This window comes from Nesoenas mayeri (assembly GCF_963082525.1).
Source record: "Nesoenas mayeri genome assembly, chromosome: 4".
Classification (NCBI taxonomy): domain Eukaryota; kingdom Metazoa; phylum Chordata; class Aves; order Columbiformes; family Columbidae; genus Nesoenas; species Nesoenas mayeri.
Genome location: NC_137540.1, coordinates 54,125,341 through 54,197,429, shown reverse-complemented (window position 1 = coordinate 54,197,429; position 72,089 = coordinate 54,125,341). Strand labels below are relative to the sequence as shown.

At 39.0% G+C, this 72,089-nt stretch overlaps 2 protein-coding genes across 2 annotated transcripts; one reads left to right on the top strand and one right to left on the bottom strand.

Annotated features, from left to right (window-relative positions):
• Positions 1–13,098: 13,098 nt before the first annotated feature.
• On the top strand, positions 13,099–31,085 carry PGCKA1 (PDCD10 and GCKIII kinases associated 1; the record flags this gene model as incomplete). Its single annotated transcript, XM_080344336.1, has 3 exons — positions 13,099–13,148; positions 28,994–29,041; positions 30,131–31,085. The coding sequence occupies exons 2-3, from the start codon at positions 29,010–29,012 to the stop codon at positions 31,083–31,085; spliced, it is 987 nt and encodes a 328-aa protein (XP_080200462.1). The 5' UTR covers positions 13,099–13,148; positions 28,994–29,009.
• Positions 31,086–48,628: 17,543 nt separating this feature from the next.
• RELL1 (RELT like 1) lies at positions 48,629–65,716 on the bottom strand (the record flags this gene model as incomplete). The annotated part of the gene is made up of 6 exons (XM_080343674.1): positions 48,629–48,788; positions 49,437–49,667; positions 51,939–51,996; positions 53,316–53,387; positions 55,286–55,525; positions 65,635–65,716. The coding sequence occupies 6 exons, from the start codon at positions 65,714–65,716 to the stop codon at positions 48,629–48,631; spliced, it is 843 nt and encodes a 280-aa protein (XP_080199800.1).
• Between the last annotated feature and the right edge of the window lie 6,373 nt (positions 65,717–72,089).

Below are 72,089 nucleotides of genomic sequence, written 5' to 3'. Positions count from 1 at the left end.
GAAAACAACACATAGGGGAGCTTTCAAAATAGCTTGAGCTAGCCAAGCTTTATTTCTTTTGTACAACACTATGCACAATGTATTCCTCTCCAAAGGCAACAACAGTGAAGAGTTTCCTCTCTCCTGTCCCCACACAGGCTGCAGCAGGGCTGGCACTTTAAGCCGCCGCCACAACAGCGCAGGCATTGCAAATCAAACAGCAGGCTTGCTTTGCAAACTTCCTTCTTGGTTTCTGACTATAAAATACCACCTGAATAAGGACACTCCATTGTTAGAGAAAGAAAGGAGGAAATAAGCAGAGAGCTGCCTCTGCATCCTCTCACCTCTGGGGAAAACCTCTCCCCCCACTGCTGGGCCCACCCAATGCCGTATTCAGAACCAAAGCCCAAGGGGACATTTTCAAGACACCCTCAACTCCGGTTGTCTCAGGAAAATGCAATGGTTTCAGAGACCGTCAAGGTCTCTGGTTCACTTTATGGGCTCAGATTAAGCTCTAGCCACAGCAGATTGGTTGTTTGTTTGGTGGTGGTGGTTTTTTGTTCATTTGTTTTCAGGACTTTTGTTCGTTGTGAATCTTCAAATTCACTTTTTTCCTTTTGAATACATATAGCACATCATAAGGAATAGGTGAGAAAAGGGCCATCTCTTGGCAGCAGTTCAGCATCACAGAAATTTAGTTGTGACAGGAAACTACACTGCAAGTCACTCATATGTCACATTAGCTGGAAGAAAGTTTCACTACAGAGAAAATAAATAATAAGCTTGATACCTTCAAAGCATTTCAAGAGGCAATACACCAACATAGCACAATGTGAAAAAGCTGCCTTTTCTGTAAAGGACAAAAATATCTTATTCCTTCAGAACTCTTCTCACCTCATCACATTAAGCCATGTAGACTGAAACTTGATCAAATATCAGAAGGGTTAGGAAAGCACTGACAACATTTTCATGCGGATTTACCAGTCCATCCTAGCTCAAATGAATTCTGGTGTCTTTTTGACAAGAACAAGGCAGGATTTGATGGAATCTAGCAGCTATCTGGGTCTCCATCAGCAACTCAACCACTTTCCTGTCGCTTCACAATCTCATCTTACCAGCACTGTGATCCAAACTGGCAAAGCAGCTCAGTTCTTTGGAAATCAAACTGGCAGCCTGACAAGGAGCACAGAAATTAGGGCCTGATGTTTTTTTCCAGGGCTACAAGAACCTCAAAGCTCTCTCAAACAGGGAAACACCGCCACAGACATCATCCTATAAAGCCAAGGGGGAAATGGTCTTTACACAGAGAATTAAAAAAGAACAAAGTATGTTTTCTCAACCAGAACAAAGCTAGATTTTTGGTGACTTCTGTAAACCAGACTTACTATTCCCCACTCATCCTTATTACCACACACCATTTGAAAAAAAACATACAATAAACGGTAATGTCTCTAGATTTTGAAACGTTGGGAAGTTCATACAGTTGATCACCACAACAAAAGACATAGAACACCGCAGTGCAAGGGACAGCGCAGACCCTTATGGGCTCCTGTGTCCCCAGTCCACACACACATCCCTACCACTGGGACCTGAGAAACAACTTAAACAGCTGAGGGGAAAAAAGTCCTTATTGGGGACAAGACTCATTTTCAGTTCCCATGGATCATTGTAAAAGAAAAGCATTATGTCAGTGTTGGCTTTGGGATGTGTAATGGAGGTCCAGTATTTTTATTTTAACTAACTTTAACATTAAAAAACTATGTTTTGTCAAAGCTGGGGAACTATCCATTTTAAGAGTCAAACCGCATGACTGAAGGACTGATACCAGTCATATCTCATAACATTGCAGAAAAATGAAGATTTAGCCATCCTCAGCAACTCCAAAATGTAAGCTCATTCAAGATGTGATACTCAGCATTTGTTAGTGTAAAAACAAAAGGAACACCAATTAACAATAACCTTCACATTGTCTGCTTAAAATCCCAGGAGTATATACAAATCATGCCAGTTAGTTAAGTTAAACCTACTACAGAAAAATAAATACCTGAATTTGAGACCTTCTTTACAGATGAAGTGAGAACAGACACCTAATAGTGAGGATGTCTCTCACCATTTAAACCTACCCCTTTGTTTTCAATCCTGCATATGCAGACCACAAGTCAATACCAAGAGCTGGCACCCCCTGAGGAAGGCAAACCCCCTGCAGGGGTCTTTCGGCACAGGAAATGTGAGAATTAAATGCCACAGCAGCACTGCTTCAGCTGCAAAATCATTGCTCAGAGCAGCTCATGGAAAGCCCGATGTGTACTACACACACAGCTCTAAAAGAAGTGTGGTGTTGCACTGGCGCGGTTAAACTGAAGCAATTTCATCCATTAGAATGATGGACTGAGGCAAAATTGGTTCATCTTGATTAGTTTACTCTTGCTCCACAACTGCTGTTTCTGTGGGCAAACAGTGCATCAGTCTTAAGTAGATGCTTGGACTGATGGTCTCACAGGATTAACGATTTTAAATTAAGGAATAAGTTGCAAGAAAAAGTAATCTCATGCTTTGAAAATAACTTATTTATTTCAAAGGCTTGGAACCTAGAACAATCACTCCATAATCTTAACCAAATGTTGATGTCGTCAATGCATTTTAAAGCAGCTTTTAATTAAGTTAAATACAGAAAACAGATGCTGCTGAAAAAAGGCCCAGTGAGAATTTCTATTTCTAGATAAAACGGCTTTAAACACGCAACCATTTCTGCTGTGAGATGTGATGCACAAAACTGAGTGTATAGGTGTTTAGTGAGAGTTTTGTGCCATGTGACTGTGATCAGTCAGCATAAAGATAATGGTATAAACATAGTAGAGTGGGCCTATAACATCTACATCTTCTAATTTAAAAAGTATGTAAATCATGTAAGTCATACCCAGTAGCATTTGCTCTGGGCTACAACAGCATTTACTTTCCTTCTAAAAAGCTGCATCTGCCCAAATCAAAAAAAAGTTTTCTTATCTCAGATGAACATACACTCAAGACAATCATTCAGGGAATATTTTCTATATTTAAACTCTGGCAGTTAATGGTGCTGTAACCCAAGTCCCATCCAGGCCATAGTATGATTTTAAGAAAGTTAAATTGTATCAGTGTGGAGATCCATAGCAGAGAGAAGAAATAAAAATTAGGTCAGTCTAATTGAAATGCAGTAACTTATCTGAAAAACGTGTTTGCTACCCACTTTGAAAGGGCGTTAGAGACCACATTAGGGAAAGGTTTTCATTTTCAAAATCATCTTCTTTGCTACTGCCTGCTTTGCTCAGAGAACTCACTGCTGATACATCCTCCTGAGCTTTTTTCTGGCTGAGGATGAAAATATTGCTAGTAGTAAAGCCAGAACTTTCAAATGGACCAGGAGAAGTTAGATTCAGCAGGATTTCATGTGCCTTTTAGGTCTTTATATGCACGTTAAGGTTTATCAAAAATGCCTAATTTTGTCAGCCAGAGGAGCTACTGTAACGCAGCCCAGTCTTGGTCTGTTTTGTGCAGCATGATGCCTGCACAGAAAGCAGGAAGACAAAAGGATAAAGCTGTTGACTACTTTGGCAGTGGGGCTTTCTGGCCTTTGGGGACAGCTTTACCCCTCCTTCACACAAGCTGAGCAACTTCAGGAAAAGCACTAAGCCTCATATTCTTCACCTCGTTGACAGCAGCTCCAACCTTGGCTCTTCAGAGCGAGGTGCCACAGGAGTGACGCAGAGGCCAAGGAGCTGCCAGCCGAGCTCTCTCGGGCAGCCCCAGCCCCAGGGTGTTCGTGCTGTGGGTGCAAGTTCTTAACAACAAGTTGCAAAACAAATATATGTGTCATTTTGAGCATATATTGGTTACATTGATTACTGATGTAAGATGAGCTACATAAATGCACATCAGCTATAAAGAAAGGTCCATTTGTTCCACAAAATATCAATACTTCCTAAGCAAGGGGGAAACCTGGCTCCACCTTCTTAATAAGAACTCGTATTCAAAAGGAGGATCTACCCTACCAAAAAGAGAAGAAAGAAGCAGCAGCCACTGTGACTGACTTATCTAACTAGAGGAAAACACACTATTAAAAACTACATTTGGTAGTGTAGGCCTTTCTACACACTAACCACAGCAAGCAGGAACATATATATGTATAATGTATGTGAACATAAGGGGAAAATATCCTCTCAAGCCTGTGTTTGCTAGCACTGAACATTCAAAAACCTCATCTGAAGCACCTCTGTTCCACATCAGTTCATTCTATAATTGTGTCAGTATAATATTCATACAACTACAAACTATAATGAACAAGTTCCACTCTGAAGTTGGGGCCCTGAAGGCTGAATATGTTATCCAAATATAAGTGAATGCTAAGCACATTGGGATTCTTTCAACCACAAATCTACGTAATGACAATTTCAGATGTTGCAATAGAAGAGTCATGGTTAACTAATTATAGCTCAGAATATTTTTCTACTACATCTGCTCAAAAAGAAAAGAAATACCATACCTCAAAGTTCCCCAATTTTCATAGTCTTCAGCAAAATAAATTTCTTACCTCTATTAGCACAATCTTTACTATAAGCCATTTATATAAAGTTAGTTTTTGACTGTATTGCTAGTCTTATGACTGGCAGGATTATAGACATAATGTGTTTCCTCAAGGGATTTTGCTACTTAGGGAATCAGTCTGCAATCTTCTCACTGTCTAAATTATAGCCCATGACTTAATGTCATCCATTTCCACATCCTCAAAAACATGAACAGAGGGAAATCCCATTTCTACAGGAGGCTTCTCATGGCCCTTTGCCGACAGAAGAGCTTATGAGCTTATGACAGTGCATTACACTCTTCGGAAACCTGCATAATTTTTGTAGCTAAATTAGAAGTGTCTTTGTCAGCACTGCCTGAAAATAGTCAAAGGCTGGGAGATGACTGGGTGTCAGGGAACACCACTTACAGAGCCAGGTCCTAAGCAAGAAAGCTGTGAACGATGTTTTACTCTTTTGGTCATTCCTATGTAAGACCTCAGAGCATGCAACGCAGCCTTTACAGGAAGCTGTGCTGATGAAATAGGGATGGTGAAGATTTTTTTGTACATTATAAAATGCTGCCAGGTATAGCTTTAAAAATAATTTAAGAAATTATTGAAGTCTTTTTATTAAAGCTGTTATATATAGATGAGAAAGCTAAAATATTTATTCACCAGTTAAATGAAAAAACTGTTCTCTTATAACAAACACAAACATCTCATGCCCCAGTTGCCCAGTGTCTGGCATTCCTTACGAATATTTCCAAGAATTATTGATGTCAGTACCTGACCAGTACAGTTATGTGTGTTTAAATACTTAAACTTAGAAAAGAAGAGGTTTTTTGACTGAAATTTGTTATGTATGTTCGTGTTTTGGCACAAGTGTTTAAAAATCAAGGACTGGGGATCTTGTCAGGATGTGAGCATGACAGGGAAAGGAAAAGAGGTCTGAGGATTTTGCCTGATTAAAATATGCAGTGCCTTGCGCTCAGCACTCATGCTGAACCTTAATTTCCAGATAAATATTCATAAAGGCACTCACCACAGGTCTGGTAATGTTGTTCTCAGAGGAATCCCCAGATAGAGTGAGTTTGGGGGCAGGACTTAAGCAACAAGCAAACAACAACAACAAAAACCCACACACTAGAGTTGACACTGTCAGTACAACAACACAGGGCTCAAGCAATCATAGGAGAGTGGATGTCATTCTGCACCTAAAGTTTCCAGGATGGTCTCACACCTGTAGGCAACACCGGGAATATAAGGCAAGGTGCAACCATTTTTTTTTCAGTATTTTCAAGCTTATTTTTCAGTATTTGAGTAAAGCACCACTGTTTTCCAATTTTCTTTACTTAAAGATAACCTCCACATCTCAGAGACATCCACGCTAACGAAAAAGACCCATTCATATAGAAGAGCTCAAATAATGCTCTGAATAACTATTTCATCTAAAAGAAGCAGCGTTTCTCAGTATACATTTTTCAAAGTCCTCCAGCTGTCTAGACAGCAAAATCCTACACTGCACTGTAGACTTAAGGGGAAGTGCAACCATCTTGTTATATACTATAAATACTAGGGAACATTCAATCAAATCAAAAAAGTGATGTGTTCAGAATGGAACAAACAAAATTCTTCCTCCAGCATAACTATTTGGACAATTGCTATCTGTAAATTTGTTGCCAATGGAAATAGTGTAATGAGGTCTCCATAGAAAACAACAAAAACTATCCAGCATCACAACACTGAACATGACAAAATCAAATATAAGTTTTAAAAAGTTAAAACTTTTAGAAGAATATAAGTCTTCAAACTTGGAGACTTAAGGCATGTTTGATGTGATGTAAAAGTTGCATCACCCCAGCTCTCCAAGGGGTGTTTGTGCAAGTTCTCCTGAGGTATCTGATGCTGACTACAGCACTGAACTGGGGCTGATCCAGCCTCACAGTTTCTGTGCCTCTTTACACATATCAAGTTAGAATGAAAAATACAAGAAAAACAAACAAACAAACAATGCAGAGCTATTCCTGGTGACCCATTGCAGTGACAGCTTTAAAAAGAATACACTTCTTTTTTCTTTTTTTTTTTTAAACAAAGTAGTAGGATAAATCTACTTCATTTTTTTTCCACACTATAATTAAATTCCCAATTATGGAAAACAGACAAAAAGCACTCCTCTAGAGTTTTCTGTAGTAGGCATTATTAATGCCTTTGTTGAGCAGAACTCACATAGAACCACAGAACCAGGAGAGGACCTACTGCTCCCTGAGGCTCTGATCTGGGTGTCCAAAGAACAAAAATTTGTTGCAGTGATTGGCCTGGCACCTGCCTGAGGCATCCAACTGTATCTAGCACAGTGATGCTGGAAAGCATTCAGGAGTTAATAGACAATAACATTCGTGTGTTTACAGCATCTGCAAAAGGTGTGCATAAGGTGATTTCTCTACTGCATGTTTTCAGAGCAAGTCAAACGCATTAATTCAATTCATGCTCTTGTCCTGCTTCAAAAGGGAAAACGCAACTGATATATGGACACTGACAGCTGCAGGAACCAGGAGGTGGTTTTGCTCATTCCCTGCCCTTAATTAATTATTAAGCATCTTGCCAGGTTGATTTATCAGATTCTGATCATATAAAAGGCTGCATGTCCTCATCTTATAAGGGAAGCAAAGGAAGCTGCTGCAGGCAGAGTACTCTCTGTCGGACTGTCCTGGTTTCTCAGTGCTGGCTTCAGAGTGTCTGCAGGAATTGGGTACCTGAACATCTCTGTGTCCTAGAAACTTGCGTAAAATGACCCATTCATACGACATTTCTTATCTAGTCATTATTTTGCTTGTCCTGACAACAATAAATTTAAAAGCAGTTCCTGAGGAACAATGTAATCTACAGCAACAAAAATTACTCTTTTTAACAGATGCAAGTAAATTGCCACAAATACCACCTTCTAGAGGGAAGATGAATGTCTCTGTATTGCCACAGCACATAGGGATACATACAAATAGCAATATGCAGCAATACATCAGTATGTTCATTTCTTCTTCCAGGTTCTTTAAACAAGAGACAGATTGCGAGCATTTTGGCCTGAAATCTGGAGGTAAGCAATCCGAACACATTTAACAACCTGAGCTCAGAACAGGAAACTGTTAAGGAAATGGAAAATTTTGGATGAACTTTCACCCTAGGCTTCTGGGAGATTTTCACTAATAAAAAACTATATAAACATAGACAGAGTATATTGACACTGAGTCACCTGCCCAGCAGAGCCATATGCTGCTGTTACAGACACCACCAATAAAGATCAAAGCTTCACAAGCATTAATGAGCTAAACCTGGGTGTTAAATTCTTTTTATTATGCTGCAGACCTATATTGACCTCTACAGAGTGGAATGTTGGGCCAGATGAACTCTGGAACTCCCTTTCAATCGACTATTTTATGATTCTGTACCACACTTCATAAAACATAAGTCAAATTTATTTTGTTGTGATTCATAGTCCAGACAGCAGAAAGCCTGCTAGGAACAAGGATACCATCATCTAAAACAGCCCATGATCAGTAGTTGCCAGGAAGAAATAGTAGCCAGCATGGTCTACAAAAGTGGTGGAACAAACAGAACATAAAAATATCTCTTTCTGCCAGTGACCCAAAGGGCTCTCACTAAAATACAAGTATGGCTAAGAACCTCTATATAGACATAAATGGGCACATGATAATGGACCACAAGATCAACTAGGTAGACAGCACTATCCTAAGCTGCCTTAGCTAATGGGAAGGTGGTAATTCTCCAGAAATCTCTTGTGTGTGTATATATATATATATATATATATATTTGAATATACCACTTCTTGCCATCCAACACACCAGCAGTTATGACATTCTCATTTTATGGCAAAATGAGCAAAGCTTAACTCACACAGGTGGCAACTGGAAGTTCAGCCCAAGCACCCGGCAATTGGCAAGACCTCAGAACTCTTCCAGACAATTACTGCCTGTTTTCAGCTGAGGATCAAGATCTCTTTTGTCAGCTTGTTTTTACCACTCAGTAAACAACCGGTGCCTTTTCAGTTACCGATCAGGCTCCCCACAAATCACAGAGACTGGTCAGATCCCAAAGAATTGTTAAACAGTGTTCATTGAAGTGTTAACTGGTGTATGGTATCTCTATTCCTTGCTTATGTTCTTCATTGTTAGTGACAAGTTTGATATTCACAAGGAATGTCATGGTCAAATTTAAGAACTAGCGTACTGATAATTATATAAAACCTCTTGATAACCTTTTTGGATTCAAGAAAGATTGGTAGAAGAATGAACTTCAACGTGATTATATTTCCAGGTGCTTTTTGTTTAAAAGACTATTAATTTATCTTCATTCTCAATTACCCCAATAAATCAAGGCAGCTATAATGCCTAATTACCTACATCTTTACTTCTCCTCATCCCTATAGAACCTAGAGGATAAACATGCAGTTTTATAGTTGAAAGATTATTTCTTTACTCTAAACAATTTAGGACTTTCAAATTCAGCTTTGATTTCACAAAACTTCCCCCCTTTCATGATGCTGCAACAAAATCTGAATGGCTGTTATTCCACTCCCAGCAAGGTCAATCACAGTTTTATCATCATGATGCAATAGGCCTACATTTTGAACATTATCCTACATATAAAACACATCTCAGCTTGCCTTGCACAAAGAGCACATTAATATGACTATATGTAAACAATTTTAGTGAAACACGTGGGCAGAAACACAAAGAACGCATGGAAATCAGAGGTCTGTGCCACTGAAATTTCCACTGAGATGTGAAGAGTTGAACTGACCAAAAAGACCCAAATAAAAGCTCTTGGAGAACATAGTTTGCGGCAGAGAAAGTGTTTGAACAATCCTACAAAAGCACACATGGGGCAGAGCCAACGCTCTTAGAGACAGAAACGAAACTGTGAGGGGAATGCAAACCTACGGGCATAAATTAAAACCACTGCTGACAGCTGAATGTTTTCTGAAGCTGTGAAGCACAGCATGGAGTCCTAGTATATTTGACCAACAAAGGGAAACAATATCTACAACCAACTGATCTCCAGATCAGCTTGGAAGACCAAGTTAAAATTTCTGTAAAGAGTTAAACCCTGTATTGTTTGAGCAATACATATGTTAGTTCTCTTTGATCCTTAGGGTGAGGGAGGCTCTTTGCTTGTGAGAAGTTCTGGTCTGCTTCACCTGACATTACACGCCAGGGAAACTGTGTATGGTGGTTGAAAACCTCAGGCTGGAAGCTCCTCATGGAGGGGGACAATGGGTGGAACAAAGCAACGAGTGTCCAGCCTGAGCAGAGGAGGCAGCACTCCCCACACACTTTGAGCAGAGGACACATACGGCTTTAGGAAACAACCCTAGGAAGGGATTCAACAGCAGTACTAGAATGTAAATACTGCTCAGTGTCCAACAGGTTAATTTTGTCCAGCACAAAGCACACGCAGGGTCCAAAGCATGCCCAGGGTCTGTGTCAATGCAGGCTTAGGGTACTGCATTTAGATTTTAACTAGATGACTTGGAGATAGCATGTTTTTCACCAACTAAATGAAATGCGAAATGCAAATAGGAGCTTCTGAGAGCCTAATGATTTTGTTCAAATTCCAGGTTATTTTGGAATGTGAAAACTACTTCCTGCTTGGACCTCTGACCACCATGTAGATATTATAGACTTGCTTGAATGATCTACACCAACATGGTAAGCCATATGCCAGAGATGGGTCTCAAGTCCCTGGTAGCTGTATTGTGCAATAAGTTGGAGTGACTGGGTGTCTAAGGCTTCATGTTTCCATTTCAAAAGAAGTAATATAAAAAGTATTAAAAAACATAAGCTAGCAGGGTGTGGCAACATTTTTTATTTACAAACACTGTTTTACATACCAGACAAGTATTAAGTTTCCCAGAATATCTCAAAAGGGATGTTGCTAACCAAAGATGACGGAAAAAAGAGTATTTAATTAAGCTGTCTGAGTGTAATTTGCAGAACTAACAGCCATCTTCCAAACCATCAGCAAGCAAAAGAGGAAGAATCTCCAAACTCAATGAAAAGGGGATATTTTTAACTCAAGTTTAAGTACAAATATAGAATGGTTTATGCCCGATCCTATCTGACACAGAGAAAAGGAGCTATTGGTTCCATTGAAAGCCAGCTTCTGCACACATTCTTCTGTTAAATATCCAGCATTTGAGACTGACTTCTCAGCATTCATTTTAAGATTATAGAAAAATAGTTTCACTGATTCACTGCTTTTCCTTAAAGAAAAAACTCAGCCTACTTTTGGGTCAAAAGCCAGTCACACATATCAGGCAGAAATTCACATTGAAATCACTTTTCACTTGACTTGATATAATGGGTAAGCTTACAACTTACCTATAGCTATGACTCCCATCAACTTTCCTTTTTGGCATATTCATTTTAAATTTCCAGGGAATTATAGAAGTATATTTCCTAGAAGATTTAAAATAAACAAACAAAACCCAATTATAAAAGAAAACCCTATAGCTAACCTACTACTTCAAAAATTGTTAAGCAGACAAAAGCAATTCACAGGAGATGAGAATGCACTGTAAGGTTTAGCTAAGCAGGCTATATCTTTCACATTTGTTAAATAAAATCTTCATCCTTTTAACATGTGGCAGGAGGACATAGATTTTATTTTTCATTTTACTTTCATTGTATGCATAAATATTTAGGCCATGGCTTCCACAAGACAAATAGGGATATCAAGACAGAATTACACTGTAAGTAAGATTGATTAGATATTGGAACAAAAATTAAATGGAAAAATCTACTTGGTAATTAATAATGACAGCTATATCAAATAAGAAAATAATTAAGACAAAAAGAGATGCAAGATGACCCAAATAAAAGGCTGCATAAAAATAGGAGCACACAATGATGCATTCTTCATAAGTTTTATTATTTACTCCACCTAAAGTAGTGATAGTACCTTTAACAGATGCACAGAAACATTCTCAACCCTTTGCAAGAGTATAATAAGATTGAATAGGGCTATAAATCTCTGAAGTGCTACATAAACATTAAGCTCTAAGAAGGATGCAGAACGGCAGCATACAAGACAAGTTAGGTGCTGTAGGGCAGCAGAGCAATGCAATGAATCAAGGGTTCCCAGGCTCTCCTTAGCAATGAATCACATCAGATATCTGGGCCACCTCAATTTGCATTTAGTTTCCAGTCATATTTCAGGCTTTTAATAATAAAAAAATATATATATATCCTAAATATCACTTACAGGTTAGACACTACGCATTGTTGTCTTCTTGACTTCATAGGCCAACAGCAACCATGAAACCACCTATACAGTCAATGTCACTTTCAATTCTGAAAGCTAGTTGTGAAATTTTATCAGAACTTTTCAGACTTAAATTAGTATAAAAAGTATAATTGCAAGGAATATGTATGCAAAGACAGCATAGCAGAAACAGCAGTAACATTGCTTTGTACTGTCTCTCCCCAGCCCCATTACCTATGGATGCTGAATTCAGGAATAAACTGCTTTGGCTCAGATCCCAGGAGAATTCTGCTGAGAGAGATCTCAAGGCCAGTAAAAACCTCACTCTCTCACAAAATAAATAAAAATAAAAATTAAAAAAAAAAAACACACAAAACTTGCAGATTTTCAGCAAGCTGCAAGCAGAACTCTGACTAGGTTTGTGGCCTGTAATATAAGATGCACTGAGATTTTTCAAGTTATTGTCACTAAAGCAGAGAGATGCTGAGAGTGAATGGAAGCACATAGCTCATTCTAAAATGCACTGCAAGATGAATTGCCTGTTTCACAGAAATGAGCTTGACTTGGTAATTAATATTCAATACAGGTTTGCGTGCACACACAGACCCACATGGGCATATGCCCACATTCCACTCACTACAAGAAATACAGAAAATATTGATATTTTTAAAGGAGAAGAGGCATCTGCATTGTTTCATTTTTATTCTATTGTTATCTCATGAATTTATCTGTCTTTCTGCAAATTCTTAATTGAAAACATTTTGCTGAATTTTCCATTTAGCCTGGAGCACACATATCTGAAAGAACAATAGCTTTACTGATACCTAGAATGTCACTGCAATGCCAGAGGCATTTCTTAGGTTCCAAAGTTTGTGAAAATCTGAAAGGGAAACTTCTGACAAACATAGAGTAAAGGTAAATTTTTAGCTGATACTTTAAGTATCCTGGCTCCCAGCAAAGAAAGGATGAAATCCCATGACACTGCATATTTGAAAATTTTCTAATTTTATAGTGGTCATTTAAAATATAAACATTTCACAAGTCCTAATCCACTGTAGCAGGAGAGCTCATGCTCACTTTAAGCAGGTTAGCATTCCAGTTCAGCTCAAGGGGACAAGCATACTACTCAAGTGATTTGTTTGATCAGTGTCTAAATTAAAAATTCACAATGGCATGAAGAGAAGATTGTTTTATTTCCACGTTGTTTGCAGTATACAGCCTACACCTCAGAGTATCCTTCTTACTTGTGTGGGCACATGAAGAAACCACTTGCCAAGTGTTGTTTTACTATTGCAGGATCAAGACAATTAAACCAAACCTTTCAAGCAGTCGATGGAGCACAATCTGAAAGGTAGGATTATTTTTTTTTAATTGTCCTTGTAACTTCAGCACTACACAACAGAAAACATCACTAGATTATTTTTCTCTCTGCCATATTCCACCATATTTTCTAATGATGATATTTTACTGCACCAGTGACAGAACAGGTTCTGAACTGTGTGTCTTACCAACCCCTAATATCTCTGTTGTAACAAATAAAAGCTTGTCAGCTTCCACTTTGAAGTTTAGAAAATGATACTGTAAAGAAGAAATACAGGAGTACAAAGTTGACTCATTCTAAATCAGTTAACAGTGGTGGAAAATGGAAGAAGAAAATGTGGAAATGCAGGCAAATGGTAGAAGAAGAACAGAGCAAGGGAGAAAAGAAACACAGAGAATGGGGAGGGAGAAGAAACTGGAAAATATAAGGATTGATTTGGCTGAAGGGGGAGCACATGCTGACTTCTAACAGTTCCCTTACAGAGAGCTCCAGGTTCTTCCATTAAATGGTCAAACACAATATCCTGACAATTTAAGAAAGCTCCTTGATACATTTGTTGTTCAGGGTTTTTTTTTTTACAGAAGAGAATCACTGACTCATAGTAACTACTTACAGCTTTATCCAATTTTCTTTGTATTAAGAGAGGCTGATGTTCTGACACGTACACCACGACCACCACAATACCTGCCACTAGCAATATTTCAGATGAAATAAACAAATCAGAAGCATTTGAAATATTCAGGGCAAGATGATTTTTGGGGACACAAAGCTACAATTGAATAACACAGCTGAGATCACATATCCTACCTGGCCTCAAATCCTGCCTGAAGGCATATACACAAAAAACTCCAATATCTATTTGAAACAGTCTCCATAGACATCTGAGCCTACTTTCCGAATATTGCTCACTTAAGTAACAATGCCCGGCATACTTAAAGGATGAAGGCCTGCTAAACTGCAGCTGTGTCTCTTCATGCCCACTTACAAAAAATGCAACAGGGAAAAAAACCCAAGCAAACAATCTCTGAGCATATCCATAAAACTGGTGTGCAAACAACAAAGCAGCTTTCAATAATCTAGAATGCCAAAATTACCTGAGTTAACTTGTACCATTTAGTGTACTTACACTTAATCATTGTTTATTATTTTAACTTACAAGAATTTTACAACATCTAAAACATATGAGGTCTCCACCTTCTCTCCTTTGCCATCTTCACCAATTCGCAAAGTGTTTCCTAGATCCAAAGCCTTTCAACAGCTTTTTTTAAAGGTTCTGCTATTTACAGCCCCCAAATTGCTGCAGAAGGCCAATAAATTGTTTCTGGGTTTTCACTGCTGCGCAGAACTTGCAAACAAACACAAGATGTAACAGCTTCCAGCAGACAAAGGCCCAACAAAGACCTTGGTCTCCCAGCAGTGCCCAGCCTGCTGCCACGCCACACACCAGCAGCTGCTGCTGACCGTGGACATGGTCCAGGGTACATAGCACAGTCACACGATAGAGCTGGGAACCAGGCTGGCTTGCCAGTTTTTCTCCCAGAATTCCTCCTGTGGCTGTAGCCTTCATGCTCACTGTCTGATATTTTCCATTTTGCCTAGTGTCCCGAGTATAATTGCTCATTGATGTCAGTATCCATAACACTGATACAATAAAAATGAAACTATTCCAGAAGGCTGCAAAAATAGTCTTTATATGCGTTCGTATTATGTATGTATTCAATTGAAAAACAATCCATATCTAGAAAACACTTCTATATTTAAGCAGGCTCACAGACTTCAGCGGATTCTGCAAACGGAAGTCTAAGGAAAAGTGACTTTTGAGCCAGAAGTTAGAAAACAAGTAGCTCCACAGCCAGCTGTGCTGACATACAAAATTCAAGTCAAAAGATTTGTTTGCTTTCCTGTCAGCACTAGAGAAAAAATAATGTTTTTGAACTGTGCAGTTTCTGGCCCATTCAGCCCTAGAGTAATAAACATTCTGAAAGGCAGATTCTGTACTTATTTGTATTCTTCCTCTGGTGAGGGTGCAGGAAACTAAGGCCACATCACAGCCAGGAGAGAATCTGCTTTTTGTGTGCACTGCCATGTGGATCCTGCATTGCTACAGGATCTTAGGGACCACCACACCAGTTCAAACCAGTGGCCTGAGTGACCAGTGATACCCCAGTTTTCAGCTCAGTATCTGAGTTTAATGCTATTTAGTGTTTAAGTCACACACAGGTATTGAGACCCCCCCCAAGCTGTGCCTCATTAGGCACTCTAATTCATCAGTTTGCTCAGTAGCATCTCACACACAGCCAAAAAGGGAAAGAGCCAAAAGTAAATCTGTCAAGGGCTGGATGCAACTGCAGACCCTGACATATTCTTGTTTTCTTCAGATGTACCTTTCTGACCTCAGCATCTGCCCTTCTTCAAATTCAGCTAAAATTTCAATCTGCTCTTCCACCAGGGACAACATCATCTTTCAACTCTTGCTATCTTTAACAGGTGTCTTTGACCTCTCAGCAGCGGTTGAATTTTCTAAGTCCTCAAAATTTACCAAAGCCTTTAATATATCAGTGGATCAAGCAGCATGCTTCTATCTTCTCTCTCTACTCTTTGAGACCTAAATTTTTTGAGTCTTATAAAGTTAGGTTCTTCTTCATTATGTCACCTTTCATCCAAAGGTTGAAATGTAACTTCTTCAGCTAGCCCTGTAAACAGAACTAGAAGCACCTCTAAGAAAGCTACCACAAAACCTCTAGTTTTTCTCATTTCCTTAATATTGTAAAGACAGGCATGAAAGATGTACTGGAAGAAACATAAAACAAACAAAACCAACCACATCATAAAACAAAACAAAACAAATCAAACAAAAAAACCCTACACCACAGATTTGGAATTATATGTAGTTTTTACACCAAGAGAAATTGTTCAGCCATTAGGAAAAAAATGAAAATGTGAAGAACAGTAATGTACATATAAAATCCTCAGTGTTTCCAGTGAAATAGACAACTAGTCAAAAATGAGTCAATGGAGGGACTCATCAAGATAGTTTTTGAAGTAAACTAAAATGTCTCCACTGATTTCAGTGAATGATTGTTCCTCAGGTAGGCACACAGAATGTGGGTGCACTCAGTGTAAAAGGCTCGTGGTCTTCAGGATGCTCAGACCAGGCCACTGAACAGAGACAAAATTTCACTGAGGTTTGATCTTCCAGCTAATGTGACACAAGGGGAAATACCTGGGACTGGCATTAGGTAACACCTCAAAGCACAGATATTTCTACAAAGAACCAGAAGACGCCTCTTGTGAAGGTACAGAACAGGAACTATATGAGAAGACAGTGAACAGAGGAGTACTTTGGAGTATTTAAATATTTCAGAAATTATTAGAAGCAAAGAACAGCTTTTAACAGCTACACTAAAATGATGCAATCATGGAATAGGATTTCCAAATCATAGCTTTTATTTTTACTGCAACATCTTTTTAAGCTACCTCATATTCTAAAATAAACATTAAAAACTGGATCTTGAACATTTATGTTCAGCAACGATCGCCATGCATTTTTCTTTCAGCAACCTTATGCAACCAAATCAAACAAGTTCTCTGTATGATGTCTTCCTACTAGTGCCTTGAGAAGTCCCTGAGGCATAAGAGCAATGACTCTTTGTATATCACAACCAGGACTTCAGTAGTTTTGTTTCCAAAGCTGGGGAACAAATAATGAGACAATTTTACCAACAGGAAGACAGAAGTGTTTGGACTACCATTGACCTATGCCCTGTTTAAGACCTGTTTATTTATCTGTACATATATGTGTATGACACCTAAGGAGAGGTGCATTTACAAATACCTAAGGAGAGGCACATGTATATAGAAATACAGCCTTAGAGCCTAACCTGCCGTATCATTTCTTTCTCACAAAGATTATGCCACAAAAACGACAAGCCACTTCCTCTAGCTGAACCTGAGCTGTCCTGCAAGATTGGATAAATGAGGCAAATGAGTCATGTTTTTCTCCTGAAAAGATTCAGTGCATCATATATATGACACACATGAAGTCTCCAGTGTCCTCGGGGAGGAAAGTCACAAATCAGCTGCCAGTTTCTACTTGTACCACTGCTACGCCAGCAGGACCCAGATGCTCTGCAGCATAACACCTAGCTAGAAGAAGTTACCCATTCATCAGACCCTATTCAAGCTTTCATTTCACTAAGACCACGCCAATCTACTGTATATCACATGCATGTATATCACCCTGTTCAGACAGAGCCTTTTAAGTAGAATCAGGAAATAAGGCATTTTAAAGGATTTCTTATTCCAGCTCCGTTTTTAATTCTGTTCACTCTAATACTTTCAGCATCTTAGTGACACTCTGGTGACTTTTAAGTGCTTGGGTCCAAAACTAAAATCCACAGCACTCTCAGGAAGTTCACAGGCACTGCATTTCCCCGCAGATGTCTAGCTGACTAAAGCTGTTCTGATGGATGTACCAGGGCTCCTACCACCTTGACAGGTCTCAGCAAAATATCTCCTGGTAAGCTCATCTGGGAATTGTAAAATAAGCAGACTATTTGTATCAGGAATCAGGAAAAGCTGTCCAGCCAAATACATGATAGAACAGGGAGTCCAAGTTAGGAATAAAGATTTGTAATCAAATATCCACATGTGTCTAAGCCAGGCAGCTGGATACCCAGCCAAGGCTGCTGAAAGCTTATGAACCCCTTGCCCTCAGGGGTGACTACCCCGGATTTCCTGTGGCCTGAAACTGCAGGGTGTTGCTGAGGCTCCAGAGGCTGCCAGGTGCGTTTAAGGCCACATCTCACACAGACTGAGAGCACAATGTTCAAACTAAAACACAGTAGCCATAGCAGCTCCCAGTAAAAACTACAGGGGAGGTGGTGATTATTTCACGCAGTATTCAAAGATTTTGAGAATTCCCTCATAAACTAGGAGCCCTGGTTCAGTTTGACCCTCAGCCTCAAAGCCACGTCTCTGATATGTTGAAGTCACATCCTTGGTGGCATTCTGTGCAGAAGGCCACTGAAGCCAGCCACTGGGAAGGGAGCTTGTCCAAGCAAAGCATAAGCAAAGGGTCCTGTGAACTGTAGCACTGTGACAGTACTGTCTCAGCCCCTGATTCTAGAGCTCTAAATGTTTTAAAAATATATTAGATAGAGCCAAGAGTTTTCACACCAAGGGCTGGAAAACAACAGTCCAGGCTACAAAGTGCAAAGTTGCACAAGGTTGCAAAAAGACACTTTAACCTCCCAGGAAATATACAGTCCCTCTTCATTACATGAAAACTAGCTGTAGCTATTTTGAGGCTCTGTCTGTGCTTCCAAACACAGATCTCTGCACTTGGGCAGACTACTGAATCAAATATAGATGCTCTGCTGGTTGTTTTGGTCATGTGTACATGACTGTCTCTTTATCACACCCATTTTTGTTTCATCACCATTTAAGCTATGCATCCCTTGTGAAGGAGCACATGTTCATGTTTGCCTCTGCACAATATGGGCCTAAACATAACTCGAGTGTTTAAGCCCCACTAGAGTACAAACTATTTTATAGGATTAACAATTTTAAGAGACAGAAAATATAAACATCAGTAACTTAAATACCAGACCATGATGTAAGTTTGGGAAGACCAGATGCAGGGAATAAGCTTGGCTGAAAAGGAAATGAGTGGGTTTGTGCTACAAGCTATATTTGTTTTTCCTTTGTACAAACTGGCTAATGATTGTGATACTTTTACCCTTTGGCCCACTCTTCCTTTTAATCATCAAAAAATAAAACAAACAGTTTGTATGGTAAATAATGGGGGGAGGGAAATGTTCTGTGACCTAGTGCTGTGAGTAATGAGGAACTAGTCAGAGAGAATGCATTTCCTTTTAAATATCTTATAAATATTTAAAATCAATTGCAAAGAGCATAATAGGGAGGAAAAAAAAAAAGGACACGTTCAGATCACCTCCAAGTCATAGTCTGTGTGCCCTCTAGGGCACTCCACAGCAGTAATAAGGGCCCCACAAAAAGATCCACCTCTCCTGCGAGCTTGGCATACCTTCTCAGAGGTGTTTACAAAAAAGCCTGGAACTACCAGAGAGATTAGTCAGTGAATAAAATATTCATAGTGCACAAGAGCTTCTAAAATTTAAAAAAAAAAAAAAAAGGCAGAGTGGAAACTGAAATCTAGGATGAGAATAAAACAGGGGACTTCATATACTGACCAGTACTGTACTGTAGGGGTAAGTGGAAGACCTGGCTGACCTTACTGGTTTGGAAAGAAGGACATTTTGAGGAGGAGCTAGTAGGACTTAACATAGCTAGGCATATTATTACATTTTTGGGAAGATCAGCCTAGGCAATAACCAACAGTTACAACTCAAAACAAAACACTTTTTGTAAAATTGTTAGCATCCACTTTTCCTTACCTTCCCCTTCCACCAGCACACCCGCAAAGAGCAAGTGCAGGTGTGCTCCAGCCAAACTGACCACACTCAGGGTTCCCTGCCCTGACACCTGCTCATGCGATGCAAAACAGCTGCAAGAAAAAGCAAGAAGGTGGGAGCAGAAATACCATCAGGATCTGATAAAAACCTAGCTAGATGCCTGGGGTCATGGGCAAAGAGCAGCTGTAAAAAAAGGGGAGCAGGTTCTGATGTTGCATTTGCATCCACTCAGATGCTCCCCATTTCAGGTAAAGTGTTTACATCGGCACGTAACGACTGCCAGGTATTGCCAGCTACACTGCTATGGTTTCTTGGTATCTCACATATGTGAGATAGCACATATTTTTACTAATATCAGTAGAATCTGGATAAATATGGCCTTTTCTCATCTCTGAGTGAGAATATGTAAGCAGATAATTCCATTATTCTGAGCATCCTATCTGTCAGAGTCACTTGTCATCAGACCATAGCTGGATATCATGCTGGTAGGATGCTCTTCCCCAGCACTGAGAAATGCCATGGCACACACCCACAATTAGAGGACATAATTGACTCCTGCACAGGAGACACACCTCTCAGCTAGGAGTCTGCACTCTCCCTGGGATGCTGTTATGAATAATCCAAAGATATAATATGCAGTTTGTACTATTTAATGTGCACAGTAATTAGTGTTGATGGCTGATGTTGTGATCCTGGGACAAATAACACAAGTGCAAATTTTTGTCAATTACTATTATCGCAAATTTCATGGAAAAACACAATACATGGATAAATGTTCAGATGACACCATGCAGGATAGAGGTTAAACTCATGATAACATTACTCCCACTGATTATTTGGTGAGTAGGCCATCGTTTGCTGATTAGCTAATGCTGTATTGGTGGTTCATCTGGCAAGCATAGTGTTTGTTATTTGGGTGTTTGATATTAAATCAATTTGCTCTGTAATCTCCTAATTGGAAACAATTCTGTTTATGCCATTAGTTTGCTTTTCCCCTTGCTATGAGCACTCAAATACCTTTGTCATTTAAAATTCTATTATCCTGTCGTGTATTACCTTGCTGAAGGAAAAACATGTTTTGGTATCAGAGCTACTTCCTCAGTAAAAAAAGAACTGCTTTATGTCAGAATACAAAGCATCAAAGTTTACAAAGCCATAACTGAGCAAGTCCTATAAATTCCCAGATAACGAGCAACACATGCTTCTGAGGCATGAGAATCTCCAGGTTTTGATACCTACCCTCGTTAAAGCCACTTTTCTCTCTTGAAAAAATGAAGTCCCTACACACAAAACCAACCCCAAACTTCATGCCTTGAATAGCATACAGAATACACCAAATTCTTCCCTCACAGAAACAAACAGCCACTGTCTGTACACAGTGCCAGTGTGTAATATCACCCAAAAGTTTGACACTTCAGTCACAGAAGCATTTTAAGAATCAGGCCGTTGCCTGGAACAACATACAATATATGGGCTCAATTGAGCCTGGCCAGGGAGAAAAAAAAAGGGAAGACTCACCTTCCAAAAGAATTATAAATGTTCTTCTCAACAGCTGAAGATAGCATGAGGATTATTTGCGTTCCTGCAATTATGACATTTATCTGTGAAAAACAGGGGATCCCATTTGAAAAGGAACAAGCAGAGAGTGGCAATGGGTATCAAACAGCAAAAGCTGACTGCCTCAGTCATCACTGCCATTAGACTGTGGCTGAAGAAGTTTTATCCACATCTTTGATGGGTTCCTCTGTGTCAGCTTCTCTTATCTTCACAGGTAGCTGTACTAGAGATGCATGCAAACCGTTCAGTGGGCAAATAAGGCCTCAGTGGAGCCTAAAAGTGGCTGCTAGATCTGTGTAGCTCCCCAGCTTTGTTTGTAAAGAGCACATTTGAGGGAGGGAGGGGAATAACGAGGAGAAGGACAGGCAACTATAACCGTGACAATAACCCTGTGCCGGCAGAATAGCATAAAGCTCTTTCTGGCAGACACTGACACTCCTTATTCCAAACTATAGAGCCTCCCTCCTTCAAAGCAGAAGGGTAAATCAAGCTGCACCAGGAAAAACACGTGCATGGTTCCCTTTTCTTGCAGAGCACCACAGACAGCAGGGTCTGCAGGGTGACTCAGAGTCCATCTGCGGGTCACACTCTGTCAGCAGGACAACGCAGCCAGGTATTTTCACCAGGGCTGGACGCACAATGGTAGATGCGTGGAAACAACACTTCCATGCTGCACTTGAAGGAAGTGTGAACAAAGAGACTGAAGTCAATTCAGCTACAGAAAAAGCAGACAAAAAAAACCCATGTGGTAGGACCCGCTTCCTGTAAGGGAGCATATTATGGTATTTCTTCAGGTTAGTTCACTTATTTTAGATTATATATGGCAATTCAGTTGTTCCCTGAAGCACTTTTAAAGCAAATTTCCAGACTAAGAATCAGTCGGAAAAAAAAATGTAGACAGATTTCAGTCCAGCTTTAAGCATTGGTCTTAATGCAGAGTTAAATTGTCACCTCTGTAACAACTATGCTAAGACAAGAATTGCCAAAGGCTCTAGACGCTCACTGAAAAAGATGAGACATTCTACATGGTTTTATTTTTCATGATTTTTTGGCTGTCACCTATATGACAAATGTGACTGATACAGCCAAATTGGGCTTTATTTTCAGGTACAAGAGTAGAGCTAAATCTGGAGCTTTGTGAGAAAGTAATTTGTTTTCAGAGGACTGTCAGCTCCAAAGGTTTCATCAGTGGTATAAGTCTCCACAGAGCATTAGCAGGAAAGGATTCTGGGCCCACAACAGGTGGTTTGGATTTTTTTTTCCTCTCTCATTTGAGGTATTCTGGCTTCAGAATAGTGATTAAGGTCACGAAAAAGAAAAACCGTGGAATTTGCAGAGTTGTCTATATTTTAAGCAAAGCAAGACAGTTCTTACAGATGATATTTACCCCAAAGTAGTGATCAGCCCACACAGTGTGTGGTTAATGAAGTTACGTCCCTGCTCTTTGTTCCTTTACAAACTTTTCCCTGTTATCTTCTCTCTCCCTCTACCACAGGCTGGTCATTTTTTCTACTGTTTGTTTACTAGCTTTCTAAATTTCTAAATATAGTTCTTCTCAGCTCTACCATCTGTCCCACAGTCTTTCTGTGCTTCTTTTCTATTATGCGTCATTCAGATCAATTGTTCCTCTGCCTCCATCCCTCAGTAACACATTGCGCTTTCCTCCTCCAAACTAGACACACCTGACCCCTTCTCAGACCTCGCACATGCCGAGGACAACCTCTGAAATCTTCTGAGAGGTATGAATGCCTACTCAGCACAGAAGGCAAGCCGCACCTCCTGCTAGGAGAGGCTTCCCAAGTGCTGGAGCTCTGTAAGGTTATTTTTAACTCAAACTCTTTATATTCCCTCTGTACAGTATTTTTCTGCAGACACTTTCCCACGTTTGCTGCTCTGAGTAGTTCTCCTAGCTGGTATAGCATTTGGCACCTATATGAGACCTCCCTAGCAAAAAAAAAACCCCACACCACTAAGTAAATTGTGTTTGTTGTTTTAGTAGTGAGGCACCCAGGCTTAATTTTCATGAGTGATGTGCCCTTCACAAAGAGACCAGTACCCAGAGCATGGACAGGTTCCACTGAGGAATGTGAAACACAGCAGGGAAGATGTTGAAGACACTGGCAGGGTCTAGTCAGAAAAGTGCCTTTACTGGAAAAGAGTGAGCAGAAAGAGGTGACCCCAGCCCCTGGGAGATGCATCATTCATGTGCAGCAGCCCAGACAATACACACATAGGAAAAAACTCCTTACCTAGTAATCTAGAGTAGAAAAGGATGGAGAAGAGAGAAAAGCTGAAGAAACAGCAGAAGCTCATAAAGCATAAGGGTGAGGGGGAAGAAAAACCCAAACAAGCAAAAAACCCCAACCGGTTTATAAAAGGAATGACCCAGAGCAAAAGTCACCAAAGCCAGAGTTGATCAGTTTGAGACCTACTAGAAGAGTATTTTAATATGCTCTTTCCTCACTTTTCTGCCTCTGCTTCTGGAGGGGTTAAAAAAAAAAAAAGACAATTAAAAACACATCATGTGCAAAAATAAGATTGACCTTTTCCTGTTTCTATGTAAACTTCCAAAAACATCAAGAAAGGCTGTCAAGCCATTTTTATTTCTCAAAAATGTTTGCCCTTCCCTTTTCATGACACTATCTTTATTTGACTTTTGTTTATTCATAACACAGCTACAGTTTAAAGACACAACAGAAGCTATGTTATTACATCATTTAAAATCAGATATGTTGTGTTTCTCAAGTCTGATGAAGCAAAGCATACTTCTCTTAAAGCACATTATAGTTTGTAATGCAAGGTTACATTTTTGGAGTCAGACCATATTGTTGTTATCCTCAGCAAGGTCTCACAATTTAAGAAAAGTACCATTTCATTCTCTTAGCAGGTGCCACCATAAAAATATTTCAGTCTCCACTTTTTCAGCATTGGCTTTATTAATAGGATTGGTGTTCTGCTCTTGTCAAACTAAGTCTAATTACTACCTCCTTTTAAACAATAGTAGCATTTTTTTCTTCCTGCTGGTTTTAAAATAGTTGTTTTTCTGTATGATTTTCTTTAAAAGGAAGAAAGTCACTCTCCTTCATGACATCAGGTCTTCCTGATGTCTCTGTGAACACTCATTGAATACATTGCAAGGACATTCTATCTAGACAATCTTTTGCCACTAAAGGCCTGCTGGGATGGCAAGGAAAGTGCACACAGAGTTGGGCCTCTTCCATCTCTTTCACTGAATTATCATGACTTCAACTGAAGCAAGCACTGACCCCGAATAGGCAAACCACAAGGCCATCATCCTGCTCTCTCATGCTGCAAGAATCTGATTCTTTTGTAGAAACTGCTATAAGTTCAACCTCAGTGACACACTAGAAGAGTCATAGAACAGAATCAAAGAATCATTTACATTGGAAAAGACCTTTAAGATCGAGTCCAAACATTAATCTAGCACTGCCAAGTACACCACTAAGCCATGTTCCTAAGTGCCACATCTACATGTCTTTTAAACACCTCCCAGAGATGGTGACTCCACCAGTCCCCTGGGCAGCCTGTTCCAGTGCTTGACAACATTTTCAGTGAATAAATTTTTCCTAATATCCAATCTGAACCTCCCCTGGTGCAACTTGAGGCCACTTCCTCTCATCCTCTCACTTGTTGCTTGGGAGAAGAGACCAACACCCTCCATGCTACAACCTCCTTTCAGGTAGTTGTAGACAGCAACAAGGTCTCCCCTCAGCCTCCTTTTCTCCAGGATGAACAGCCCCAGCTCCCTTGCCTCTAGACCCCTCACCACCTTTGTTCCCCTTCCCTGAACTCTCTCCAGCACCTCAATGTCTTTCTTGTAGTGAGGGGCCCAAAACTGAATACAGTATTTGAGATGGAGTCTCACCAGTGCCAAGTACAGGGGGACTTCCCTAGTCCTGCTGGCCACACTACTCAGTTGCTGCTCAAAGCTATAGAGTGAAAGTTCAAAATCAAGTAGGGTAAAAAAAAAGTTATTTCTAGGCCTTCCTCATTCCTCTCACCTAAACAGCTCTATCTCTGTCCTGTAAATGCTCCAAGTATTCTGTACTTAACATTTTAGTAGAGTTTTAATGCCAGATGATGTGTTAGTGTTCAAGATTAAGTGACTGCATAATAACTAGCGACAAAAATTTACAGGCCTTCAGGAATTTCATGACTGAGAAAGAATGATGTCCAAGATTAATGGCAGTTTGATCTGAATTCTGCAGAACTAAATGTGACGGTCAAACATTTTACTGCTGCTTTGGACAGGCAGAGTTTTGGGGGGAGGGGGGGGGGAAGCAGCCCCAAAAGTGTTCCACAAGGGAGAATTCCACTTCATATCATGTTCATCTGAAACTTCCTATTCAATTTAGCAGCACAGAATATCTAGCAGAATAAATGTTTAATAAAAAGGCAAAAAAAAAAGTCTGAACATAAAAGGATGCAATGTTTCTAAACTCAGTATCAGATAACATACTGTTATCCATTGCTTGAGCTCTCTAAGCCTTTTTTACTGCAAGTCTTTAGCATGTGCCTGATTCAAACTGCTCCAGACAAGAGCTTATTAAAACTACTTATCCGTTAATGGAACTACGAACATCACACAATACTCAGGTCTTTAGAGCAAGGCATCTAAAGATAGGTAGGATTAAAGCATGCCTTTTCATGCTACAAAAGCAATTTGTTCCTCAGACTTATTTGCCAACTTGACTTGAACGATTATTATAAATATGGAAGAAAAGGGCATGGAAAATAAACAAACGAAAACACACAAAAAAATACCCAACAAAAACAGTGTTCAGACAGTGACATTGTAAAACCATATTCCTATTTCAGAAATGTGAAATAATTTATAAGGTAATACAACATAAAGTATTTTCCATATGTAATAGTTTATCCATGCCTGAGGACAGATCCAGTTGTAACTAATCAGTGGAAAAGCTTAATGCAGTAGCTGCAGAGATAATTCAAACAGTAACTGTAATAAACAAAAACAAACAAACAAAAAAACCCACAAAAAACCACACAAAACCAAACAACAACAAAACCACAAACAAAAACCCCACCAAACAGGAAAGTGCTTCCTATGAAAACAACAGTAATTTCCATTTATAATTACCTATGATGATCACAAGCATCTTTACAACAGAACAAAGGACAACAATTAGCACCTCCCAGCGGTTAAAACTTCTGAACAAGACATTTTAAAAATCACAAAGAGTTATAAATAAAAGCACTGAGTAGAAAAATTGTCAGAGAAGATTAAACAGAAGCAGCCTGAGCTGAAGTGCCCACACCCAGTTAGTCACAGTATCTGTTCTCAGAACTGGTCTGCACACAAACCAGGACTGGTTTCACCAAGCTGACAAACTTAAAAGCCAAGCCAAAGGCTGTGTGGGCATTTCAGTGGGCTCACATGGCAACTGGCAGCTCTTGGAGTTATCGTGATCTAGCAGAGCTGAAATAATATTTGCATGCTCTTACCCATGGCAAGCATGAGAGATGGTAAGGGTATGTACAGAAAGAGGCTTAACATAAGCCAAGCTACATTGCCTTTCCCATAAACAGAAAACACATGATCATTTATCTAACACATGATAACCTGCCAACCACTGAACTTTGAAGGTTGAGTCTATCAGCAGATGGCCAACTTAATGCAGTTTTTGTTCTTTCAGTTTAGAAGCCAGTTTAAGATAAATCTAAAGGTGTCAGTCAAACCAAAACATGTCCGTACAGGGCTTAGTTCAACTGAATTAGCTTCCAAATCAGTCTTAACCTAAAGAAGGGCTATAGCTACTTCAGCTTTTAACACGATGAAAGCAAATTGTATTAAGAATTCCTCTTTGGCAGGAAAAGATGGCTTTGCAGGCACCACAAATAAGCCCCATATCCAGTCAAACCTGTACAAATGCCTTTGCACTGTAGAGCAACTGCACATAAGGAGTCTGTATACATGACCACCTCACCAGTTACTGCATCCTCTTCAGATGAAAAGCCCAGTATAAGAATTCCTGCTCTGACGTTGTTGAGGGATGGGGGACAATGACACACAGCATGAGATCAGCAGAAATGTGGAAGGAAGAATGCATTAAAGGGGGAGAGAGAGAAGCAGCACCAAGACAGGGAAGGCAAAGCAGCTGCAGCAGTTTCTGCTCCAAAACAGTTCAGGTGCACATGAAGACAAAAAGCCTAGCTAGGAGCAGCTACAGCTGAGCAAAAACCAGCTGATGAATGGCTGTAAGACCTTAGAGGCTCCAGGAATGAGGGGCTTGACATCAGGCATTTTGTTCAGCGCTAACACCAGAGGAAGTCAGACAATAAGCCCATACAGTGGAGAATTGTGATTGTAATTTCTGCTAGCATTATCACTGGTGCACAACTCAAGCCATGCCTGGTAAGAATAAATCAATACTACTTTCCTTCCTTGTTGTTTTGTGAATAAATCACTCTAGAAAACACCCAGACTTTGTATGATCAATTTGTTTTACGGGAAGCAAGCTGCTGTCCTTAGGCAATGGCAAAAGTATGTGAGGTTGTAGAACATCAAGACAAAAAGAAGCAGCCTGAATAATGATGGAAAAAATATATTAACAACCTGTCCTGACTTGATTAACTTGAAATAATATAGCCCCAATCCATAGATAATTTTTTTTTCTAGGATTTTGGGATGTTCAGATCCGCGTCTTCAGTTTAGGTTCAGAACATAAAAGTTCTCAGGAGTCCAAATTAGCAAACTGTTTCTTCCCATAATAAAAGACTTTGGCACATGAACCATGAAATAGCTCTTAGCATTTCACTGGGTCAGGCAATGATACATATACACTGAAATTTTGCAATACACAGAGATGCAGCAAAACACAAACAACCTGCTAGCTCTAGTCAAACTCTGAAGAATTTACCACAGTAAAAAACAAGTGCAGCACTGCATACAATAAAGTGCCAATCCCAGCAATATGTCTGTGTCTAACTAAGAGATAGTTCCACAAAAATGTCACCTCAGTGCTCAGTAGCTGTCATAGAGCCAACTGCATGGAGACAGGAGTTATTAAGAAAGAATAAATCTGTGGTTCCCCACAGCTTGAAAACTCTGCATTTGTAGTTCCCACATCTCATCTAAGAAGGAAGTTGAAATGTAAAAGGCCCAGACAAGCACCACACGACAATCTATAGGCATAAAAAAATGTCAGTATAGGTAACATTTTAAAATATGAGGATTCTTCGGACTGGATATGATAACAGAAGGGGCAGTACAGGATCTGTACTATAGTGACAACAAGACATGATGCTCATCACTTGTTACAATACAAGAACTAGAAGGCATAAAATACGCTATTAAGAACCAGGTTCAAGCCAAACAAAAGCAGGTGCTTCTTCACACAGGCAAGGCTGGGCTGTGAAACTCCTAAATAATGGGTGCTGTGGATGCAAACAGTTTAACAGAGTTGAGAAAACAACTGGACAAATTCATGGAAGAGAAGTCCACCAATAGCTGCCAAATAAAAAATACTAAAAAACAAAAAAGTGCAACACACACACACATGCAAAACCAAAACACCAGGGAACCAATACTGTCTGACTTGGGAGTCTCCAAATAATAAAATTGCTTAGGAAAATAGTCTGAGAGAACACCACTATCTACTTAAGAAATGTTAAATTCTTCCCCAGATTTCTCCCCAACTAAAGGCCACTGTCACTGCAAACCGCAACCTCAAAAGACCTTGAACTGTACTGCATCCATTCTTGTGTAGACGTCTTTCTTTTTAGCTAATGAAACTCTTCTAAACATCAACATCATTTTCAACGCAATTGCCCATACATTAATTTCATAATGCTTCACTCACTTTCCCTCTCTCTTGCCTCCCCTCTCTCTCTTTTCAGATTAAAGAAAATCCAGATGGGGTGCAGGTGCTGCAAAATGATACAAAGGTACAACAGAACAAGAGTTGCTTAGGCTGAATAAAACAAGTGTATTAAAACATGTGTTTGTGCCCCACTACACCTGTTGCTTAAATAAAGCCTATTTACAAGGTTGGAGTTTTCCCAAAGTTTACAGTATCTTTAAAATCACGCCACAACATAGGCATACTGATTTGCTGTGAATGTCCTTTTGACTTACTGTAATTGAGGTCCATTTCTACAATTTCTATCCCACAAAAAAAAAAAAAAAAAGTGCAGTATTGAAAATTCACCTTTTAGCAAAACTTTTTCTCATTTATGTAACATGAACTTCTTGCAGCTCAGTAGAACAAGGACCACAAACTTGATCAGACCCTCCCTCTCTCCTAAGCAATGACAATGAACTACAGATTCTTGCCTCCATCATAACTTTAAAATGTAGTTAGTTATGGGAACGATTGTCACATGAAGTCTCCCCAGAGAGAGAGACTAGCTAGTTTTAGAAAGACAACACTTGAGCCCCACTTGATGGTAACTCCTCCCCTTGGCCACATCTTGAGAACAGGTAAGAAGTGGAAAAGAAAATGGGTGCTATGGGAGAAAGAGGGGAGATAAAGAGAGAGGTTCTGGAAGAAATAAATCAAGGAAAAGTTAAGGAGAGGAAAAGCTTAATAAGAAAGGAAAAAGGGGGGAACAAAAATTTTCAGAAGTACAAAAAGATAAAACTTGAAAGGAAGAAGACCAGTAAAAGAAGTGATATTTTAGCCACTACATGAGAATATATGAATTAACGATATATGTGATGACTACTCATTGGCTCATCTACCCCACAGAGAAAATAAAAAATAAAGCTGGAAACATGCAAAAACCAGCACAATGTTCTCTGACACCCTCCTCTTATGTTCCCAGTGAATCTCAGTACAGGAGTTAGCTACAGTCAGTCCCAGCAGACAGCACAGTTCAGCATTTCCATTCAGTTTAGCTCATCCTCAGGACCAAAGGTAAAGCTTAGTGACACCAGTTCCTCAAGATCTCCAGCTTAAAAACTAAGCTTAATCTTTTTTCTAATTATATTAACAGCATAACAAACATTTCATCTACAAATTTTCCTCACTTCAGCTATATTTTTGATCCAGAAGAAGTACAATCACCTGGACACGTTCGTGAAGTGACCAGCTACAATTACAATGAGCAAGGCGGCAATAAATCCAAATTCAAAGAGAACAGTGAAATTCAAGAACACAAAAATGAACTCCAGAAGGATGAGTTAAACAGAACAGAAAATAAACCCCAGGTAAGTAGCACGAAAGCAACTCTCTGGAACCATGGAGGCAATGATTTTCAAGAGGATGGCCTTGTGAAGTGTGTCGCAAAGCCTGATGTTGCAGTCAATGGTGGCAACTCCTGCACCGGAGTGCACCCCATGCTCAATCCCGACACAAACCCAGTGAAAGATGCCAATGAACAGGGACCCTCCAGCCAGTCAGCAGAGTCTCCTTCAACCAGAAGTACAGACTTTTACACCCAACTAAATAGGTCTGGCCAAGAACTTGACCTAGAGGCAGGCAGCCAGAGGAAGGCAGCCTGCAACGAGCCAAATAGTATTAAAGATGGGAACTTGCAGTCTGCAGACAACAGAATCTTTCTCAAAGGAAGTGCAATATTGAAGAAACAAAACAATGCCATACAGCTGCCTGCTATTGATTATCCCCAGAATGGCAATCAAACCAGGAACTTTGTTGAAAAAGATAGCTTTTTAGTCACCTGTGTACAATCAGACCAAAATACTGGGCCTTCAGAAATACAGGACCAGGACCTTTGTGTTGTTCCACCTTTGCCTATGGAGAAGAGCAGTATTGAACCTTCTAAAACTGACTCCGCAAGTCTGAGTGAGGGCATTTCTGCTGGTATCCCTGCCATGACCATTACCAAAGCAGCAGAGGCACCCACACACCCCAACCACAAAGACATCAATGGAGAAACTGAGGAGGAAGATGTGGAAGTAGCAGCAGCTCTGGCTGCACTGGAAGCTGCAACTGCAGGGGAAAACGTGGAAGATGATGACGAGTACTAGATGAAGGCTTCTTTGTAATACACTGGGTAAGATCCAGATTTTATTTTTGGATCTGTATAAGCACATGTACAGCACATGTGGACAGCTGTCATGAACAGCATATATAAAAGGAGTTGGGACTAAACCTATGTCCCTTCAGTTGTTTTATACAGCCTTTGTAATTTCTGCTGCCCTAGGTAAGGAAGTGCTCCCTTGGCTAATGACAATACTAACACTCTTCTGTATGGGGCCAACCAGAAGGCCATAGCATCATTTCTTCCACACAGGGTATTCTGCCAAATACTCACCTCACCTGGATTCATGCAAACATTTCCTTTGGTTTTGACCCTCAGGAGGGTCTGTGCACACTGCATGTTCCAGGTTCAGAAAACTTCCATTATATAAAATGGAACTATAGAAGCCATGGAGGTAGAAACCACAGATTCTTATGTTAGCACAACAACAAAACCTGACCCAAAGTTCTATGATCCAATGAAGGCAGCTTGGCTTGCACTTCACTCCAGCTACAGTTCTGTTCCAGCTTAAGCCTAAATTCGTGCATGTGCAGCTGGTGTTAGGATGGTAACCTCATCTCTTCCCTTACACCTCCCCTGGACTTTGATACCCCCAGTGACCTGGTTCAGTTCATTAAAACAGCAGAAGCCTAGCCAAATCCAAGAGAGAGGGCAACTTTCTGTTGGTTTGATGAGCTGAAGTAGCTCACTTAAGAGTCACACACACACACTATCCAAGGTGCTAAGAGGGATCAAGATGCAGCCCTAGCAGTTTGGATAGATTAAAACCATTGTAAACTAAAGCAACTCTGCTAGGTTTTCCAGGCACATATCACTTGCCTTAACAATACAGTTTGCAAACAGGTTGTGTCTCAAAGTTCCCCAGCAAGACATGTTTTGTTTATATACGAACAGTGAAATCCAGTGTGGTCCCATCCCTGGCTCTGCTGCAATCCTTAAATTTACGGCAGGAAAGTGACTGAGCTTTCAAATTGAATTATGTGTAAGATCTGAAAATACCAGAGCTGCATTCCTGCAGTGTTTACCCTTTTTCTCATCTTCAGACCAGTATGTTATAATCTTTCTTGTGGGAAGCAAAGGAGATACAGACCAACTTGGTGCTGCTATTTCATCCAATGTGGGATTTTAACAATTGAAATAGGAAGTGCTTGACATTTTACAGTGAAATGTTGTGGTTTCTGAGTCTGTTATAAACTCTTAATAAAATTTTTTAATCATACGAAAAATCATCTGGTGACTTTTGTGCTTTATGTATTTTCTGATTACATAGCAGTTGCATAAAAGAAGTACTATAAGATTTACAAAAAGCACCAACTATGTATTTGCCAACAGTATATGCTGAATGCTTGTCTACCCATTAACATGCATAAGGATCAGAATATTTAAAGTGGGCTCTACATAGTGTGCAGGTACTAAGATTATTTCTGCATACATGCAGATTCCCTTTTTTCCTCCAAATACTGCAAGCCCAAATCAAGATTTCAGCTTCTCAAAGCATTAATATCATCCCCAGGAGCAATTAAAAAAACCCTGAAGTCTCAGCTTCAAGAAAACTATATTCAGCTACAGAAGAAAGTCACCACATTGTATCTATACAATAAAAAAGCTTTATATGTTGTTAAAGTATCATAGTACTGTCAACTTCTCTACCACTTTCCTACTTTAGCAGGCTGTTCTAAACATTTTCATGAGCACATACAAGTTTTATGTACACATGTGTGTATCCAAGATTACTATAATACTGAATGACTGCGGAAGACTACTTGCACATTGTGTATTCCTGGTTATGGTTATGACAGGAGATAGCATGTGTCTGCTTTTATACTGTGAGGTCTCAACTGTCCCTGCCCACCCACATGGGCTCACCCTGCCCTGTCCAGGGCCCAGAAGCCCATTTCAGCCCCTCAGGGCCATCAGGCCCTGCCCAGCCTGGCCAGGGGCCCCGCTGAGCTGGGCCTACCTGCAGGCCCACAGCCCAGGCTGGACCTCAGCTGCAAAGCTCAGTCCTGCCGTCCCCATGTCCCAGCCCCGGGGAGCCGCCAGCCCCTGCTGCACCATGACACGAACCATGAAAAATTATTTACATAAAAAAAAAAAAGAAATGCAACAAACACCGCAGGAAATTTATCCCATTTTTAAATATACACTCAATTAGATTTTTCTAACTTCAACCTGAACTTCAAGTGGAAATTACAGTAAGTTCTCATCTTGCTCCCCAAAAACTAATATACACTAGATAAGAGCACCTGGGCAAGCCCAACCAGTGCCCTGGACACCCAAACCAGGTGTCCCTTCCACAGGCACCTGCCCAGAATCATGGGCCACTAGACATAACTTTTCTGCAAGAGATCAGCTGGGCCACAAACATGGCATTTCTGCTAGGCCCAGTTTTCATTGTCTTAAAATCTAAGAAAGACAAAAAACAGTGTAAAGTAAGTGTGTCCACTGCATTGGAAATAACTGCTCAATGCTTCTCTTAACCAAAAACAAAAAAAAAAAAGCATATGCATACCTCAAATCTGCAGGATATGGAAAACTTCCATAAAATAAATTCATGAGGTATCACCAACATTCAGACTCAGCTTATCTACTATGTAAATGCATCCTGTGTGTTTGGGTTTGTGGTTTGGTTTTTGGTGGTAGTGGTTTTAGTTTGGGTTTTTTAAAGCACATATATATATATATGTATACGTATATATAAAAATTTTTAAATATATAAATATATATGTGTTTTTTTCCCTCCAGCTCTGCCATGTCACAGCTGAGTGTCAGACTGCCATACACTTTTCACAATAAATGTGAAAGAGTCAATTATTTCGGAGATAGTTTTTAAATACCACACAGAATTTCCTCCATAAAAAGCAGCTTTAAAATAATTATGTGAGAACCAAATCTTATTCAGTTCCCTCAGATACTGATGCAACAGAACACAAACACTGCCACCTTGAACAATCCGTTTTGCTCCGACAATTGTGAGAGAAAAATTTATTATCTTGAGAAAAACAGGAAAGTCACAAGAAAAACTGTTACTGGAATCAAGAGTATAGCATGTGTTTTAAGAATTCCCTCCAAAACTACATAGCTTTTAAGACGTCTCTTCTTCTTTACCCCAAACACCATAGCTTCAGATACCAATCAATTATGGTTCCTATACTCAGAGGGTTCACTTATGAAGTAGAGCTTAAATGTTTCCACTTTCCTCTGATACAAAAGGAATTAATGAGGGAGCTGGTTGGCAAATCTCTATTTTTAATGTTTCTATACTTAACTCTGTTTAGGTGAGTGTGAAGACATATGTAGCAATAAACAACAAGCAACAGGATGGGAAAATACTGTAAAACCTGGTATTTCTATGAAAGATTATACATTTTGGAAGCTCACGTTTTACTTGCTATTCTCTAAAGCTAGTAACACAGCTTAAAGGGAAATTGTAACCTTTCCATATATAAGCAAAGAGACATTGAGCAAGAGTAAGCTTAGCACTTCTCATTTAGCAGCGGGTCACCACTAGGTTATGAAAAACCTTTCAGATCACCACAGAGATTCCAGATATGGCAACAGGCGTGGAAGGCGGCCCAGTCCACCCAATTCAAGGAAGTTAATTATTTCCTAGACAAAACCTTACGGGGGAAGTTTGTTTACAGAGCAACAAAAGAACCTGAAATTTGATACTGTAGATTTCTTCAGTTCAGCCAACAAAACCCTGACAAGAAAGCAGGAACCTGGAAATAAATAAAATTCATATATTTTTTTAGTTTAAAGAACAAAGGCAATCAGCTGGGCAAGTGTTGCTATGGAGTCTTCCCACTAAAAATTTAAACCCGAAAGTCTATTATTTTCCAAAAGATACTTCAGATTTGATTAAAGTAATCCAAAAATACCATTTTTTATCATTTAAATCATGAAAAAAGAAACACTGGCTTAATAATAAAAAAAATAATCTAAAGCGCATATTGTATTTGTAATTTGAATTACCCAAATGAGGTTTAATTTTCCAAAAGATTGATCCTTGCCAATGTATCACGTTTTGCTAAATGAGAATAGAATATCTTGACATTTATTAAGGCCTGTGTATATGGTATTGCATACATTTATTCAAATGTCTATTGCACATTTTAATTACATTGAAATAACGAAGCTTAATAGATTATCTTGCATTACGATATCTCTCCTTGTATGTAGATGGAAATTGGAATACATCTAAACTGTGCAAGAGCATCACTTGAAAATTAAATATATTAGAACTTCTTTAACATGCTGAATACACAAGAACGTAAATTTATCAAAGTCAGTCTACATTAAAAACTAATTTATTTTTAGAGGAAGTTTTATCAACAGAATTGTTTCAGACATTGTGTCCTTCTAGGTTTTAGAACACCTAGATAACACAATGTTTAACAGTAATTGTTAGAAGCAGGTTTAAGACTTTTTCATTGGTCTTCTTAACACAAACTGCCCTTGGCAAAGACAATTTTTCTTAATAATGAAATCAAACCAGAAACACCTCAGCTCCTTCCCTGCCCAGGCTTTCCAAATTCCAAGCATTCACATACACAGCTAGACATCCTGGTCTCAGGATTCCCTTCTCCGTTAACAATTTCACTTGGCATCTCATGGAGATTTTGTTTTAAACTTTCCTTCATTTTGAACCTTTGCAATCATTTTCTCAACTTCAGATCAGGCAATCCTTGAACTGAAGTAGGTAGATGTCCTGGTTTTGTTAAAAACAAGTTTCTCTTTCAGTGAATTTTGCCTGTCAGCTAAAGCCTTCATATTAACTGCATTTTCCTGGAGAACCAGACACATGTTTTGGTAAAACCTAGCAATGGAATGCAAACTTATTGATAAGCATGGGTGGACATCTCGCGAGAGGGGCGACGAGGAACAACTGACCAACTGTGTATAACATTCCATTCACGTGAATACTTCATATAAAATGGGAGATCACGAGGATCTTGTCCCTTTTCCCTATGGCCGACATTAGGAGAGGACCTTGCTAGTCGTCCCTGCGAACTGAGGCCTAGTGAGAGACTGAATCCAGCTCTGGTTGGCTGTGGAGTCCAATCCAGGACTTCGGGTGCCGGCTCTGCAGTTGCTGAGACTTTCAAGATTGGTTTTGTATATTTTGTATTATTTTCTCTATTCTTATTAGTAGCATTAGTAAAACATCTTTACTTTTTTCCAACTCTCTTCTCTCTGTCCTTCTTTTTTCCTCCCAATCGCCTCTCCTGAGTGGAAGGGGGGAGAGGGAGGGGCAAAAAGGGGGAAGTAGGGGGGAGAGGGGGTTAACAATACATCTGCCAGGGTTTTATTGTCACCCCGCAATCTTAACCCTCGACAGTAGATAAACAGAAGACAGGGAACACTGCCTGCATCTCCAAATGATGCTACCACTGACTGATCACAGCTGCAAACTCTGTCCCACCTGCCTTGGGACTTTTTCCATTTCAAACAATGAGCTGTTGAAACTTTGGAAGAAGCTAAATGTGCATCCTGGATTCTATGAGAGACTGTAACAGATTATAGCAATTTTATGCCTTAGCATAAGCAGTCACAACTTTTTTTATTATTGTTGTTTAGTATCATTTTAATCTTGTTAACATGGTTTAATACAACTTCAAAACAGAAGTTTATTAAACAAACTTACTCCCCCACCCCGCACAACTTCCTCCTTTAGTCAGAGAAAAGCAATATTGCCTTACAGAATTTGTTTCAGAGAACGGGATTCTCTCAATGAAGCAGGAAAAACAATGGCTGTCTTGGTTTTGTTTTTAATCCAATTGCTGAAGTACAGATCCCAAGCAGTCATCTCACAACCATCACAAACAAAACTATGCAAGTTATAGCATTTCCTGCTCTGAATCTTGACTGAAATGATTCTAAATAGTACTTAACAGGTTTTTGGTGTACTTCATAATTCAATTACTGTACATTACCAAGTGAAAAACTTTTTTTTCTGTATCAAAGTAGAAAAAACAAGTCTTTCAGGAAATACAGTATCCCAATATTATGTCAGGTTGCAGACTACTTAAGTGCTGCACTGACCCCACAATAAAACCATGTCACATAAAGACTGCAGTTTAATTTGTCTGCTTATTGATCTCCCTTCTATTTACTCTGAGCCAGAGAGTAGCTTGATTTTTATGAGGGTGCAGAAGCAGAAAGGAGCAATACAACACCCTCAGTTACTCACCGGAACCTCGAGCACGGCCAGATTTTCAATATTCTGTGATCACACACGCTATCCCTTGCTCTCAGTACTTGGGAGATGTACAAGTGACAGCAAGTAACTTACCCAGACATCCAAAAGGAAAGGAAGTGACAAATACAAGAAAACTACCACGCAAAATTAATGTATAAAAGGGATTAAATTATTTTTTTTAAGCATTTGAGGACAAACTGTATGGATCTGGCCAAGAATGAATAATGTAGGTTGTTTCTACCTCATGCCTAAAGGTTGATATATAAATAAAGCTTTACTTTCCTTTTGTTCTCATTTGGAAACCTCTTCCAGAAGCAAGATGATATCACATGAACTTGGGGACATTCCTCAGATTGGTTTTTTTTGTGTAATTTTCAGAAAAAAAGTAAGACCCACACTAATCTCTTTATTTCCAATATGTGTTACACAAAGAGATTCTGCTGTAGCCAAGAGTGGCACATGTTTCTTGACAATCCATCTCCAGAACTGAGGAAATATTACAGACTTTTAATCCCACAAATTTTGGTTTGGTAGATAAAAGCAGTGCAGGGGTTAATCTAACAAGTATACTGTGTACTTTGCCAGAACAATGCCGCTGTCTGATTTTGGTTATTGTTACTTTTTAATGATTAATCTCCTGTTTATGCAGACTTGCATATGAAAGTAATCCAGTTAGCATCTGAAAAAAAGAACTGTACTGAAGATCCAACATTAATCAAAATCAAGACAAATTATCAAAAGCACTACAAAATACTACACATATTTCAGCCTGACTGGGAATTACTTTCCCAGAGTCATGCATGAGCATTAATTAGCAGTCGACGCATGCTGCTATTGTTTTGACATACGCCACGCAGATCCTGTTCTTCCCCAGTGCTTTGATTAAAAATTTGGCTCAGGGAGAAGTTTATGTTCCTTTTAATAAGTGTGGCAGGTAGTTCCAGGCCACGGGCAGGGCAGGGGCCGCAGCTGCACTGCCAGGCCCTGTGTGGAGAAACACTGAGGCACCTCACATCGCCCATTAAATTGGAGCTTGTAATTATTCCTCCCCCGACACATACACTCCCAGTTCGTTAAATTATCAATAGAAGCTTTAATAGCTCCCTCTGCTGCCAGAAAATATATATTACAGCTGGTCTGTGCAAAACCTCCTAACGGAACAGTGACATTGCTGCCTCTCTACTCATATACCTGTGTGTGCATATACACACACAGGTAGGTAGAATCCTTGAAAAAGACGACTTAGGAAATTCTATGGGTATTTTAATTTAACATTCTCCTAAGACTGCTGCATTTAAAGGATAATTATTTTGACTGTAAATCAAAATACCGAAGGCAAGTACTTAAACATTCATTATTTTCATATGGTAATTTCAAAATTACTATCTTATTCAATGCAAAAATCATGCTATATTCGTGAGTATCTAGCTAGATATATAGTGACGTCCATGGAGCAAAGGCTAATTTTTTAGGACAGTAAGAAACAATAATTTGTCTTAAACTGCTGCTGCCCTGACTGTCACTACTATTTGTTAGTCTTCCTCACATCTTCCCAAGTCTTCCACACTCTGGTTGCTGCCTGCTCCCCGTACCTGCCCCTTCACCGTCACTGCCAGCTTTGTTAGTTGTTATGTAGTTGCTTTTTTGCAATAGCACAATGGCTGCTTTTGCTGCACGCCAACAGCTATGGGAGGTTTATGGAGGCAAACACTCTCTAGTCCCCGTGACCACCATTCCCAGAAGGACACAGCCGCGCAGCACGAGTGCGACAGCCGCCTGCCCACCCCCACATGCCCAGGGAAACACCACAGGGATGAGTAACTGAAAACAGGTGAGGAAACAACAGCTAACAGGAGAAATGGGGAGCTGGGGAAGAGAGTTTACACATATAAAGTGAGTTACATTCATATGAAAAATATATATGTCAGAATATCCTTTTGTGGAAGACAGCTAAATCTGATGCCATTGCATCTCTACAGCACTAGGGGTTGCACAGTTCTAATTTAAGAGTTCTTTCACTTAAGATGTAACAGGCCTACCCTGCAAAGACTTTACACAGACACGATTCAAACTCGACTGCATTTCCAGAAACAGATGGCTAAGCACTACCCACGTAACAGGCTCTGGACTAAGGCCCATCCATGTCACAGGTGACTTGGTCTCTCTTCTTACCTAAACTTTCTAGCAAAATATACCACCAACCCACTCATCCCCCCATCACGATAACTAAGGGGTCACTTACTCCAACAGCACAGCTTTCAGACCTCGCTGGCACATCTCCTCACAGGCTTACACCATCTTCACACTTGCAGCACTACAGCCCTGGGGTCTCTCCTGGATTCATTCCTCCCTCAGGGAGTTAGAGGAACAGACTCCTACTTCCCCAAACAGCTTCCTTTTCCTCATCTTGCTCCAGCCTTACGTATCCTTTTCCCAGTTTTGCCTCACAGGTGACGTTAACCTGCCAGGAAGGCAGCGCGAGGCTGACCGGCAGCACAGAGACCGGCCGGCTCTGCCGCAGCTGCTGGGGAGGGGAGGAGAAAAGGTGCATCCCGAGCTAGAGGGACAACCCAGTTACGGCAAGAGTAAACACACCAGCAGCACCTCATTGCACACCACCTACAACTGAAGAGGAAAAAAAGCTTAAAATAAAAAAAAATAATAAAAAAAAATTCAACAAGGATACAGAAAACAAGACAGAAATGGAAATTGCATCCAGCATCTGCGAGCATTTGGAGCATAAGTGCAAACTTCCCTCAAACAAAACTCAAAAATACAGCACACCACGAAACACTGAGGAAAAATACTACATCTAAATCAATCTTTATCTAGCCAATCTTATGTGTTGTTCACTAATATTAGATAGCCAAGGCTTAACCACTCTGTTTTCTTGTTTATTCATTAGCAGCAGTGTCACATGTTTAGCAGGAAAAAAGAAAGAACAGGCCTAATATCCAAAGAAACTCTAGTTTAATGGATACAAATTGATTTGCACTTCACACTACATCTGGGGCATGGGTGAGAGTACTCAACATCCACTACACATCCAGGAAACTTAATTCCTTAGGAGAGACAGTTTCATGTTTCAACCCAGTAGGCACTTTCTGCATTACCAAACCAGAGCAGATCATACGTCCTCCTCTCTTCTCAAAAGAAAACACTTTTTAACCCACATCAATTTGTACCAGTACGCAGTAAATAGAAGCTCAATTCATTTGGGGCTGGGAGGGACCACCACAGAAACCAAAACACAATAAAACCACCCCACAACCAACCAACCAAAAAACCACACATACCACAAACCAAAAAACACCCACTCAACAAGAACAGACTTATAAATTTATCCAACACCTTTTCCCCTGCTTTCCTCTCACACTTTTTGTGCACATCTCTCCCTCCTGCATCTCCCCATGAGGCTGGAGAGCCCCACTCCGAGCTGTACAGACACACAGACGCTTCAGGGATCATGTAAGGTACCAATTTTGTCCAGGTTTCTGAGATTTCTGTACCTGTGAAAAACAGGGAGACAGTTCAGAAATAAAATGGCAAGGAGCTATCAAGAATGCTATGGCATGCTTTCCAACTGAGGTTGTATAAAGAGATTTATAAATAAAAGAAATGCTTTAATCCTTATCATGTTTCAAAAATACATTGCACATGTGCTCTGTGCTCTTTACAAGTAAAATCAGATTTTATTGAAAGATAAAAAGTAGCTCTCTCATGTGTTTTGCTACAGCAGTATGAGATAGGATCTGAATTTTGGCATAATGCTCTACTAAAAAAAAATTAAGTGTCTGAATTTGAGAAAAATAACAGATTACCCATGTAAAAAAAAAAAGTCTGGAAAAAACATTTTCACATATCTTTTGAGGACTTCTCTATGTCAGTTGAGTTACAAGAGAATTTCTCAAACTTTATCAAAGCAACCCTCTTGTCTTTCAATATATGCACATATTATCTAATAAAAACTAAGTATTACACAAAATTACCATCTTCTATCCTTATATTTTCTGGCATCAAAGTTTATTGATACAGTGATATTTGCATTCAGTTTTAACTTCAATGTAACCTGAAGTTGTTACTGAAAGCATTAGAGAGTCAACTAAAAGGGGGCAGGGGAAAATAAGGAACAAGTACTATAATATATGACTCTCAGGTTATTTTGTTATGTAGAAGAAAAAAAGGAACAAATCCCTGAAAATGAGAATCAGAAAATGTGTTCAATATCCAGAAGCTTCACAATCTGCAGTGTCTCAATTACCTTTGAAAATTATGGTCCACAGGGATTTTTTGTTGTTGTTCTCAATAACCCCACAGCTGTATATAAACCTCTAAAATTCAAATATGGACCACAAAACAGGCCTTGCACGATGCAGCTAGGAACACTGCAAGAAAGAACAAACCACCTGCAAACAGGATGCTACACTGATATCTACATCTCAGCTAGCCACAGCAACTTGCTTTGAGCATCCTTCACACTTTTGACCCAGCAAAACTCATTTCCAGCGCTATTTACAGATCATAGTCACCTGTAAGAATGTAATGTAACAAACCAAGCACTGTAGTATTGCAGAGGTACACAGGCTGAGAGGAAGCAACTGCAAAGAGCTTCCTGTCATTCCTCATTTTTTGTTCCATACCTTATGAAAACAATTGCGAACAGAGATAACCTGCCTTTTTTAAAAGCTCCACATCAAATATAATAAAAAGTTTAAAGTCTTGTTACTTTAAACGTAAAAGGTTTTTAATCTAATCAGATACCAGCTTGAGTTAAAGCATAGATTTTCTTCTTTCCTACATAAAATTTGTAACCAAAATAATATTAGCAATTGTCCTTTCTCAAGAAAATAAAACTGCTCTGAAGTGTAATACATTATGCAACAACCTAAGCTTCTCACTACCCCCATAAAAAGATGCAAAGAGATTGCATTATACATTAAGACTGTGCAAGGGTAGCATTTCATGCAATGGATGCAGGCTTAAGGAAGACACAAGCGAGCTTAAGAATCAATATTTTTTATTTACTGCTTGGTAGTACAAAAGTTGTATATAAACTATTTTGTTAAAAATACATCTGATATGCAAATTTAAGGCAGACTAGTATGGCAATATCCATACCCCTAAAAAATAGCAGAGTGTAGTGTTAAATGCAATGGAACAGGCACAGCTTCTAAATCTTCTTTTGAAGTAGCAATGCACAAATTAAATTCTTACACATATCAATCAGGTCTTATAATACCTTAAGTATTTTCTACAGGTAAACAATGTTCTACATATCCAACACATTTTCATTTATTCTACGTATTTCCAATGGAATCAAAATAGAAGCTACTTTTAAGTTAAGTAAAAAAAATACATATTTCTGTTTAAACTTTCTTCCACCCCTTTGGCAAATGTACTTGTAGTACTAACACATCATATCTCAAAATACAGTATTATCAAAATAAACCGCTACTCCCCATCTTTTAAAAAATCTTTTGAGACAGTCTATAACTGTGTATCTCCTTTCTGAAAATCATTTGATACTGCTTGGGTTTGCCCCAGTGCTCCCTTTTTACAGTAAGGCTTCATACTCATAGCTCTCATTATCTTGGAAACTGAAAGTTAATGACTATAACTAACAGTAACTACGTTTTAGAAATATTATCTCTTCATACAAATAATCAAGTGAAGCTTGAAGAGGAAAAAGAAATAATGATTAAATGTGTGCCAGTAAGGTGAGCATGATGTTTATGTTATACTAAAATACTGAAGAGATTTCATAAGCCAGATCTAAATTGATGGGAGCAGGGATGCTAAACAGTCAAGTTCCAATCCTGGCCAAACAGTTACTCTAGGTTCTCAAACATGGACAATTATCTCTAAAAAAATCAATTTTAAAAGGAACAATAAACTACTTATTCTCCACAGAGCTTTTGTGGGTGGTGGTTGGGGTTTTTTTTGGCAAATATAAGTGAAAAGTATATATTGATAGGTCCAGTCAGTATCTCATGGATATAAGCAGAAGGAAGACCATCAGCAGTGCTCACTTTAACAGCAAGAGTGAAATAAGCTTGATGCTCCCTAACAAGACAAGATAGATACATAAGCAAGAAGATTAGTTTTTATCTTCGTACAAACTGATTGTTAGCACTGCATAAACTGATGAATAAATCCGAATCTCAGATCTGAAGGAGAAACGCAGTTTAAAGCACTTGGACTAAAAGGATTTAGAGTATTAATGTAAAATAAATCCATTTCAAAACAAACACTGATTTTCATTGAGTTCAAAAAGCAGATTAAGTTGCTTTATAGTTCTCAGAATATAGTGCAATCTCTACTAAAATGCATTAAGTTAGAGCTTATATTCTTAGGCACTCAGAACAAATGTTATTTTCAGTTTCTATCACACAGCAAAGTTTGCTGAAGTATTGCAAAGACTTCCCTCCCAAAAACAAGTAACAGGAAAAAGCAGAGATCATGACAAGTAGACACAAAGAATTAACGTGACAAAAACATTACTGGCATTTTCAGCAATAAGTCACACTTAAATTACGAAGAGAGTAACACTGGCTTAAGATTTTGGTGCCAATGAAAACAGCTACCCTCAGTTCAACAAGGCACTTCAAAGTACTTCAGAATATACTGCATAAATTTTTAACATCAAATATTCCATATCCTTATCTAACAGTTGAAATACGTTGTCTTAGCTTAATAAGGTACTTGTGGGTAAAAAAAAAAAAAAAAAAAAAAAAAAAGGTAAAACTATGATGCATTTTTCAAATATGAGTGAATAGTTACAAGAAAACAGAAAAAAAAAATGGCCTTGAGGAAAGTAACCTTCCCAAGAGCTCACCCCGCTCCATAGAAAAAGATGCTTTTCAGCCTGTTCAAAGTAGTAAGGGGGAGGCAAGAGGAGGGAAGACAACAATTTAACATCTGCACATCGCTGTGCCACTCCATACTGTGACGTACCATTCACAGAGCCCGAGGGCTTATATACTCAAGGCACACATGCAGATTTTGGCTGACATAATTATTTCCTTGTATATTTTACTTGGCTACTAGGCATTAGATTAAAATATTTTCAGCTTCCAAAGGTTGGCTTTTATCTTCAGCAAACACTTGTCAGTGCTGGAGGGGAAGAACAGAGGTGAAAAATCCAGATGGATGAGAGGGGTGAACACAGTTTATCACTTTACTTGTAATAATCAGCTCATTAAAAATGCTTGTCTAAGTATAAAAAACTTATTATTCAATAAGGCTTTCACCTTTTCTGTCCAAAAAACTTCTACATATTTTTTTCTTTCCAAGTTGAAGCCCAACATTTGGTATGAGGTCCATGCAGCTCAACAGCATTTAAGTGTCTACATCTTATTGATTTTACTGGTGAAAAACCATTAAGTGTTTAACTTTGTATGGATGCCATCACATAACTTGTAAAATGCTACAGTGCCATAAATACATTTCCTTAAATAGTGTGCATCTCTTGGGAGTTTTCAGTTCCTCCAAAGTGCTAGCAGACAAGCTTCTTCTGAAAGTTCTACCTGTAAGAGAAGAAAACAATTGTAAGAATAAGCCTAACTAGCAAAATAAGTTTTAGGATTAACACATCAATTTAAAAGTTAGCAAGTGCTCTGAAATTGAAAAAAATGCCACAATTGCATGAAGTGGTTGCTGTGCATTGCAAGTTTAGCATGTGAAATCCTAAACAAGAGGAACTAAAAATTCAGCTGGTACTCATGAAAAGGATGGACAAGACAAAACAAATCACACCACAGTGCAAAGCACACACAACTTTGAAAAGGATACTAGGAATAGAAATGCTTTCGTGCACCAGTACTTTAAGTTTCTGTTTACCCAGTAGCTTACAATAGATGGGCAAGAGCTCGACTCAAAAGTTTGGCTTCAACTATCAGCTGTATATCTTTCACTTTTTTATGTGCCACTAGGCATATTTTAAACAAACTTTACTGAAGAAATGGATTCTGCTGAGAACATGTACCTTGGAGACACAGAGAAGACCTGCTACAACTTCAAATGATGCAGCCAGCAAGACACTAGGCTAAGTTGAAACACTGTAGATGTCACTTCCAGAAAATACTAAGAACATGCCAGGTTAGGGAAGGAAAACAAAGCAAAACAAAACACCACCACAACCAAAACAAGACCACAAAAACCCCCTAAGAAACAAAGAGCAAACCCTGAATTTGAGAGTAGCAGTGAATATAAGTAATCAGCAATATTACAACATTCAGATACTGCCTAAGCGAGGAATTCCATCTTGTACAGAAACTCTAAGTGACAACAGTTAAAGTCAGACCATGAAGCACAAATCTACTGCCTCCAAGTGCCGGAACAAACCTTTTCTGGCAGCAATTAAGCACATTTGTATATGCCTTCTTCCTCTGCATCTGAAGATTTGAGCCAAATCCTCCAAAACTACATGCTTTTTATCATTAATCTGTTGGTCAGAGGCACAGAAGTCATAAATGCTGCTTATGTGTTCAGTTTCAGTAAATTAAGCTATAATAATTTATTAGCAGTCTGAAACATGCAATTGAAGTAATACCTGTTTATATGCAAACAACTTTTCATGGCAGTGGACAAAAACTGATGTAGAGCCATGCAAGAGAACAGTATTATAGCGTTTCAAGCAAGATCTGTTTATTTTCTGTAGTGCACATCAAACAGATCTGGCTAGTTTCCCAGATGATTTACAAAATAGATCTGTTGGACCGGGGAGACCTTCAAAAGAAATTCCATGGACCCATTTATCTGCTATAAGCACGTTTGTTATCAGAAAGGGCAATACTATAATCCTAAGGGAGGTTCTACAATAAAAAGCTGCCACAGGTAGACATGTAATTTTTTTATAGCTATATTATCATATCTCTCTAGAGAACAGCTTATTTTTAGATTAAAGCAGTAATGGTTTAAATTTAGAGAACAACGTCTAGCTAATTGCAGGGACCAGTACAGGAAAGAACAAATTAGAAAAAACTGGACTACAAACAAACTGGACTACAAACATATTTTAGAGTGATTTCAAAAGATTACTACTTTTTTCTTTTTCTTTTTTTATTTTTAAAGTGCACTGGAATTGGACTTTTGCACTTTTCATATGTGCTCTTTTCTATGTCTGATGTTTAAACAGAAAATAAACTAGTCCACCCTTAAGTCAAAAATCATATTACTAACGATCTGATCATGCTACCATTAAAGACAGAAAGGAAATAAAAAGTCACAGGAGTATTACAACAATTAGCTGGGCACGTAAATGCCAATGCAGCCCATGAAGGAAGAGGTTCTCTCCTAATTCAGCTAGTATTGATTTTTAAAAAGGGAAGAAAGGAAAGAAACCACAACAACAGCAAAAGATGAAACCACAACAACAGCAAAAGATGAAACCACAACAACAGCAAAAGATGAAACCACAACAACAGCAAAAGATGAAACCACAACAACAGCAAAAGATGAAACCACAACAACAGCAAAAGATGAAACCACAACAACAGCAAAAGATGAAACCACAACAACAGCAAAAGATGAAACCACAACAACAGCAAAAGATGAAACCGACAACAACAACCCCCACAACAACAAAACCTGAGCACCAGGACATAATTCTGAATCAGAAAATAAGAGTAAAGTTTGTCTTCCAGTACCACGTGTAGATCCTTCAGAGATTACAGAGCAGTAATGAGACAGCAGCCACCAGAAAGATATGATTTGTCAAAATTTGCCACAGAACAAAAAACGCAAACCAGACAAACAACAACTACCCTTGCAGCCTAGCACTTAACTCCAAGGCAGGCCCAGCTTATCTACACTGGCTTTGACAAGCATTTGTCCAGTCTGGTCTTACACACATCCAGCAATAAAGACACAACAGCTTATTCCAACTTCGTAATTTTTGAAACCTGAACTCCGCCCTCCTTACAAACTAGCCTACTATTTACCTTCTTACTCACTGAGCAAAAAACCAATTTACTTCATTATCATCCACAGCTTTTTAATCACTTGGAAGCATACCACATCCACAAGTCTGTCTTTCTTCTATGGCAAGGGTTCCAAAAAACTGGGTATAATTTAATGATGAGGCACAGAGTGCAGACAAGCACACTCCACCTAGCTCTGCAGTCATACCTGTGCTGCCAGTCAAAGCTGGGAGGAAGTTTCCTGCTGCACACCAGCTCCTCTTCCTTTCTAAATTGATACAATTACAGAATGCTTTCTTAATGAAAAAACAACAGATTTAAAGAAAAGGCCATATCTTGCACCTTGGCCTTTCAGAATTGACCCTGAAGACACCAAGGGGCTTGGGGTCTTGTTACATTTTTAAACACACCCAATTTCCACTTGCACATTTCCTTTTTATATTTGAAGTTACTCCGTTTGAAACTACACTGAGCTGATACAACATGACTTTACCCTCTCTCCCAGCACAGAGAGCTTGGCACAGTGCATTTCATTCACTTTCTTCAAGTCCTTTGTCACCTCAGAAGCTCTTTTTTTTCTCTTAAGGGTCAAGCTAACTATTTGGATTCACATTTGTGATTTCCCCTCAGATTATCAGTCTGTCATCAGTTAGAAGTAAACCAGATTAACTTGCAGGGTTTTTTCCCTAAGAGGTAAACAAAAAAAAACCAAAAAAACAAAAATATAAAATAAAAAGTCTGGTACATTCCAAAACCATGCCAGACAGGTTTTTGATGTGCTTAATGGTGTATCTCAAGCAATTGACTGAAGTTTAATGACTCACAAAGAAAAACTCAATCTCTTGGCTTAGCAACCTACCACAGATGCCTGCAAAATGAGCATTTTCACGCGTCTCCATTCTTATTAGCAAAGCTCCACTGGTCTATCAGAGAAGTATCCAGTGAGCAGTCACATCATCCAGGCGTACAGCACAGGGCAGCAAGCGTAAGGAAGAAGCACTGTAGTTAATCCAGTGATGCAGCTCTCAGCAGCATTTGTTTCTTTTGTTTAACAAGCACATTGCCCCTAAATCTGAACCATCATTTATTGCCAAAAATGAGTAGGCAGATGTGTTATTTCCTGGACCAGTAGTTTTTATTTCAACTTCTACTCTAATTACAAAGTCTTAAAAAAACACAAACCAAAATAAAACAAAAATGATAAGAATTTGGTGGATAATTTAGCCTTTACCAATTTATCATTAACTGAGTCATTCAATGTAATTTTTGCAGACTTCTGTAGAAACTTGAAACTCAAGGATGAGTTTTCACATCAAACTGATACATTTTCAACTTCATTTCTCTTGACTGATTACCTTCATTTATTTCACAACATACCACTTTCAACATTAGTTTGATACCTGCAGTTTACTCGGAGCTTTTTCTCTCTTGCATCTCCTGTTTCACAGGTGTGGCGGGTGCTTCACTGGCAGGCGTATCGCCATTGACGCTCTCCACCCCAGTAACAGATAACATGCTTTTCCGTTCTTTGGAATTCGATTTGTGCTCCACTTTTGTGACTCTAAATCTGAGGTAAGCAAAATAAAGATTCAGTTGTATTTCTCGAGAGATTAGTTAGTTCTCAGTACCCAGTGTACCGACAGCAACACATTTTCAAGTCCCAAGACCTAGACATGAGAGCAGATCCACATAGACCAGCTTCACTACAGAGCAATCCTCCTTCCTATTACCTACATGCACTTCTAATACTCACTACTACTGAATTACACTTCCTTAGGGAACCGTGTTTTAAAGCAGAATCCAGCATACTACTTCTTAAAACAGCAATTTTTTAAGACAATACAATGTAAGCTAGGAATTAAAATTAACAAAAAGGAATGAAGTTGATTTGATAGCTTACACTTAGCTGAGAAATACCAAATTAAAAAGCAAAGGAATTTATTAGTGTGCAATTCTTATTTCTTTTTAGCCAGTATCAATAGAGCAATGGCTTTGGATTTACACTCACAGTAAATCCCCATCTATTTACATAGCTCTAAAAACGAAAACTAATTAAATTTACTTCTTCCAGAAATAACTTCAGTCTAACAGTAAAAGGATTACAAAAAACAATCACTGATGCTATAAACAAAGTAGAATCAATGACTATCTGATCCAACATGAGCCCCTGTAGCATCCTTAAGAAAAGTACACAATAAAATTACCTAAGTCTTACCTTCCCACAGAAAGGACTGTAACTTCCCCAAGACGACTTCTTCTGTGCTCTTTAGATTTGTGAGCGGGCTTTATAAGGTGCCATCGTTTGTGGCTACAACGATTACAAACATCCTTTTCTACTACTCCTCCAACAGTGTGGAAGTGATGGCCTTTGCAGTTGTGCTTAAATGGAATAGCACCAGGTGACAAAGGGGACCCAGGACTCTCAGGAGAGGTAGGAGATAAAGGGCTGTTGGAAAAAGTATAAAGGAAATTAATGCTTAATATAAAATCCTGTTCCTTAAAAAGGAGAAAAGGATAAAATATAACCTTCAGTTATGTCTAGTGAATAGCTATTTTTTCAGGTTCCCTCTGATATCACATTTTTACAGTTAAAAATCAATTCCATAAATTAACTCAGCTGCAGTTAAAATAATACAAAGGGCAAGGACATGGAAAAACAAAATCAGGCTAAAATAGACCAGGTTACATGGACTCATACTGATGAAGACATTTAATTAGCAGATTAAATTCACACTTGGAGAACTAGAGAAAGAATTTCAGAATGGCTATAGTATCTCTGAGAATTCAGAGCATAATTGGACAATATTGTGAAAAGTCAAAAATTAAAATGTCTACCATGCAGAGAAAAGCAATCAACAGATAATTCAGCTTAAGCTTAAGAAAAACGTCCAAATATCTAGAAAGAAAGAAAAAGTACTATAGCCACGAAAAGCCATTTATTGAGAATTTCTAATCAAATCAACCTAATGTTCTTCTAAAACAGAAGAGCAGATAGCATACATAGAAAGCAGAAGATGTACTTTTTTGGACTTCAGTGTCAATTTTGACACTGTCTTCCAATACATTCTCCTAAAGGAAGCTGGCACTCAGTGCACTAAGGTGAAATTACCGTAGCGTAAGGCAACATACCTTGTCTATTAAAAAAAAAAAGTTATGCATCAGTAGGTTATTATGAAACTGGAAAGACACACTAATGTGGTTATGCTGGTCCTGGTGACATTCAGTGTTTTAAAGAGGTCCTTAGGTACCAAAACAGAATAACAGCTAAGTACCCATAAACTTTCAGTTACCCATAGTAATTGTAGAGGACCACATGTGGAGGTGATCAGAGAACACTTGCGTGAAAGACACATTAGCACACACATAAATCTTGCTACAAATCCTGGATATATTGCAGTATGGACAATACAAATCTCAGTGCTTTAGCAGAAGAATTTTACAAACACGGATTAAAGAACAACTAGCCAGGTGATCGTTTTTCAGAAAAAAGAAGGTGAAGATCACAAGCTGAACATGAATCGTTATGATGCTGTTCCTTAAAAAGTATAAATTTCACAGTGGAAATAACAGGTGTATAACCTGCATAGCTGAAGTTACATTGCTCAGCGTTAATCATGCCTCAGCTGAAGGTTCCATCTGGTTTTAGAAATGTTATTTCAAGAAAAATACAAACAAACTGAAGAAACTCCAGAGGAGAACAGAAAGAACAAATTAAATAAATAAAACATGCCATAAGAGACTTGCGTTACTTGGATGTTTACTTTCAAAACAAAAATATTGACAGGAGATATTTAATGGACTTCAAATAAGAGACTGCTATAAACGAAATAAAATCTGCTCAACATCTGAAGCAAAGACAGGAACTAATGGCTTTAAGTGGCAGAAGTGGAGATTTTATTTAGTCATTACTATTTGTATCATCAAATTCCTATATTGAGAAGAACTCCTTTTGTAAGTTTTCTTGCTTCAGTAACAAAGCCTCTCGCTGTTAAAGCAGAACATAATTGGTTGCATACTCAACTATTTGTTTTGCTAAAACTATCCACTCCCACTACTTCTTTTATTAGTGACACGCTACTACTTCATCTTTCATCTTCTCTGCCTTGAATATGAACACAGGCTTACATATGAGAAGTAGTTAGAGTAGTACAGATAGAGTTTAAATGTACAGATATAAGAACTTTTACACAAAGGACGCATCTGCAACTCAAGGGCTGAAGTACTTTCTCTACATAATTCTCTAAATAGGTGTGTAGGTACAAAATAAGAGGTAGGTTAGACAACATACATTATCATAATTATAAAGAAAAAAAGGACACAGAAAGAGATGTCTATTTTAATTTAGCATCCATACAAATGAAATGAGTGCTGCTTCTGTTCTTCGCACTAAGTAGTAGTAGCTTTGCACTAAGCCAACTTGTAAGTAATTCCACCCTAAAGTAAGCAAGTATTTATAGCCTCTGTAAACCTTTAGCCCAAAAAACAACAAATTCGTATCATACACCTAAAACACATAACCAGAAAAGCCAGTTACTAACCTAGGGCATACGTTAAAATTTAGTGACTCAGAGACACCACAAGGAAATAAAAGTATTATCCTCTTAGCCGCTACCTCAAGTAAGTGATGTAGTCTTGAAAGTGCTCAGGAAATAAAATCCTTTGAAAGAGTATGTTTTAGTTGCCTCAGGAAACATGCATTAAAAAGATGAGTAATTACCTTTCAGGTTCAAAGACACCGCTATCTGCTACCATGGCCTCTAACACATCAGCATTTGCTGCAATGAGAATAAATAGAACTCTTCAAAAGTGTACAGCTCTAACTTCAGAAAAAAAAATAAACAGCAAAATTAAGGGTCCTCTAAGACATTTAGTTTAAAAGAAAGACACCTGCACTATATATATCTCCAAAAAAGCCTTAAGAGAAAATTATGCCAAAAAAATTAATATAATTCTACGGGATATTCTTAACTTGAGCTACTAAAATTACAGTTCGTATTGCACTCAAAGCACTGCCCCAATACAAGCCATATAAGGTAGCCACCTGCACAATACTCCCTAAAAAAAACCCTAAAAATTTCAAAACATCTATTTGACCACAGGAGTATCAGCACCTCACATGTATAAAGCAACTGCAGATTAAAAAAAAAAAAAAAAAACTGTTAATTAATCTGCATTTTTTAGGTCTCAATTAATCAGCCAACAACTACCGATAGCTCACATATTACAGAAAGAACACAGGGTACCTAATGCCAGCCTTGAGGAAAAATACACACGCTCAAAGATCTAACAGTTATTAAGGAAAAAACAACCAAATCCCCCAAAAAACCCACAAACAAACCCAAAAATACAACTTTTCCAGAGGACTACTCTTCATTCAGAAGCAAGCCAAAGCCAGTTCAATGCTTAGGAGAACTTTTATACAAATGTAAGATTAAAAACCAAAAAGTTCTTGTACTATAAAACACAGTCTACTAAATGTTTTTTTCTACTGGCCAAATACATTCTGAACTAACCAAGCATTTGATGGGTTACTTAACTGTGGTTTTGTTTTTTTTCAGTCATATCTTCCTCTTTATGTTTTACTTTGCTCATAGAGAGCCCATGTAGATCCCATGTCCAAACTCAATGTTAGCACTAGTCTAACCTATTGTCTCAGTTACGCATAAGTTTTTCCATGAGAAAACAGCTGCAAGAATCATTTCAAGACAAAGAGTTTAATCTGGTCAAAACAAAAATTTCACATGCTTTAAACACTGCCATTAGGAAAGCAACTTTTATTTCACACACACAAAACACAATACACCACACAAAAACCAAAAACAAAATAAACAACAAAAAACCCTACCCAAATAGTTAAAATATCAAGAAATGCATGAATCAAACTCACCATACAAAATAACTTTCAGGTAAGCAAAAAACTCACATTTTGTTTGAAGTTATTGCCTTCCAAAGGCAATCTCAAAGAGTTAAGCATTTACAAAATGGTTATTGAATGAAAACCCATAAACATACTATACTACAGAATATCTGAAAAATACATTTCTTATAGAACACAATAATAAAGGCTTATAACTTCAATACCACAATACTATACCTTCATTTTTCATAATGTAGTTAACAATTTGTCCCACAGTGTCACTATTCTCATGTACGGTTTCATTCATTTCTGTGCAAGGAAATAAATATGCTGTCAATTATCTTGGCCTTCCAAAACAAGAAATGAATTATTTTAAAACAAAGTAAAACCAAAACAAAAATGAAACACCCACCAGAAGAAGTTACATTAAGACAAGACAAGATCTATTGTCACTTCAAAGGGAAAGTTTAGATAAGACTTTTTAGTCCATTTTCAGGAAAAAACACAAACACTAGTTCATGGAATCTGCACATCGGCTCTCACATTCATCTAAGACTTAAATAAACGCAAGATTTTCACAAGCATATGTCAAAATTCATTCTCTAGCTAGTAAAGAGGAGACAAACAAGAGAGCAGCATTTCTAATCCTAAAAATAGGGAGGAAAAAAAAAAAAACAAACAAAAATCATTAAACTGTCCCAAGTCACTATTATTTTAAAATAGGTATGATCAGCTTCTAGTATAAGAGGGATTCAGTTTAAGCTTTTCATCACATCTACAAGGACATAACATTTTTTTATTTAAATAAAAAATTAACATATGACTACAGGAGCAAGGGATTTAAGAAAGAAATCTCATTACTATATTTAAAACTTCTGGAATCAATTGCACCCATTAGCAATACTGGAAGCTTCCCCAGAATAACCTCAGAAGGCAGAGAAAAATTAGAAACAGAACAATGAAGAGGCACAAATCTGCCCTTGCCTAATAATTGATGTGCCCAGCATTATTTACAACAACAAAAACAAAAAACAAACACAGGATTTAGTTGTTTGGTAGGAGATACTCTAAATTTGTCTCTAAGTAGTAAGTTAGGGACTTCCTCATCTCTGTACTCATGCTTCATCTTCATCCTTGGGGACAGGGCTGAGAGGTGGACTTGACAGCGCCAGGTTAACTGTTGTACTTGATCTTAAAGGTCTTTTCCAACCAAACTTATTATATGATCCTAATAGCTGCAACTTTGCAATGCAGCTTAGACACAGCTACTTCCCCAAACCGAGACCTAAAGTTGTCCCCCTTTCATAACCGCTCACCTCACTGTCACCACTCAGGTGACTAAATTGCCCAGATGGCCCCACTCCCTGCACACCTGCCCCGGGCGGTACCTGCTCCCAAAACACCCACATGGCACCGCTGCTCCCCACAGAGCCGCTGGCATCCGCACTTGCTATCAACCTACTGACTGTAATTAACTGGGAGAAAGTAAGAGGCCCAAAGGATTTACAAGTGACTTGGCTCTTGTGTTTACGTAGCCAAATGCTACACTGGGTTAGAACAGCCCTTCACAAGTGATAACACTCTTGTTTGTGGTTTGTCTTTTTTTTTTCCAAGTAAGAGTAGGTGGGAATAAGGAACCATAAACACAAGAGCACTAACAAACAAACATTAGAACAAAAACAAGGGTATCCTTAAGAAAAAATTATAAGCAGCACACATTACATAAAACACAACATAGATAGTCAGGGCAAAGGCTCAGTTTTATAATGAGAGGTGAGAATCACAACAGGAACAAATTAAGACTGCTAAACACAAAGCTAAGATTTTTTAGGCTTTAAACAAGAGCTTTTTGTCACTCCTCAGATAAAGTTATGTATAATACTTTGTGGCTAACAGCATGCAGAATGCGGAAAAGCAATCTGGTGACTCCAATTGCAGTGTACAGTTGCAAACAAGTATACTGGATACTTTGATCCCTCTGTAAGCTCTTAATTTATGTTAGAGGACTTTCATGGGAAATTGGAACACTCCCAGTTTTGCCTAGCAAAGATCAAAACCCAACAGACATATAATGGTAATAAAAATATTCTTAATATTGTTTTGATGTGAACTATAGACAGAAAAATGACATCAGTCTCAGAATTAATTACTCCATATTAGTTGCAATGTACAGAAATAGGAAATTGTTTATTAGACTCATTGATTACCTATTTTTTCATCAAGATTTTCTTCTTCTACTGGTTCAGCCTCTGTCGTACAACGATATCCTTTCTTCTTAAGGACATGACAGATGAGGATCCCCAAGAGACCCATGAGGAAGAAAACAGGAACCAATGCAAAGGCAATATACTCTAGGTGTTCAGCCTTGCCATCATTGCCATCAGTTTTAGTTGTCATAGTTGTCTGTAAGCCATGGCTTGACAAAGCCTGAAGAAACTCTCCATTTCCTAGATAAATGAAGAAACACAGTTATTACTATACACTGTAAATAACTTCAAAGCATTTAGTGAGTCATAAGCATAAGCAAATCCCCACCACGTCAATGGGATGCACCTTCTGTCATGACTTGAATGGGCAACATGTCCTCTATTGGCACACCCCTAACAGGAGATACTGTCTTTTCATAAAATGATTATGAAACATCTAACTAACAAAAACCTGTAGGATATTTCTTCAATATAACAGCGAAGAACAGACCATATTCTAGCCCACTAAGTGTGTAACCTCAACAACAGGGCTCAGATATTTCGCGGAGTAAGAACAACACATTGTTCCTTGTTCCCATCAGCGAGAAAAATGCTGTACCATTCCTTTGGTACTATGTTCATGCAAAACAGCTAAAAAGACATATATCTTTCCCTAATACGAGAGTAAACAGAGGATTTAGTATGGACCCTTGCATAGAAAAAGTACCAGATGTGAGAGAAGGGGCCTTAATTTTTTTCTTAACAGCAGGATTTCACAGCACAAAAGGAAGAATATTTACCCTTTACTCATTCAGCATAAGGTGGGATCCTTCTTCCCTTGTTTAAGATTTGGAAACCATTTTGTATTTAAAACTTGAAACAGAATAGAAAGGAGGCTTTTCTTTTCATTTGCAAAGAATTTAAGTTGCAGTATAGGCACACACTAACTCTATACCCACAACTGAGCTCTGAATTTAACAGAGGTTCATTCCATGTTATAGATCTGGCTTTTGAACTACCAAAAGTATAGAATATTTACATTAGAAGGGACCTCTGAAGTCAGTCCAAACACAGTTAAAAGCAGCTTTGATTAGATTAGGTTGCTCAGGTAAGCTCCATCTGAAGGATGGACATTCCACAACATTTCTGGGCAACCTGTTCCAATGTTTGCCCACTTTTTTGGACAATACACACAGAAATTAAAATCTCTGAGCCTTCTCATTTACGAAAGTATGCAAGTTCAGCTGTTCAGCTAAATCAAAAAATACGTTGCATACTGAAAAGTTCTCCTGAGCCTTGGGAGTTTATACACACTCCCCACCCCATATAATAAAGATTTAAATATTACTCTTCCAACATGCAAAATATTCCTGCATTTCTACCCTCCATTCTTGTTGACCACTTCAGCCAAAAACATTTCTTTTCAGTAGGAAAGAATGACAACAACACAAAAAACACAACCACCAACAACAAAAAATTAACCCTATTTCAAGATATTTTCCATCTGCTAATACTAAAATGGACAAGGCAATTCACAATCGTTCCATTAATCAAACTGGTTGAAGAAGTCAAGGCTCATCAGAAAAGCATTTACATGACAGTTATACTTTCAAAACAGAAATGTCTAGTACAATCAAACCCCTCTTTTAAAATAATAGAAGCTTCCCGAAAATTGCCGAAAGGCTGTTATTCCACAAACACTTCTACTGCAGTGGCTGTATAACTAAGTCGTATTTGAAAAATACAGTAAGGGGACAGATAGCTAAGTAAATATTTTTTTAAACTGCAGTTAGGTATTTACCTTAGCTTTCTTCATACCAAAACACTAAATCTTTTATTATAAAAATATTTCTGAATTTTTCAGGACAGTCTTGAATTGTCAGTTCAGTAGTAGGTAATACACAAGACTTGCTCGAAAAATCACCAGAACTTCTTCGAAATAACAACTGATAAAACCCCAATTAGCAAAAAGAAAAGACGTGTTAAGCCTCAAACACTCTTTTGTTTTTAAGCAGTGATTTTACTGAATCAGGGCAATCTGTGGTTTGGCAAATGGCTCTGTCAAGACCATCAAGAGACTGAGTAAGCTGAAGTGGGGAAACGAGCAACTGTGAGCAAGGACAGACAAATACATGTAAAACAAACTTTCCTGAGGGAATTGTAGTAACATGGAGCCACAGTCTCAGAGCGTGCTCCAAAAATAAGGGTAGAACTTTTAATTACACATTAAAAAAGAAGTCTAATGTCCTACATAATTATTTTTAAATCATCAACTTGAAACCTCATCAGCTTGATGTAGCCACTGAAATCATATATGCAATTTAAAATGCAAAGCTGATTCACAAAGCTGCATACCATCAACAGAAGAAAACAACTATACCAAAAAAATGGGAAAATGGACCCCAAACACCATTAAATGTTGACAGCAAACAAGAAAAAATTCTAGATAAGCTTGAACCAATCTCAGGTTCACAAGCAACTACAGCAACAGAGTTTTAGGACAGCTCATAGCTGAGCAATCACTAGATACCAACCCCACCCTCCAAAAAAGCAAACCATCAGAAACTACTCAGGTTGATATTCCCAGCCTACCTCAGATATATCATCTGTAAATGTTTCCATGGTAAGAAACATGGATTGAGTTTCTCTGTTTTCTGTTTCTTTTTCTATGTGTTTCTAATGTGTTTTATTCTTTAGTTTTTTCTTTAGTTTTAGTACTTCTACTCAGACTGCTACCTGGAACACCAATGAGAAAAATCTCAGCAGCTACAATTTAATCTGCAGTCAAAAGGTAATGACAATCTAGAAAAGTTCTCAAAGGATAGATGCAACCCGTACAAGTTAAAAGAAAAATAAAAATATCCTAGAATTGTTTCTACACAGGCATTTTTTCCCTCTCACAGAAAGAAGCTGAAAAACTCAATTTCTCAACTCAATATTCTGTAGCATAGATTAGCCCACTAATTGGATTGAGATTTAACGAGCTTTTGAACTAGGCAGGAAAACATACTTAAAGCACTTTTTTTTTTTCTATTTAAGCAAGCATAGTTACTCCAACATACCAGCCCATGTAGATAAGCCTATGTGATTTTTCTTCAGTTGTCCTTACATACCTAAAGAATTAATTCTCCCATTAAAACTCAAGAAGACCCAAACAACTTCGCAAAGCATTTTGCTTATTACTAGTAAAACATTAAATCAATAATATTTCTTTATAAATACATAATTTACACAAAGTCCATAAACTGCTTGATGCCATTCACTTTATGTTTGGAGATGCAAAAATTCACCAAAAGCAAGCCAAAAATAGCCCGGAATAAATTAATTAGCTGGATCAAATACTTGGTGCTGCGTAATTTTAGAAGTAGAGTGAAGCACTTGGGTTTCATTATCAAACACCCTACACACATCAAGAAGTCTACCCTCAAAAACCTCAGCAGTTACAACATAAATCAAAACCAACGCTTGCCTGGCTACTGAACAATATAGTTGATGTTCCACGTCACTGCTACATCATTCATTGTACATTCCCTATTCCTCTTCCCCAGAGGCATATTGTGTTATTAACACGCTGTTGATGGTTCACCTCTTTCTCACAAGGTTGCTTCACAATGGTTTTTAATGACAAGTTCAGGCCACAGCAATGTTCTTTGACTCAAGTCAAATAATATAGAAATTAATTCGCTTCAATGTTTTGTTGCCTTGGCATTTTTATATACCTGTCACTGTATACCAGCCTACATATCAAAATTAGTTGAAGACATGAGATAAATAAGATTTAGGAGCAATATTCAGCACATTTAAAGTGATGCTTAAGATGCAGATCACGGATTGATTTCATGCTACTAATTCAGATCCCATGTACTCGTTTGCTTAAAAATGAATATATATTAGGTATTGAACTTGAATATCATCTATCCTTACCAAAAAGTAAAATATAAGGACAATCAACCTCAGGAAAGTAATTTACACTGGTTTTACTTGTTGCTACTGACAGAGATAGTGTTCTTCCACCCCAGCAACGGCTCAAGAAAATTCTACAGCACCTTTAGGAAACAGACTACAGGAGGAAGAAAGCACACTGAGGAAAACATATTTAATGTTTCATTACACTGCAGTTTTCACATGGCCTAGACATCTGTTAACAAACTAGTTAAATGCTGTATTCCCTCCACATTAGTAAAATACTGTCTGAACACAAAAATATTCCAAGACTACAGTGTCGTGAAAGCTGTGATAAAAACAAAGCTGGAATGGACCATGTAAGCAAAGGTGTTGCTCTGTAAGAAACTTTTCCCCTTTAAAGGTTTTATAAAGTCACAGAAAAGAGAGACAGGAGGACCTTAGGTCATACCACTTCATCCCACTGTCAAAAGCAGGACTAACTGTACCTACCAACTATTAATATCTGCCAAGCACAGCTAAAGCTCCTGCAAAGGTTAACAGCTTGCCCTCCACACCTATTTTCTTTCCCACTGCAAATGTAGGGTCAGAACAATTCCTCCTTTATTACCTGCTACCACAATATCAGATTCTGCTTGTACTGAGTTATAGAATCACTCTTTCCTTGTTTTAGCTGCCTGTACTTGAAAAGTTTTAATACTTGGCATGATCAGTAGGGCCTCCCCATTATGAGCCCCAGTTATCTCAAAGCTTTGCCTTTAGTATTGATCTAAATAGTTGATTCTCAGACTCTTAATAAAGTACATGAGAAATCTCTGGACATATTTAATAAACCTTAAAGAAAAACAGAGATTATAGAAAAATTAATACTTTTCTGTAACAAACATCAAACCTATAGGGTTGTTATATACACAATATAAACCTCATAATTAAAATAAGGCATTTATTTATTTTTCTAAATCTCCTATACTAAACTTAAGCATCATCTACATCTAGCCAATTACTTCAAGCATATTCCAGTTTTTTTTGTATTGTTTAATTTACAGAAAGTAGCCCATAACAATGATGTAATCTTCTCTCTGCTCTACTGATAAAGAATCTGATCTGGTTACTCTGGATTTTGCCCATTATGCCCATGCCATTTATTTCTTATGGCATGCTTTTTTACAGAACTTTGTTTACATTTTATGAATTTGATTGTTCTAGCAATCTACCTGCTAAAAATAAGTACACACATATTCACTATTTTCTTCTCCATAAAGTTCAAGGACTTCCATAATCGTATATCCTGCTTTCAGGCATGCAAATGGAATGCTGCTATCAGTATCCCAGTACACAGAAGCAAACTATTGTTTGCCTTAATGATAATTAATATTTAAAGAAACTAAATACGATCAATGTAGAAGCTATTTAAGTACAAGACAAACAAAATACTCAGATACAGCATATGATCTGCTCAAACATCTCAGATAAGCATAGCTGGAAGGTATGTCTCAGAAGCAGCATCAGCTTATGCATTTTGCCCCCTCCTCACCATTATTGTGCCAGTTCACCCACCTGTGGAAAAAGAGCAATCACTGAAGATTCAAAATAATTTATACTATAATAATTCGTCATAATAATAATTTGCTTGGGTGGTGGGTGTGTTTGGTTGGTTGTTGGGTTTTTTGTTGTGGGTTTTTTTTGTTGGGGTTGGGTTTTGGTTTGGTTTTGTCATTGATGTGTTTTTGTCTGTTTGGGGTTTTGTTTGTTTGTTTTTCCATCTTTAATACCTGGACCACTTCCAGTCCAATTCACCATGGGATCCTACACACTGTTCAAAGCACAACCACAGCACTGCTGAAGCTGGCAATATCACAGGGAGGAATGGTCAGGCAGCTGTGACCTCAGCTCACCCTGCAAGGAAAAGGCACCTGATGATTACACCTTCTGCTCCAGCCTCTCCTGGCTCTAGGGGACACGCACTTTGGACTCAACTGAACTGTAACAACACTCCCTACCTCCGGACTGGACATTTAAGGTGGATGGATGTACACTTTGATTTAAAGCATCAATTTTAAGTATCATTTAAAGTAAAAAAAATGGGTTTTAAATGACACGCCTTTAAATTCAAGCATAAAAATAAGAAAGCTTGTTTATTACCTCAGTTTCCTAAATACACACTAAGTCTCATGTATTTAAGAAAACTAACTTTATTTTTAAAATCTTAGTAAGGTAATGGAGAGCTAGTGAAATTACTTAAATGCCAAAAATGGCCAGCTGATGTCCCTTAGCATTTCAGAGGTGGTCAATCTTTTCTTAAAAGAAAGAAGCCCTAAATCAGCTATTCGCTTTCATTCTGTACATTCAATTTATTTAGCTATAGAATGAAGCATTATATTAGAGTTGCCATAGAGGTTTCTGTTATCAAAGTCTAGTCTCATTTTTTCAATTCTTAATTCAAGTGCTTAGCAGTGAATTTGTTTAAAACTCTGATGGCAATTATGTACTGATATAATACAAGTTTTTAGTTATTTTAATGACAGTAAATTTAGCCAGAGCAGTTGCCGTGACTTCAACTTGAATACACTTTTTAAGTGTTATCAGATTTAAATAGTATTTATCTATTCTGGACTCCGCAGTCAAAATGCCTTTGCACAACTAAGCAGATGAAGTAACAGGCAATTTCATCACAAGTCAAGATATATCACTGCCCAAAACAGATACACGCAAAGCTATTTAGGAAAAGTTTGGGCCTTACTAGTAAGGTGTTAGCTACAGGGGAGACCAGGCGAACTAGGAAAGGCAGCAAAGAGCAGGTTTAAAAAAAAAATAGAGTTTATTTTCTAGAGGAAAAAACCCTTAAGTGAAGAAAACCTAATGCCTACCATTTGCTTAGTCTATTGTTTAAAGAAATTGTACTTTAGGGAATACGCTTAAACCTAATAACAAAGAAAAAATGCCGATCTTCCTATCATAGGAGAGGAACATTCAACAAGTTTGTGAATTCCCATCAACTTCTCGCTTCCTTGTAGTCATCAGAACCTATAACCAGAAGTGAAATAAGCAGGAAGTCTGATGAGAGAAGGGAAACCACATGATTAAAGAACATACTGACAACTAGTAACAGTACCACCAACTTCCCTAGAGGTTAAGCAAGGTTGTTTAAGGTTTGCTGTTAAGAACAGACCTCAAAACCTTCATTAGATTTGTCAAAAGAGGTATCTCAAAACAGTGAGCAGCAGGATCAACCACGTTTATTTAGAGCTTGTTCTAACTGCACCTGCTTTGAGAACAGCAATAGTGAGACGCATGCAGCAAGTTAAGGGATGACCTACATGAACACAATGCCAACAGCATCCTTACTACTCAACGTTCTATTCAAAACCATAGAACTACACATCTTTCTTAGTATCTCAAGCTGGAACATGCTAAGAGTCCTTAAACCAGAGACTAAGTCTTTGGCTCACAGAAGTCACCACAAAAACTGTGACTGTGGGCAAGTTTTTCAATGGGTCTGGAAAAGCTTTCTACTCTCAACTCTGAGTGATCAGTCTCCGCCCTGATGAGTTCTGTCCTAATCGCTATTAATTTCAGAATTACAGGCCCTATCGACACTTTCGGTAAGTTGTCTGCAAGCCTGGGGGTGGGGATTCATACAGGAGATACCTCCTACGTAAGGACAGGTCCCATTAACAGCAAACTAACTGTAGCTAAAAGTAGTACTGTATAGTGCCTGTAGCCCTCAACAATTTTAAACCATTGTAATTTCTACACTCCAGATAGTGCTTTTAGGAACCAAAAAGGAAGACCAAACCTAACAAATCACCTTGTCAGTCACCCAGTCAGTCCAAACAATCACACCATGAAGGCATCTGACATCATTAAGAATTCAATAAGAAAAACAATGAAGAGTCTCTAGAGGGGTTTTGTCCTGTTGAGAAAGGGAAAAATTGCAATATGAAGGGCAGAGACTCAGTTCATTCCTTGCGTGTGACACAATATGCAGTTGATAATGCTGCGAAACTGTATACAGAGAAAAAAAGCTCATGTTTCACTGTTTACTGGTGTTAAAATGACAGTGCTCACAGTGTAATTGCTGTAGTCACTACTTGCGCAGCACACAGCTCCTGCTGCAAAAATACATAGACCTGATGCTTTGCATTTGCATTTCTGTTGGAAAATTTTTCCTCAAATTTCAGTTTTTAAATAAAATAGACACTGTATGCAGCTCCCAAATGTATTTAATAAAGCACACTTCAACAGTTTGGCTGTTTAAACAAAAAAATAAAATCCTTCCTGGACACACCAGATATTTAAAAGTACTCCATATCATGGGTAAATTTGTAAGTGGAAGCAGCATCTAGCAAGCAGCATTAAAATCAATGCTACCAAACACATTATATCAATGCATTTATGCAAACTAGCATCCACACTAGTTTAGATGAGTCAAAAATCAATTTTAACCCAAACCAGTATATCTCCTATATGAAGATACAGCAGATAAACTGACAAAAAGCTTTTGGCAAACTCAGAGGAAAGAGAAAATTCTTTCATAGCTTTCGCATTTCCTGCTAGACTTGTCACCTTTTAGCTCTCATAAGTACAATACTATTCATTAAGGTATACCAGACTAAATTACTGCTATAATTTTTAAATCCTACCAATGCCCTCAGCATACTAACAATACTCCAGCACAACTGCCTTCAAGCTCAATGAAGCAATCTTGAGTATAAACGTTTGTAAAGTCAGCATAAGCTTATGTATACACATCCTTTGGTTTACTAGAACACCTGTCTACTCTCTCTTCAAGATGCCAGTAGTAGATAAACTGCATAATAATCTCAACATCTGAAAACATGCAATAATACGCCAAAGTAACAACCAAAGAGAAAATTAATTTTTTATCTATTAAAAATATTTTACACTAAAGCAGTTGAACAGACTGAGAAGGGAGAGGAAGACGGACACGATTAGGAAGAGAAGAAAAACCGACAATTCCTCTCCTCCTCTTACCTCTGCATACAAGACCTGAAAAAAAAAAATAAGAATTAGGGCCTTGGAGAGCACTAGCTACCAGTCAACATAAATTTTAAATTCAGTACGCTTCAACTCTTTCAGTAAAATTGATTAGTTGAGAAAAAACTGTCCTCAAGTTGTGCCTAGCGGTAATTATTTCTTTCTGCTCTCCCAAAGAAAAGGATGGACTGGACGTCAGCTTTCCATTCCTCTCGCTTTCAGCAAACAAACAGCAGATGATAGATATCTCAATCTTTTCTGACCAAGCTGGCCTGCACCAAGTGACAATTACAGATGTACAAAAGTAAGTTTAGGAAGGATAAAAACATTTACTGCTTAATTTTATGCTAATAAGTATGCATGTGTTAACCATTCCCACTGCGTTTAAAAGTTACTCTCAAACAAGCGGGTACAGTCTTACCAAAGTCACATCACCCAAAGATAATATAGCTGAAAAAATCACACCAGGTAAAAATGAGCATCAAGCTTAAATGCAAACGTTTGAAAAACATATACAACACACCAAAAAGCACTTCTGACTACACAGACAGCAAAACCTGTTTCACTTTGAGATTTTTAGTACTATAGCATTTGGGATTAGACATAAACAAAGAAAATGTCACTTAAAACTAACTTCCTCTGTGCCTGTACGTGTCCGAGCGCTCGTCAGAGACCTCAAGGGTCAATGGAATTTCCAAAACCTAAACGCTAAACCAACTTTAATCTCATAACAAATAGTGAAGCAGAAGCAATTCGTTGATGCATTTCTACCTTGTGAGCCATCCGATTCCAGCTTAAAGAGACATCAACTACGGAGCAGACTCGAGTTCGCAGAGTTCATCGGGGTTCGGTATTTTTTCCACAACTCGTGGCCATACCGTACTAAATTAACAGTCCGGGGCGGGGGCTGTCGCGACATCGAATACAGTTTTATGGCGGAAAGCCATATGTTCGGGGAACACAGACAGCACCGTCACCCCGCCCGCCCGAGCGGGACCCACCGCTCCCGCCCCCTCAGCGCCGCCGTCACCCACGGCCGCGCTGCGCGGGACCTCCCGGCGGGCGGGCAGGAGAAACTCCAGCCGCTGCGACTACGGAGCCCCGACCTCCTTCCTGCTCGCTCCCCCGGGCTGCCCGGGGGCAGGTCGGAGCGGGGACAAGCCTCTCTCCCGCTGCTCTCCTACGGGCCGCGGCGCGGGGACTCAAACAGCAGGTACCCCGAGTTTCCCGCTCCGGCCCCGCGGCGGTGGGGAGAGCGGAGGGTGGGCTCCCGGGGAAGAAGCAGCGAAATCAGCCGAGGCACCCGAGTGCGGGCGAGGCGGGCGGCTCGTAGCCCCCGCGGGAAGGCTACAGTCGGCAGCGGGACCCCGCGGGAAGGCTCAGGTGCCGCCGGCAGGGAGCGAGGGGTCCCGGCTTGAAGCCTCCCCTCCGACGGAGCTCCCGCCCGCCGCGAGGCCGCAGCGACCCACCGAGAACGGAGCCGTTGTCCAACCAGGCATCCGTCAGACCCAGCGGGGTCGGCGGGATCCCGCTCGTCGTTGCCGGAGCCATACCCGGCACCTCGCTGCGCCGCCTCCGCCTTGGCAGCCGAGCTGCTGCAGCCACCGGCCCAGCCCGGCCCAGCCCAGCCCACCGGCAGCGGGGCGCGCCCTGTCCGCCCGGCGCCTGCGCGGGGCCGCCGGCCCGGGGCGGGGCTGAGCCCTAGCGGCCGCCCCTCTGTGACACGCGGCTGCTGAGGGGGAAACTGAGGCGGAGCGCGGGAAGCAGGGGCCCAGAGCGGCTTCGGAGAAAGGGGAGGTGTTTCTAGCTCACTCCTGAGAGGATTTTCCTGCGGTTGGGCCCCACCCTCAGAAGCAGTTTAATATCGCAGGTCCCAGACACGGTTTTCTGAGCCCGACAGGCCCTGGAACCCCCATCCCAGGGAGCCCAGCACTGAGGAGCAGCAGGGAGGTGAGGTGGAGAAGGGGGCATCGTGTCCGAAAGGCCCCGGGGCAGCCTGAGCTGAGCTGAGGGGTTGCGGGGGCGTGTGGAAGTGGCCACCACTGCAGCGTTGGCACCGCGACCCACAAGTGTTGAGAAACTTCATGATGATCCCGCATTAGCTGTCCCTTAGTGCGTGGGGGTACTGCCTACACTCAGTGGTGCCTCTTCCCATCCATAGGGCCTCAAATTCATGCTTTATTCCTTAATTTGTCACAGCTAATCTCCGTCTTAGATTTAGACTCTGATGAAACGACTCCCATGCTTAGACCTTGGTGCACTTTGTACGCAGTTGGTTTCTCTTCCAGCTGGAATTGGATGGCTCACAAGGTAAAGTGCATCAGCTGCACTCTGTTGTGAGGGAGACAGACCCAAGGAGAAGGGGGAATTCTTTTTGGTTTAGTGTAGCACTGTGGTTCCCAACTCACAGGTAAAAGCAAAATTCAGCATGATTTCTGAAACACATCTGACCCTCTGAAAAAACTCTCTGAAAGTAGGCTTTACCTCGGAGTCACTCTGACTTCAGAAAGACTGTAATTTTTGTTAGTGGTTTTTTAAGCCTGGTTAGAGAACTAAGCTTGGTTTACAACACAGCCCACACACACTGAATTGACACAATTTCTGAGGCAGTAACTTCCTGCCCTTCTTCACCCAATGGAACAAAAATCGCTGGGCACAGGGCAACTCTTAAACCAGCTTTGCCACTAGAAGATCTGTGAAATCATGTGCAAGTTTTTATGGAGAATAATAAACCACACTCAAAACACTATAAACTCTAAAGTTTCTTTAACAGACTCAAAACTAAGTTGCAATAAGGTTTCATTGACCCAATCTGTTTCAGTTATTTCCTCAAGATTTCTCAAATATATCTTTGTTTTGGTCCTATTACTAAAAAATGCAATCAGGAAATGTCAGCAGTTTTTCTGATACAAACCAGTCAAGGACTTTCTTCTTTAAGATATCTTTGGCTTTACCCACTAATTAAATTATTCTTGACACTTCATCTTGAAACCACGTTTAGTTATTTTGTATATAGTTTGTGCATGCACTTCGAAGAGTTTAGGTTTTGTCTCTTTTCATATGTATTACGTATTTTCACATTTCCCTTGAAATCCGCACTGCTGTTACTGGAAATCTGGAAAATATACATGCCTTTTCTTGACCTTATGACTAAGAGGCAACTAGGTTTTGCTTGGTATTTCTTTTTTATTTTAATTTTAGTCACATATTATCTTACATATTATTCAGAGTATGTAATATTAATTAATTTACCTAACATTTCCTTTGTTGTTTCATTGTTAACTTTATTGGAATAATTTTTCTGGATCTCATTGTTATTGGTAGGAATGTCTGAATAGGCCAAACAACTAGCCAACCTCATTTGTAAAAGTTACAGAAAGAAAAAACATTGACAGCAGTAAGACAGAGAACCTATTGCTTTCACATCTTAAGCGACATGGCCTTAAACTTCAAAACAAAGAAAATTACACTGGAAATGTCACATCATCAAGCCCTTTTATATGATTTAATTATATACTTTGTACTGAACTTGAAAATCATTGAGCAGGATGCTACTTCTACAAGTGATTTTATATGTATATATTAAAAATTATGTATAAAAAAAACCTCTTCTACATGTACGCACAAATACCTCAGTGTAAAGCTGACTGATGCTAGTGCTAGTAAAGCTTGAACACATGAAATTCCCTTAGGAATTCAAATGGCACATGTTCCCACATCATTTAGTTGCCTGGTTTTATTTATGTCTGGAATCACAGTTAAAACATGGGCTTTTTTTTTTCTAAGAGTTCTTTTTAAAAGCATTCTTTGTATATATTATCTATACATTCAAGGCAAGAATACTTCTGAAATATTTTAAAGCTGCATCCAAATACCAGCAGTATTTAAAACACTTATATACATAAAAGAAGCACTCTTTGGTAGGGTAACTCACCTGACGGTGGTTTACTTTACAGATCATACTGAGCAAAATAATAATGTATGTGTTAAAAAAATGTTAAGTTTAGGAGCTTAAATGATGAGGAAGAAGCAAAATAATTTGATGAGTAAGATATTAGGTACTTACAAAACTAAAGTTTAATTATTGATTTTCTGACAGACTTTTAAAAAATATATATATTCTTAAGTTCAATTCCTCATTCATAAAACAGCTACTACAAATCTCTATAGGACTGAGACCACGTCTTAGTATGTGTATCTACAATCTGAAGACTAGGAAGTCTTGTGTACTTGTTTATGGCAAATTATATATTAAAAAAAAATGCATGGACCCAGGTAGTATAGCCTACCTTGGTGTACTGGCTTTGGCTATATGTGGTGCTCAGCTGCCTACTGGAACTAAGCCACAACACTTGGAAATGATACCTCTAATTCAAAGTAGCTGTATTCAACAAACCGTTTGTCAAGAAGAAGTTATAAGGAAGACTCCCAGCAGTCTATTCAAAAGCTAAACTCCTAATTATTACTTTCCACTTTGTCCAGTATGCTGCTGTTTCTGCTGATGAAAGTAGATGTATTTCTGAATGGTTTTGCCTTACCTGGAAAAAAGAAATATGTGAAGCCTGACATAGCTGCAAAGAAAACACTACTCTAAAATTCTAAACTTTATACCTGAAAAATTGCCCATTTTTCAATATTTCAGCCTGTCAGTTGAGAAAATATCAGTAAAGAAACTAAGCTATAAGGGTAGTGTTTTTCCAAATTGGATCTTTCCTTCTCTTTCATTCCGTCTCTTTCATGATACTGTCCCCCTAATCAGTGAGGTTACAGAACTTTCTTTGTAGGCAGGAATCCAGTTGCAGTTTTATTTGTACCTATGAAAGGTCAGGGCAGTGGCTGTCACCTTTCAAGGAAATAGTTTAACCACTGTATTTTTGGTTTGGTCCAGGACTGTCTCCCCTTTGTTTGTGATGGGTCACACTGATGAGGATAAAAATCTGTTCCTCTGGACCAGAGAGAATAAAAAAAGCTGGATTTGATTCTAGAGCCAAGTAGTTATGCTGCTTATTTGGGAAGAAGAAGGTAATGCTATAGATCAGGGGCGTCAAATTCTTCTTCACCAGGGGCCACATTAGCCTTGCGGTTGCCTTCAAAGGGCCAAATGTAATTTTGGGACTGTATAAGTGTAACTACTCCTACATTTATATAAATTTATATACAGACCTATTTTTACGTTAACATTTACATTAACTAGTCCTATATTTATGTACATTTATATACAGTCCTAAAATTACATTTGGCCCTTTGAAGGCAACCACGAGGCTGATGTGGCCCCCGGTGAAAATGAATTTGACACCCCTGTTATAGACACAGCAAACACTTCAGAATCATCTGCATGTGGACTGAAGAAAAAACATTGAAAACAAGAGCTGGAGCCTAGCATATCCCGCCAGGATGCCAGCCCTTAACCTTATAGCAATCATGGTGCAGAATTAAGAGGGAAGTGGTACAATTAGCTTTTACTTTTAAAACTGTTGTGGTTGCCATTACATTTCCTGAGGTGCCAGATCCTGGTGATACTCAGGACGTGTCCCTGAGAATTCCTGGTAACAGAGCTCTCCTCAGAGGACTGAGGAATATTGATATTCTAAATTCTGATCAGGTTAAGGCATGATTTGGTATTATATAAGCACCAAAACAGATGTGTCTTCAATGCCAAGGGAACTTTAAAGGCTGTGCTATGGCTCTTAAGAAGCTCAGGTGCCTCTTAAGTTAATCAACAACTTTGGGCTTCAGTGGAATACAAGGAGTTGCATGTTATTAGATCAGCTTCTTGGGACACAGGGAAAAGATAAGACCTTGAGCAAGTACCAAAGCAGCTTCTGAGCTTGACAGGAGGACTACAGGAAAAGAACAAACTCCATCCTATGCTGAAAGGAGTTGTGAAAGAGGACTAGTGGTTTTGAAAGTTGTGGAGAACCATATTCTGAATATACAATGTATAGGGCAGCTTGCTTGGTGTGTGGTAGAGGCAGAAACTGAAGCAGCACAAAGGAGACCGAGTCCCTACAGGTGGCAGCTTTTTTCTGGAGTTTATTCTGGCACAGTTGTTAAGGAATTATTCACACAATAGTTAGTAAGTAAAAATCAGCATGTAAATACTATTTTAAGGTTTTATATTGTAATGCTTATTTTAAGTAAATTAAAAGTGAAGCAAAGGTCTACATTAATGAAACCACTGGTTCCTATTTCCCATTCATATAGTATTATACATTGATTTGACGGAGTGTTAAGTTGTTACCGCTGGGCAAGTACTCAAAAAGGAAATTTAGAAATATAAGTATTGTATTAAAATTTTGATTAATCTCTCATTGTTTTGACAGCATCTGTAAATGAATCACAGAATCACAAAATGTTAGGGCTTGGAAGGGACCTCAAAAATCATCTAGTCCAATCCCCCTGCCAGAGCAGGAACACCTAGATGACGTTACACAGGAAGGTGTCCAGGCAGGTTTTGAATGTCTCTGGAGTAGGAGACTCCACAACCTCCCTGGGCAGCCTGTTCCAGTGTCTGTTAACCCTCACTGAGAAGGAGTTTCTTCTCAAATTTAAGTGGAACCTCTTGTGTTCCAGTTTGAACCCATTACCCCTTGTCTTATCACTGGTCATCACCAAGAAGAGCCTGGCTCCATCCTCATGACACTCACCCTTTATATAATTATAAACATTAATGAGGTCACCCCTCAGTCTCCTCTTCTCCAAGCTAAAGAGACCCAGCTCCCTCAGCCTTTCCTCATAAGGGAGATGCTCCACTCCCTTCATCATCTTCATTGCCCTGCGCTGGTCTCTCTTCAGCAGTTCCCCGTCCTTCTTGAACTGAGGGGCCCAGAACTGGGCACAATATTCCAGATGTGGTCTCACCAGGGCAGAGTAGAGGGGAAGGAGAACCTCTCTCAGCCTACTAACCACCCCCCTTCTAATACACCCCAGGATGCCATTGGCCTTCCTGGCCACAAGGGCATATAGTGCTGGCTCATAGTCATCCTGTTGTCCACCAGGACCCCCAGGTCCCTTTCCCCTACACTGCTTTCTAATAGGTCATTCCCCAACTTATACTGGAACCTGGGGTGCTTCCTACCCAGATGCAGTACTCTACACTTTCCCTTGTTAAATTTCGTTAAATTTTTCCCCGCCCAACTCTCCAGCCTGTCCAGGTCTCACTGGATGGCAGCACAGCCTTCTGGCGTGTCAGCCACTCCTCCCAGCTTGGTGTCATCAGCAAACTTGTAAAGTAGCAAAGTAACTGAGGAAGGTCACTTTTGCGTTTCAGCGCCCAGAGAAGCAGGAAGGATGCGCAGAGAGGTGGTTGGGAACCTGGAACCACTTCGTGGTTCTGGCTGTGAAAAGTGGGGCAGAAAGTTCTTCAGAGCTGAGTCCCTCCCCATCTTCTGCCTGGTGCAGGCTCGCACTGGGTGTTGCATCACAGATGTCTTCTGATTTCCAGAACTAGTAAGAAGATCAGTACAGATTTAAAAGCCTGGAGGGTCTAATTAACCAAATTCTATTGACTTGTTTTATCTAGCCAGTTTGAAGACAGTTGTTATCCTCATCTTCTCTATCCCTCTTCCTATTAGGAAAGCAGAATAACTGAAAGCTAGGTTTCTTTCAAGTGAAATGATTTTTAGTGTTCAAAACTTCAGATAAGATTTCAAGTAAGTCTCACTTGCTTCTGAGATTTGATCATCAATAACAAACTGCCTGTCCTGTAATATGATAGTACTACATTTATTTGGAAAGGAGAGTAACAAAGTGTTTTGTAAAGTATAAATATTAATCAAGTTTCCATGTAATAGATAATTCAGGAGTGACTTTGCCTGAAAGTGAGACAGAGATTTGCTCTTCAGTAGGAACTGACTGCTTGTCTCTCCCTATTTTCTGGCTTTTTTATAGAGCAATCCTTCTAAAGCAGTCCTCTGTCTCCAGG